Below are 72,089 nucleotides of genomic sequence, written 5' to 3' on the forward strand. Positions count from 1 at the left end.
AAGTGTTCGACACAATAACGAAAATATGGGATTTGAAGTGGTACAATTGAAAAAAATATGGTTTAATTAATTTGTCACAAGGATAAAACTAGAATTTTTTTTTTCTTTCAATTCAAAATTTCCAAGTATATTGTAATGGATTGAATTTGACAGACACTATCACACCTCATCTAACAAATTACTTTTAAAATTTATAACAATTTCTTATTCCACAAAATTTCAATCACAAGACTCACAATGCCATTGTAATAATTACAACACTGCAACATTTCTAAATCAGATGTCTCTCGAAGCATAGTGAAATCTACCTCTTTGAGTATAGAGAGCCATATTCTTGGGACAAAATGGGCTTTTGCCCTTTTCAGCCAAATTAATTAGCCTTTGCCCTTTTTCCCAAACTAAATAGAGAAATGCCCCTCTTTTGAAACTCGACTTTCTCAAAATCGAGTTAAAAACAAAAAAATTCTGGAGCCCTATAGTGACGTTTTTAAGGACCTATAGTGGCGTTTTGTAAATTGATATCCATGAAATCGAGTTATAGGCAATTTTATTGCCTATAACTCGATTTCATGGATATCAAGTTACAAAACGCCACTATAGGTCCTTAAAAACGTCACTATAGGTCCTTGAAAACGTCACTATAGGGCGTAACTCGATTTTGAAAAAGTCGAGTTTCAAAAGAGGGGCATTTCCCTATTTAGTTTGGGAAGAAGGGCAAAAGGCTAATCAATTTGGTTGAAAAGGGCAGAAGCCCATTTTGTCCCATATTCTTGTTAGTCGGTATGACTAAATCATGAATCCACAGTCTTTCATCCCATTGCGTCAACGTGGTGTCAAATCTCTCCAAGGTGCAACATTTGTAAATCATGGTTACTGACGGGAATGACGACTCTACATCCCACTGACGAAGATAACATTACTGACGGGAGAATCATCCATGACGAAGTGATCAGAAACAACGAAGGAAGCCATCATCACTGACGAGGCAGAGAGTTATTCAATGCGATCAATCAATGATCCGAGCAGTTACCAAATCAACCAAGAAGACCGTTGGAAGGCCTATTAAAAGTCTCATTACTGGCCAGGTGCGTTACAAAAGAAAGCATTAACAGCCCCAACGGCTAGCCCTTATGGGCTCAGGTATAAAACTCTCACACAACCAACAGAAGGGGATATATGCAAAAATATTCTGAAACTATCTATTATTTCTTTATTGTGTTTAACTGTGATCCTAACTTTGGCATCGGAGACTTTGTGGCAGGCGCCACACCGGTGTCCCTCGACGAGCAAACCTTTACATCCCACGAGTGATTCCATCTGCACATTCACTGACGGATTTGTGTTCCATCAGTTTGGCGCCGTCTGTGGGAACGAGTTTTCAGATTTACATTCGAAAACGTAGTTTCCATCAATTCACCATATTCAGATGGAATCCAACCCAGATTCAACGGCCCTGGCCCAGCAAGTTCAAGCCCTGGCAGCCACCATTGAGGAACTCACCAGGCAGAACCAGGAAATGAAGCTGCGGCTCCAGCAGGTTCAACAAGCTCAACAGGAAGAAAACCGTTCCAAGAGTAACATGGAGGGAGAGGGGGATAGCCAACAGAGGGAAACCCCCCGGAGACCAACTACTTCGGACGAACAGAACTCAGATCTTCTTCGGGAAATGAGGAAAGAGATGGACGAATTAAGGAGCGCTATCAAGGAAAAGACAGACCGGAGTGTAGACAAGATGGTAAGGGCTACAGATTCGCCCTTCACTGCAGCGGTACTTGATTGCCCTGTGCCGTCAAAGTTTCGCCTGCCTCAATTAGAACCATTCGACGGACTCAAGGACCCTCAGGATCATCTCAATACCTTTAAGACGACTCTGGGCCTTCAGCAACCACCTGACGAGATATTATGCCGTTCCTTCCCTACGACTCTCAAAGGAGCTGCAAGAGAGTGGTTTACTAAGTTGCCAAACTCGTCCATAGACAACTTCGATCAGCTAAGTAGTGCTTTCCTGCGTCACTTCATAGGGGGACAACGCCCAAGGAGACCAGTAGATTACTTACTCACCATAAGACAGGGAGAGAAGGAGACTCTGAGGTCATATGTCAAGCGATTCACCCGGGAAACTCTGGAGGTGGACGAAGCTGATGACAAAGTGCAACTGACGACCTTCAAGGCAGGGTTGAAATCCAGAGACCTTGTAGCCTCTCTTGCCAAAAACCCCCCGAAGACAATGGCAGAGATGCTCCTGAAGGCCCAAAAATACATGAACGCGGAAGACGCTCTAGCTGCCATAAAAGATACCGAGAGGCTAGGAGATAAGTCCAAGAGGGAAGACGACCGCAGAGGGCAAAAGAGAGACAGACCAGAACGTCGGAACAGTGACGGGAATAGAAGGAGAGATGAAAAAAATCCTCGTCAGGTAAAATTTACTCCTTTGGTTATGCCTGTTGACAAGATTTTCACGCAGATCAAGGACGAGCATTATCTCAAATGGCCCAGGCCATTACACTCGTCCCCCAACGTACGTGACAAGAACAAGTATTGCCGGTTCCACAGAGACCACGGCCACAACACAGAAGATTGCAGAGACCTGAGGGAACAAATAGAGGAGTTAATACGGAAAGGAAAGTTGCAGAAATTTGTAAAGAAAGGAGAATATAGCAAGTTCAGAGACGACAACAGGACCCAAAAGGAATCCTTCAATCGGGATGACGACCATACATCCCAACCTCCACGCAAGGTGATCGGGGAGATAAACACGATCACGGGAGGACCATTCTCAGGAGGGTCATTCAGATCGCTTAGAAAAGCATACTACAGACAGGTAAACAGCGTCCACGCCATTCCTCCGTCCAAGTACCAACGAACGTACCAAGATATGTCCTTTAATGAAGGAGACGCCAGGGGAGTGAAACAGCCTCACAACGATCCCCTGGTCATAGTACTGAATATAGAAGGGTTCAATACCAGAAGGATCCTTGTTGATAACGGAAGCTCAGCGGATATCATCTACCTCCCAGCCTTCCAGCAGTTGAAGTTAGATCCAAAAAGGCTCCGTCCTTTTGACTCTCCGCTGGTCAGTTTCAGTGGAGACAGGGTCTACCCCAGGGGTATAGTGACTCTGACGGTGACAGCAGGAACCTACCCGTTGCAGCTGACCAAACAAGTAGATTTCCTGGTTGTAGATTGCCCCTCATCTTACAATGTCATCATTGGGAGGCCTACCCTAAACAAGTGGAAGGCAGCAACGTCCACATATTGTTTGAAGGTGAAATTCCCAACAGACGATGGTGTAGGTGAGGTGAAGGGTGATCAGGTCCTGGCAAGGGAGTGCTACCAGGCCGTACTGGCAAGAAAGGAGAACCACACGTGGACGATAGAAGAAAAAGAGGAAGACGGAGTGGAGACCCTGGAAGCAGTGGAGTTGGTAGAAGGAAATGCGGACAGGACAACCAGGATAGGGACGACGCTAAGCCCTGAGATGAGAACGAGACTTATAAAGTTCCTTAAAGGGAATCTTGATGTCTTTGCATGGAGTCACGAGGACATGCCAAGCATTTCTCCAGAGATCATCCAGCATAGACTGAATGTGGACGCCAACAGGAAGCCCGTTCAGCAACGACGAAGAACTTTCGCTCCAGAGCGAGATCAGGCAGTAGCAGAAGAGGTAACCAAACTCTTGACGGCTGGATTCATCCGGGAGGTATACTACCCAGAATGGCTCGCCAACGTCGTCCTGGTGAAGAAACCAAATGGAAAGTGGAGAATGTGTGTAGACTTCACTGACTTGAATAAAGCATGCCCAAAGGACAGCTTCCCTCTACCAAGGATAGACCAGCTCGTGGACTCTACCGCTGGACACAAGTTGTTGACGTTCATGGACGCCTTTTCAGGGTACAACCAGATAAAGATGGCTGAAGAAGACCAGGAGAAGACCGCCTTCATCACCAGCCAGGGACTCTATTGTTATAAGGTGATGCCTTTTGGGTTGAAAAATGCTGGAGCTACATATCAGAGGTTGGTAAACAAAATGTTCAACCAACAAATTGGCAGAAACATGGAGGTATACGTAGACGATATGCTCGTCAAAAGTAAGGAAGAGCTCTCTCATCTGGACGACCTGGAGGAGACTTTTGCAACCCTGAGAAAACACCAGATGAAGCTGAATCCTAGCAAATGTGTTTTTGGGGTAGCCTCGGGAAAATTCCTGGGATTCATGGTGTCCCAGAGGGGAATAGAAGCCAATCCAGAAAAAGTACAAGCTATCATTGACATGGCTCCACCCAAGACCGTCAAGGATGTACAAAAACTTACGGGAAGAATAGCAGCTCTAAACAGGTTCGTCTCTAGGGCCACAGACAAATGCTTGCCCTTTTTCAAAACTCTCAAGCAGGCCTTTGCTTGGACTGACGAGTGCGAGGCAGCGTTCCAAGAGTTGAAGCGATATCTGAGCAGTCCACCTCTCCTGAGCCCGTCCAAAGGAGGGGAGAACCTATATTTGTACCTGGCAGTATCAGCCTCGGCAGTCAGCGCAGCCTTGATTAGAGAAGAAGGCAAGAAGCAACTCCCGGTGTACTACATCAGCCAGGCCTTTCAAGGAGCTGAGTTCAGGTACCCAAGAATTGAAAAGATTGCGTTCGCGCTTATAGTAGCCTCGCGCAAGCTCAGACCGTATTTCCAGTCAAATCCTATCCTTGTAATGACGGACCAGCCAATCAAGAAATCAATGAACAAACCGGAAGCAGCAGGGAGAATGGTCCAATGGGCAATCGAACTCAGCCAATTTGACATCGAGTACCATCCAAGAGTGGCCATCAAGGCACAAGCTCTGGCTGACTTCATCGCCGAATTCACTCTTCCAGACGAAGAAGGAACTACAGACGAAGTTGATAAATGGACAATACAGACAGATGGTTCGTCGGCCCAAAAGAGGGGGGGAGTAGGGGTCGTCATAACTACCCCCGACGGAGAAGTGATGAAATATGGAGTTCAACTGGAATTCCCAGCCACCAATAATGAAGCCGAATATGAAGGAATATTGACGGCCTTGAGGCTTGGAAAAGCCCTTGGTGCCAAAAATTTGCTGGTCCAGAGTGATTCAAAGCTGGTGATCGGGCAGATCAGTGGAGAGTACGAGGCCAAGGAGGAAAGGATGCAGAAATACCTTAAACTGACGAGGCAATTAACTCAGGAGTTCGACACAGTGGATTTCGTCCAGATACCAAGAAACCAGAATATTGAAGCTGACGTAGTGTCGAAACTAGCGTCGTCAGAAGCAGGAATGACAAGCGCGGACGTGGCAATAGAAATTCAGAAATGCCCAAGTATTGAGGTGGCAGTGCTCACCACCCAGAGCACAAACACCTGGATGACGCCCTTGATATCCTTCCTCCGAGACGGACACTTACCTCAGAATACTGACGAAGCTAGAAAGGTCAGAAAGAGAGTGGCTAGGTTCACGATCCTAAATGACATCTTGTACAAGAGAGGCTTCTCTATGCCCTACCTGAAGTGCGTCGACGAGGACGAGGCCAAATACATCCTAGAAGAAGTACACGGAGGAGTCTGTGGCGACCATGCCGGCCCCAGGTCCCTGGTAAACAAGGTGATAAGAGCGGGGTACTTTTGGCCAACCATGCAGGGGGATGCTGCTAACCTCGTCAGAAGATGCAACAGATGCCAGCGGTACGGGAATGTACAACGGCTTCCAGCAGAGAAGATGACGACCATATCCTCCCCATGGCCATTCGCGCAATGGGGAGTCGACATCGTCGGTCCTCTGCCCCAAGGTAAAGGTCAGGTAAAATTCCTTCTAGTTGCTATTGACTATTTCACAAAATGGGTTGAAGCAGAGGCCCTAGCAACCATCACTGAGGCTCGGATCCGGAGCTTCGTGTGGAAAAACATTATCTGCAGGTTCGGGATCCCTTTGGCGATCATATCCGATAATGGGAAGCAGTTCGATAGCCAAGGCTTCAGAGAGTTCTGCTCGAACCTCGGGATCAAGAATCAATTCTCATCCCCGGGACACCCCCAGGCAAATGGACAGACGGAAGTAACAAACAGGACGTTGCTCAAGATAATCAAAACCAAGCTGGGCGAAGCAAAAGGTGCCTGGCCGGAAGAACTGCCTAATGTCTTGTGGGCATACAGGACTACAGCCAGAACCCCGACAGGAGAGACACCCTTCAGGCTTACCTACGGCTCAGAAGCAGTGATCCCAGTAGAAGTTGGAGTAACAAGCATTAGGCGAGGAGCTTTCAGAGAGGGACTCAATGACGAGGGACTGCGGTTCGACCTGGATTGCTTGGATGAAATAAGAGACAATGCGTCCAGTAGAATGACAAAGTATCAAAAGAAAATGGCCGAGTATTACAATAAGAGGGTCAAACTCAGGCGTCTGGCCATAGGGGACCTCGTCCTTCGCAAAGTCACTATAGCTACTAAAGACCAGACTCAAGGGAAGCTGGGCCCTACATGGGAAGGACCATATCGCGTCGTTCATTACTCTAGGCAAGGGAGTTACCATCTGGAAACTATGGACGGACGAAAACTCCCTCGCCCTTGGAACATTGAGCATTTAAAGAAATACCATGAGTAAATGTAACACACGAATGCACTCGTTATTGAAGTTAATAAAAGTATTATTCATTCAATGTTTTTGCGCAGGCAGTACAGGTCAACCATGAGGCCTATAAATCATTAAGTAACAAGATTCCGCCTTGACGGATGTAAGTTACAGACGACCATAATACTATGGTTAAAAGACTAAGTAACAAGATTCCGCCTTGACGGATGTAAGTTACAGACGACCATAATACTATGGTTAAAAGACTAAGTAACAAGATTCCGCCTTGACGGATGTAAGTTACCGACGACCAAAATACGATGGTTAAAGGACTAAGTAACAAGATTCCGCCTTGACGGATGTAAGTTACAGACGACCATAATACTATGGTTAAAAGACTAAGTAACAAGATTCCGCCTTGACGGATGTAAGTTACCGACGACCAAAATACGATGGTTAAAGGACTAAGTAATAAGATTCCGCCTTGACGGATGTAAATTACTGACGACCATAATACTATGGTTAAAATACTAAGTAATAAGATTCCGCCTTGACGGATGTAAATTACTGACGACCCTAATAATGAGGTTAAAAGAACAAGGAACAAGAGTCCGCCTGGACGGACGCAAGTCTAATGGCAGGAATCAGTTCACAGAAGAGCACAGTGCATTAAATCAACAACTAATTAACAAAGCACAAAAAGTACGGACGGATGTAAACCAGCCAGAAGAAAAGTAAGTACGCTTCATTCCAGCCCATAAACACTGGGCCAATATCATTGTTTTCAAAATAAAGTAAATTGTTTTGAAATTAGATTTACAAAAAGAAAGGCCCAAAACAAGACGGGCACCCACAAAAAAAAAAAAAAAAAAATTTTCCTAAGTATGTAGAGTCAAGCATCAGCTGTGCCTTCACTGGCCGGCACGTCAGCAACAGGTTCGGGGGCGTCATCACCAGGGGCAGAAGACGAAGCCGCCTCCTCCAGGGCCATTTCCTTGTCCACCTCCTCCAAATCCAGGCTCTCCAAGTTGACTCCAGAAGGATGCTTGATCATGTACCTCCGGAGAAGCTCAAATCCTTTAAAATACCAGCTGAAGAGCACGGTATTGTACTCGTCAGTGGTCTGGAAAGCCTCCACGGATCGAGCAGCGATGGTCACTAGCTTCTCCTTGGCCGCCATAAGTTGCTCGTCCTTCTCCTGAGTCAACCCGCGCTCAACTCTGAGGTCGTCCTCCAGCACCTTGACCTTCTCCTTCAATGTCGTGGCCTCGTCCATGGAAGTGATCAGGTTCGTCCTCAGGTCAGAGTTCTCCTTCTCCTGAGCCTCCATCCGGGTTGCCAGAGACGCCACCTTGGCCCCTTGAGTGAGGTACTCAGCAGTGATATGGATACTCTCTCCCAACACCTGAAGGAAGTTATGAAGTCGTCTATAAAAAAAAAAAAAAAAAGAGAAAAAATGAAATGATGAAGAGGGAAGAACACACACCTGGACCAGTTTGTGGACATGACGAGAAGTCACATCGTTTAAGGACAAGTCAGATAGAGCCTTCAAGTCCGCTGAAGTAACAACCTCGTGAGCCCTTTCCACGGCCAATGACTCGTCATCCCATATTGTGGATGAACGAGTATCAGTCTTCTCCTTTCCTTTGCCAACCACGCGCGGCCTTTTAGAGCCAGGAGTAGGAATCTCTTCTATTGAAACGGCCGGGGAGGCAGTCCTCGTCGTTTCGGAGGCTATGGAAGGAACAATGCTGAGCGGGATGGAGGCAGAACCCTTCCCGGTAACTCGCACGGTCTTCTTCCCCAAGTTGGACAGGGGTTCGTCCTTCTTTGACCTCATCTTTGCATACATGTCCTTGTTAAACTTGGTCGTCATCTCTGCAAGAAGAAAGTGTGTAAAAAAAAAAAAAAAAAAAAAAAAAAAAAAAAAAAATTTTTAAGTGTACACAAGGGGAATCAGCATTGACGAAGTTATACATAAGAGGAATCAGCATTGACGAAGTTAAAACTTACTCTTTTTTCCTTCAATGCCAAGCTGACGAAGAACGAAAGGAGATGGGTCAGGACCGAGGTTGTAAAACGCAAGAGATCGAGGGTCAACCAGCTCGTCCCAACTCTCAATCGTCTCAGCGTACCCGATGGCAGTCTCTATGCGTTCCTTATATCGTCTCTTCAGCCCAGGCCGTCTCTTAACTGTACCAAACAAAGAAACAAAGAAGTCAGCAAGATCAGAACTTGAAAATTGGCAAGATTGAAACAACGGGGAGAAATACTGACGCACCTAAGGTCGGGGTTCCCCACCGACGGAGCAACCTCGGGATATCGCCCCAATCACTGCTAGATTGGGTCTCGAAGTCATCCCCAGACACAAAGAAAAAACGCGACTTCCAATACCTGAATGACGAGGGCAATCCCTTGACGATCCTAATCCTTCTCTCCCAAGGGACTAATTCGTAATATCCCCACTCTTTAGACTCTTTCAAACGATACAGGTAGGTAAGCTCACCTATCCTGATCATATCCCCGTTGGAGGCCAACCATATTTGCATACAGTTAATGACGATCCTCCACGAGTTTGGCATGAGCTGGCCAGGGGCTATACCAAAATGATCTAAAAGTTCCATCAGGAACGGGTGGACGGGGAACCTAAGCCCACAGGTGAAGGCTGACTCATAAAAACATATTTCGCCTGGAAAGAAGTGACAAGCCCTATCTTCTTCCCTGGGACGACGAACACGAACCCTAGACGGAAATTGAAACCTATCCTTAAATCTATTCACGGTCTCGTCATCCAGACCACAAATCTCCCTAAGGGCATAAAAAGCCCTAACCTCTCGAGAACCAGAGACGGCGGTATCTCCTTCAGCCGGGCCACCACTGGACGATAGCCCAGTCTCGAGGTCACTAGACCTAACCTTAGACATTAATCTTCTCCCTCCTAAACCCTCAAACCAATTTAGCGATTGACGGAGCAACGGCAACAACTCACTCAAAACGACGCTCAGACTATTGCCTTCGTACACAAAATTTTCTAAAAAAGGGTAAGTACCCAAAGACCCCCCTAGACGCGCAAAAAGGAAGGAGATCGACGGGCAAGCTATCCTAACCTCTAAGCTATCAACCATGGAAAATACAGAAATCACAAGGAAAACAAGGTACGAAACTGAAACCCCAAAAGAAAAACAAAAGCCAACACTAGAATAGAAGCGAAAAGGGAATAGCAAATCAGAAATTATACAGTAAAAGAAGAAAAAGAAGAAAGAAAAAGGAAAGAAGAACATACCTCCAATGGCGGAACGGCAGAAGCAGCGCAAGGCAAATCGGAGAAGAAGGAAGCCACAAAATATTCAGAGTATCTCTAAAAAACTGGTTTGCTTTTGCTCTCTGAGAAACAAACGAAAAGTTGAAAAGGAGAAGTTTTAAATGTGGGCCAAAAACGATTGAAAAAACCAGCGGGAAACCCAAGGGTCATGCCATTAATTCCACAGACCATCAAGCGCCACGTGGCCATGATTGCGTGTAACGCCGCCACCAAGCATTAAAGGCGGAACAGAACCCCAAGAGTCACAAAAAGAACTTTTCAGCTTCTGAGATCGTCATGACAGGTCACCGACGACCCCAGAGCCTGGGGGGCAACTGACGGGAATGACGACTCTACATCCCACTGACGAAGATAACATTACTGACGGGAGAATCATCCATGACGAAGTGATCAGAAACAACGAAGGAAGCCATCATCACTGACGAGGCAGAGAGTTATTCAATGCGATCAATCAATGATCCGAGCAGTTACCAAATCAACCAAGAAGACCGTTGGAAGGCCTATTAAAAGTCTCATTACTGGCCAGGTGCGTTACAAAAGAAAGCATTAACAGCCCCAACGGCTAGCCCTTATGGGCTCAGGTATAAAACTCTCACACAACCAACAGAAGGGGATATATGCAAAAATATTCTGAAACTATCTATTATTTCTTTATTGTGTTTAACTGTGATCCTAACTTTGGCATCGGAGACTTTGTGGCAGGCGCCACACCGGTGTCCCTCGACGAGCAAACCTTTACATCCCACGAGTGATTCCATCTGCACATTCACTGACGGATTTGTGTTCCATCAGTTACCAAAATTTTTGGTCATTCCGAAACTGTTGTGGGGGTTGCAATAATGAGTTCATCTACTAGTTGTAACAACAAATTTTAACACATATTCATATTGTGAATTGCCTTGTTTAGAGTGTGTTACCCTCGTGGTGATTTTTCCTTTGGAGATGTTCACCATCTTTTTTTCACTTTGTCACCAAATCTGCATGCAGTTACTGTTTTTATTGTTTCACTTTCAGATTTAGTGCTTTCCATGATTGTGATATAAATTGCTGAACTTTTGATCACTTGATTAGTTTAATTGAAATATAGTGATAAATTCACTGCATAATTTATTTTGGGTCTAAACGGGTCTTCTCAAAGTTTACGTAAGTGAACTTTTAAACCCATTCTTGAATATAACTATTTTTTAGCTCAAACATTTTCAAAATGAAAAGAAGGGACGAATCGACTATTATGAATCATTAAATCCTCAAAATGATTTCTCGGTGTATCATGCAATTTCTTTCAAATAAAAAAAAATAAAAAATAAAAAATTCTCTGGTGGAACAAAATATCCCTCATTTTCACCTCGAATAGTTTATTATTTTGGGTTTCAAAAATTATTTTTGTTTTTCCTCTATACCAAGACTACTGATATCATTCCTCGTGTACCAAATATGTTGCTTGCATAATATCATAGAATGTATAACCCCAACAATAGTCAAGTATTGTGTTTATATTACATTACACAAAACTAGGAAAAAATAATCAAAGTAAGGTATTGATTTCGATTGGGTATCATGGGGTGCCTAACACCTTCGCCACACATAACAAAACTCTTGAACTAATGTTCTTGTAATGAGACATAATTTAACCTAGTCTAGGATAGATATTCTAAGGAAAACTCAAGTTAAATTTAGGTGACCAATCACACCTTAAGAAATCCTAATGATCAGTGCAACACTTTTCACTCTAACATACAACCACAAACCTATAAGCACAAGTAATATAAGCAAATTGGGGTAAAACGCTCTGACACAAAGAGGCCAATTCTGCAGTATCCATTATGGTAAATTTTGTTACATTTCTATGTAAGGTCCATCTTTCTTGTGCTCAATGGTCCACCATTTTGTTAAATCTGGGGCAGGATGGACTACAATGATGCACAATTAAATCCTAGACTACGCTAATGATTCAATCAATACAATAATGTCTTATGTCCGACTCTTCTGTGACTTTATTTTTATTTTTATTTTTTCAATTTCTGATTTAGCTCGATACGGACCAATTCAATTCGAAACGGGCTGAAATAGCCTCGAATCGGTCCGACTCGGGCCAAAATAAGAGTTAAAAAAAAAAGTAAAAAAATATGACAAATCACATTGTTGGACTCGGTAGTGTTTTCTTTCCCTTTTTGTTCCCTTTCCACATCTTATTTGTTTATTTTTTAAAAAATTTCCCAAATAATTTGGTAATCGTATCAATTTAAATTATTACTTATCATTAAAAAAATATTATTATTTTGCAAAATTTACCCCCCTAAATATCGGCTATAAATATTAAACTGATCCCAAAGATTCATTATCTACTATTACTCTTAAATTGGGACATGTTTATCATTATATGAAAAAATATGCTTAGCAATATATAAAAAATATGAATAAAAATATATTTAATATTTATTAAGAAACTTATCCCCTGCACTCTACTTTTTCAAAAATTACCAAGCCGCCACTCCGCACCCGCACCCAAACTCGAATCCGCACCTATGTTTCCCAGTTCTTTATCTTTTCTAGTTTTGACCAAACCATATGAATATTTCTGTTATTTACAAAAAGGAATCAACTGATGAATTAATATCCATTTGCAAAAAATGAATAGAATCTTTATTGCACTAATTGTAATGTCCCAGCAAGTCAAAAAGAAAAAAAGAAAAAAAAGTAACGGTCAGATTTTTTGGGACCACACGTGTCCCACCAACCCCCACCACACATCTCACTCATTGGCTCTTATCCTCTTGGCCGGCCATCCCTCTCTTCTTATTTTCTTTTCTTTTCTCTCATATACTCCTCTGTATCACTTGCTCATCCTCTCCCACCGGTACCTCCATACCACCATCTCTACCATCATTTTTCCTGCAATGTCACTAGAAAATCCTTAAGAACCTCTAAGCATTTTACTCTTTTATTTGAGGTAAAAGTTTCTAATCTTTTTGGTGGGTTTATATACAGGTTATTTTTATCTAAGGTTTAATAATGATACCCATGTGATTTATGAGCATTGAAAGTAATATTTATGTTTTTATATGTATGGGTTTTGTATTGGTGGAATTATTTGATGAGTGGGTCTATGGTTTGTGCTAATGATAACTACCTAAGGTTTATGCATGGTGGAAAATTTGGGGGTTTTGAGTTATAACATGTGATGGTTGGTAAATCCAATTTTTCCATTACTATTGGGTTTATTTGGAGTTAGCTAAGGTTCTAAATTTCTTGTCTTGGAGGATATTTTGATTTTGCTTTCATGGGTCTCTTATTGATGTAGTGTAATTTTTATGGAAGCTAGTCATAATGTTGGAGATGATATTAAATGGGTTAACTTTATAAATTGGAGTTTATGCCTCATAAATCGATTTGTTGAGAAACTTTGGAAGTGGAGTATATTATTATTGATGAGGTTAAATACTAGGCTTCCTAATTAAGTTCTTATTTGGCTATTCCTAAATTGTAGCTAAATACAATTTTAAACTTTATGCTTATTGTGTTAGGTTTGCTTGATATTGTTGAGATTCTAGCTAATCTCCTTTGGAGCTTGGAGAATTAGGCTTTTTGCGGTTGCAAGGTAAGTAGCTTTTTAATGGGAATTTGAAAAATAACCATGTTGTATAAATGTTATTTTTGGGTTAGACTCGCTTTTGGAAACTACTTATGGAAACTATATTTTCCTAAAAACTATTGTGTCATAATCTTAATATATATATATATATATATATATGAAAATGCATCATATTTGATATTGCACATGGGGAAATGCATGAATTGTCGATATGGAAAAATGAGCATCTTTTATTTAATCTTTGATAGGGAAATTATGGATTTTATGGTATATTAGAAAATTTAAAGATGCTTATCTTGTCTTGTTATGAGGGAAATTGATAGAAGATCTTCTTGACTAGAATGAAGTTGAAAACCTTACAAACTTTGTAGAAGTTAGATTATTTAAGGTTTTTTTGAAACTTCCTAGATATGAACTATATGTTTCAAAGTAATGTAACCTATGAGCTTATGTGGTTTTAACACCATGCCATGTGTGATTTCTCGATTTGATTTCTGTAGTCTTTGTGACAATGGAATCAAATCTAAATCAGTGCCCTTTCACTTTGGATGATACGTTCTTCCCTGTTGCCCATAGGGGGAAGAGGTTCCTTGATTGTATGTGGGTGAGGTTGTTACCCAAGGGGCCAAGAGACCACATTTACAAAGGTCCTATTTGATGCACTCTCTCGGTAGCCCATGGGGGGAGAGAAAAACCTTGAGGGTATGGGTGGGGCCGCTGTCTATAAGGCCAAGAGTCTGCATACCAAAGAGGATAATATAATGCCAGTTGTGAATGGGTGGATCCCCTGACCGGTCTATGTGGTAGTGTGGTATATTTGTGATAAATTACTATATGTTGGATTTTATGGCTTTGGAATTATATTGTTAGTGCTCAGAGATTATAATATATAGTTTCATGGTATTATTTTGAGAAACTTTGTGTTTCATCATTTAATCATTCTTGTTATATTATTATTGAAAATGATCTTGCAGTATTCAGTTAGCAATTTCCCAAACTAAAACATATTTTGTAAATTGTTCATTATCATGAAACTTGTATTTATGCTACTTACTGGGAGTTAGCTCATCCTACCCTCTAACAGTTTTTCAAATTTATTAGCTATACCTTAGGTATGGAGCTTACTTCTTTGGTGAGAATTAGAGTGCTATGTTAAATTTGGATATTTTTGCTATAAATGGTTGGTGACTTGATCTTGCTATGTTCAACGAGACCTTAATTAATCCTATTGGAGGTGGATCGCTTGAGGTTTGTTAGCCCTTGGCGTGGTAGGCCTAGGCTCGATGTTAAGGTCCTTATTCTCGATAAGATTGTGACTGTGTAATTTAATCAAATTTTTGTAATATATTCATGTATTATGTGGGGGCACATGATTTTTAGTTATTGTTCGTATATGTGTTATAGAGCTCTGACTTGTAATGTGGCAATTTTAGCATGGTTGTATATTCATATCCTTTGGAAAAGAAAGGAAAATAAAGATCTTCTATAGTTTGATTTGCCAAGAAGGAAAAAATCTACAGGTACCATTGGGATGTTTTTCTCATACTTTGGACCCTTTTGGGTTTGGGGTGTGACACTAATAGCTTGAGTTTTACATTAAAATTTTATTGGAAGGAAGAATGACCTATTTGTAGAAGTCGGAGTTTGTTATGGCAAGCTTATAATGATTCTATTCCAATTAGGCTCTAATGCTTTGGGCGTGCAAAACAATTGGACTTCTCACACTGTAAATGCCATCAGACCACACTAGTGATGCGGATAGCCTTGAGTTAACTGGCACACTACCACTGACAGATACAACAAAAGATTTCTTCTCAAGTACGGCCTTGAATGTGAGTACTTCGGGCTCCACTTTTATATTAAGTTTTGAATTTGTGACTATTTTTGCCTTGTAAATGGAAGTCTCGAAGCCAACATTTGTAACTGTTCTGTTGAACATAATATTTTTGCCTTGACTTCTCCTATAATTTCTAAATTAATTAGTAAAAGTCTCCATTTGATTACAATTCGAATTCTTTATCTAATCCATTTATTATTAATTTTTAGATTACACTACTCTTTTTATTCTTATCAACTTTTTAAGAGTGCGAATTAGATAAGATAGAATTTTATAAATAAAAATAAATAAAATTGATATCAACGTACAAAACAGATTTTAAAATAAAAAAAATTTAAAAATAGATTTTGTTTTTTTTTTTTGTCCTTATATTCTTCTCCAATAATTTTTAAGTAAATAAAAATCTTAATTAGATTACAATTTAAATACTTCATATAATCATTTTATTACTAGCCTCATCACATGCACATCGCACATGTGAGGAAGCTTTTTCTTTTTTTTTTTTGTGTCAAAATTTTCCAAAAAAAATAAAAGAGAAAGAATGAACTAAAAATCATATAGAACAATCAAAATCATATGAGCAATAAAACAATTAAAAAAAAAAAAAAAGCACTAATAGAACTAACTTGTAGGAAAGGACTACTCTTGAGAGGTATTTATTTATGTTTGATTTTAGTAACTGACTCGTTGGTCAAAAGGAATAAAGAGAGATGACAGTGCCTAATTTTAAGGGATATGGATAAGTATCTAAAATTTAAGGCTATTTTGGTATATAAAATGATAAAACCCAAACATGGAATCCTTGTAGATCATTACAAGAAACCCAAAAATAGAAATAATCTATTAAATGTGGGGGGGCTTTTGTGTCAATGGGCCAAAACCCATTCTGCTACACCTAGGTCTGTGAACTAATAGGTAAGGGAGTTGGGATTGGCCTAGTAGGATTATACTATAGGCCAGCTTGTGCGTAAGTTAGACATGTCCAATGCTTAGACAGAGCAGAAAGCACTGCAACAAGCTAGGCATCCTTGCAAATGCAACAAATGGTGTCACAACAGAGTATCTAGTACACCAGACATAATAAAAAAATAACAATAGAACAAACCATACGGCAGGTATATCAGTTGATGTTACCATGGGGCAGCTAATTCAGCAAAATAATAATCAATCCTATAGCAAAACAACTAATACAAAAAAAGAAAAAAAAAAAGAAAAAAGAAAAAAAAAAGATACTACAGCAGAACAGCTGAAACAGCAAATATAGAAAGAAAAGGTGCTATAGCAAAACAACTAATACAACAAATATAAAAATAAAAATAAAAAACAAAAAGTTCAACAACAAAACAATTGATATACCAAATAAAAACGATATACTACAATAGAACAGTTGATACAACAAATATAAAAACTTAAAAATGTACTACAGCAAATAAAAATAAAAATAAAATAAAATTTTCTATTGCAGAACAACTAGTAGGATGAATAACTGCAGCAAAACACATAGTAACGTAAATTTCAAACAAATTAAAAGAAGCCATGGTAGGACAATGGCAACAATTTTAGGGAAGCATAATAATGTCAATTCACTCTCCCAGTCCTAGGTAGAGTCTTTCAGCAAGAACAGATTCAAAAAGGGAACCAAACCCTAACACAATTAACCTCATTGTGGATTCCTGCCATGGAAATTACTCGTGCTGGAGAAAGGGCCTAAGTGGTTATAAGTAACGACTTATAAAGTCACAGTGAGTGGGTTCATTAAGAGGAGAGAAAAGATGGTCTATTGATGCATACTCCTATTTCTGTTTTGTTTTCTTTATTCTTCTTTCTACCTCTTTCTTTCTTTCTTTTGATTCTTTTTACCCCCTATTTCTTGCTGTTCTTTTACGTTTTTCCTCCTAATTTCTATGGCTACCACTCCCTTTTATAATGGATTGATTGAATGGGATTTCTCCCCTTTGTCCCTAAGACTTCACCAACTATTTGTGGCTTCATGTGGGCATCCTTTCAGGATTGCCCACTAACCTGTTGGTTGCCTAGTGTGGTAGGGCCCTTTTGTATTCTGGGCTGGACTATTCCTACCATACTGTAGCCCAATAGTTCTAGGGTAGGAGAGTTAGAACTGGCTCAATTGAAACCCACCTTCAGCCAATTTGTGCACAAGCCAAGACCCTTTTACAGAGATCTTGATCACGTGTCCATGGTAGGGGAAGTCATCATAAAAACGTTATGGCAGGAGAGACACAATATAACATGGTAATAAAAAGAGGTATTCTAAATAAAGTGCTTCTTGCCGACCAAAGATAATATCTAAACAACTTTCTAACAGGAAAAACACAATAATATGAGTATGACAGAAATAAGTTATCAATAATGAAAAGAATAACGTTAATGCTTAAATAATCATAATAAAAGAAAGGAAGGGGATTAGTCTACTAAACTTGGCTCCTTAGCAGATTTAAGTCCAAGAAGGAAACCAGTCTCCAACGTGGGCAATCTCATAGGGAAATCCTACCATAGAAACTGCCTACTTTGAAATAATGGACCTAAGTGGCTTAATATCTAATCATTTAACTTGTAGAGAGTAGGCTATTGAAAGGGAGAGAAGGGAGCAGCCTATTGGTGTATGCCCTATAACACTTTTATTTTTCTCACTTCACTTCCTACTCTCCTATTTTCTTTCTTTTTGTTTATCCTCTCTATTTTTCTCTTCTTTCTATTTCTCTCTTCTTTCTATGTTTCTTGTTGTTTTTCCTTGTTCTCCCGTTGTTGCTTACTATGCACAGCTAAGGCCTTTTTATACTACCTGCCATGATAAGATTTACCATTTTACCCCTTAATTGCTTTTGGCCTATTGTGGGTGTCCTTCTCGAGCCACCCACTAGTCTGCTGCCAGCCTAGCCACCACCACTACCTTGTGTTGGTTGCGCCACGTTCCACTCCCAGACAAAGGGAGTTTTGTTTTATTTTCTTACTTTCCATATCATTCCCATCTGGATAAGGGTTGGGTATTCTCTCTAACTCCTATGACATGCACCTAGTAATTCCAGCTCATCTTTCCTTCTTTTGGGTGGTATGTCATCCCAGCATGACATCTACCCCAAAAGAGCTTGAGCGAGAATCCCATAATAGACTTTCCCCTTCTCCCCACTGCTAGGCCATGGTCTACCGCCTCTGTATTAACTGGGTACAAGTGGGTGGTGCTTGGGCCTTGTGCATTCTCCACTCCCATATGAGTCCATGGCTTGGTATTCCTACCATGCCATTGCACTGCTTCTGTTGTGGTATTGCTTAACTTGTGCTTGCTGGACCTCCTTTGTGCCTGCCATGTATTATTCCTTCTCTTAATTCATGTCACCCAGTCTGGGTCAATTTTGATATCATCTTAGGCTTTCTCGGCCCATTTTATTCCTCTCGACATCCCCGACCCGCTTCATTCCTTTGGGCATCATCAGGCCATCTCATTCTTACATTCCTATGGGATTTTGCTAAATCTTTCGGGCTTCCCCATCCTAATTTCCATATCATTTACTTTTGGGGTTTGTTGGCCTTTGCACCAATCCCATTTACTAATTTCTCTCTTTGGACTCCTCTAACCCATATTTGCTTGCTTTCTACTTATTGTGATTCCCATGGGCTTAGTACTTCCTTTTCTGGGCTCCCATGGGCCTATTTGCTTTCTTTAGGGCCCTTTTTTCTATTTCATTGGCTTGTGGACCATTATTCGTGCCATTTGGGCTTAATGGTTCTTTCCTACTTTGCTAATTCTTCTTCCTTCACCCCTTTTATATTGTTGGGCTTCTTCTTGTTATTGGGCCTTCTTGCCAAAGTATGCATCAACATTTAGCCCCTTAAGCATATGAATTGCTCTTGCGGTTCACATGCGAATAAAAAGTCTTTTTTTTTTTGCGGGTTTTTTCGGACAGTAGGCCCCCCCTTATTTTCTTTCTTGCTGTGAACTGTGTTGTCTTTTCAAATTTCCCAGTTTAGCATTTATTCTGAAACACTGCTTTTGCTTCATTAATACGATGCTTCTTTTGATGGCTAACCCATTGCATCCTTTCACATCATCTTTATTGTCATTAGTACTTAAACTTAATCCCTTCCCATCATTCACACAAAACGTCTTTTCATTTCCTTTTTTCTTCACTGTGTCTTCTTCCTCAAACATCCTCACCAATCTATTCCGACCAAATATCCCATCTTGATACTGGTGAAAGGCGAGGGTTCTTCCCACCGTAAGGGGAGGAAATTGCCACCAATGATCTTGCCACCAAAGCCGCAGGTGAAAATGCTCATCTCTCAAAATCAGAACGTTCCGAGGAGGAAGAAAGGAGTCATGACCCAGACAGCGAGTGCACTCCCCTCATCAATCTGTGGTATGAAACCCACACTCATTTTCCAATAGTACCTAATGACTACTTGCCTTTGCCGCCGGGTTGCATGTGGCTCTCCATTTGCCGACGTGACATGGAGGTATCTTAGGCCCTTTTGGCTTCCTCGATCCCCAATCTTGATATACACCAAGGCACCTCACTCCCTATGCCCATTCTCTTTGAATTTAGGTCGGGTACCTCTTTGGGTTGGAAGGAGTGGGTAGATAAAGAGTTGTCTGATATAGGTTTCATGGCAACATTGCAGCAAGCTGGCATGTTGAAGGCAACTATCTCATCGCGTTGCTTGTCCAACTATAGGGACTTATTCAATCTTCTTCATTTGGTCTGTCGATGGTCACCGCTACCCATACCTACTTCCTTTCTTATGGTGAGATCACTGTAACCTTGGAGGATATGGCAAATCAATTGTTGTTGTCCATTCTTAGCGACGTGGACCTAAGTGATATGGAACTCTCTCCTAAGGAGGAGGCTGTAGAGGCCGAGTTAAAGAAAGGGATGAGTAGGAATGCAAAGTTGTCACATTAGGTTGGGGCTTTCTCCAAGGCTTATAACGTAGTTTACCGTGCGGCCTTTGTTTCATTCTGGCTCTGTAAGTTCATCTTTGGTTCTTACCCTTATTATGCTGTAAATCCTCTTTATTTCTAATTAGCCATAAAGATTTCTGCCGGGGTGAGTCTGCCATTGGCCCCTATGTTTCTGGGTCATCTGTATGTGCAGTTAGATATTTTGTAGAGTGATGAAAAGCAGGCAGGTTCCTACCACATAATTTCTACTTCTGCCCATAGTACCATTTTGCAGCATCTGCTATAGGAACATTGTGCTAAGCACTTGGCTAAGTGCAAGTCCGTCCGTTTTGCCAAAGAGAAGTACTATTCGTGTCCAAAGGTTATTACTGATTTTTGTTATCGTTTTGTATCTGACTTTTTTGTTGGCTTACCGCTTGGTTTGGTTGAAGTCATTTAGGCATCTTGCCGTAGAGTTCTTTGATAAAGGAGTTGGTTTTTGTTGAAGAGCATACATGAATCTGAGCACTGGTTACACATGTGTCGATTCGGTTAAGGGCCTTTTTGCTGACATTACAAGGACCACATGAGAGGGGAGTTACATACTTGGTAGCCACTAATATTGGGTGGCTGCCTTACCTTGTCGATGAGGGCATCCGATTTGTGCACTATTCTGCCAATAGAGTGAAGAGGCAGTTTGTGTTGGACCAGGACATACTTGATGATTTCTTCGCCATCTTAGAGTCCGCTACTTCTATCCAACCATTCCTGCGGCCTAGTGCTTTTAAGTTTTGGAGCAGACGTTTCACAACAGTCACTATTCCAAGTTCATAGAGAGAGGGTCTTTGCACAGCTGCGATACATGTGTATTAGCAGGCTATAATGACTTCATTTGAGAAGGAATTGTTAGGCAACTATGGGTTTTCTCCCATTCCTCCTGATGGTCTTCATGCTATCATTTTTACCAACACTAAGTTACTACTTCCCACCAAGTCTATGGTGGCGTATGCTAGGAAGCAAAGTCGGTTTGCTATATTTGAGTGGTAGGTAAAGGAAAAGGAATGGTACTTGTATGCTGGTGAGTACCCCATGGGTTGGGAGAAGAGAGTGAAGGGGGTGAGCCTTCTTGCGCCTATGAAGAAGGGCTCGATGTCTCGGCCTGCCATACCCAAGTCTACCAAGAGAGGTGATGATTCTTCTAAGACTTGTTCTGATATTGTTCCCTATGAAGGTGGCCTTCCTCCTATTGGTAATATAGTTCTTAAGGGTTCTCCTCCTCCTTCTACTCGCACTCGTTCCAGCAGGTGGCCTATTATAGGTAAGCCCAAGCCTTCCGCTCCACGGTCATCCACAGATGCTTCTCCTTCTAGCATAACTTGCGGCAACAAGAGAAAGACATCTCCACCACCTTCAACCACCACTACTGAGAGGAGAGTATGTTATCTCTAACCTTGCTTCTTCTTTATTTTTTTCTCATTCATGGGGCCTTCCCACAGCTAACTCCATATGCATACTTATTTATCTCCCTTTTCTTATATATTTTTTCTTTATCACCTTTTGGCAGTCTAAGCATAAGGAGGACACTTCTGCCACCTACCCTATCTTACTTGACGAACCCGAGTTGGAGGTACATTCCTCTCCTTTATGCATTTTTATTGCCATGTGTTCCCCCTCCCTTTTTTCATCATCATTCGTTATTTTTTTTTATTTTTTTTTTGCATGCTTATTTTTCTGCTCTTAACATCCGCCTTTTTTTTTTTTTTTTTTTAAATTATTTTTTCATTTAGGCTGACCTCGAGCCCCTTTTTGTTTATAACCCCATGAGTGAGAAGGTTACTGTTGCCATGGGCACACCCATGGAGGGTTTCTTTGATGGGGCGGACATTATGGTTAAGGCCATGTCCTCTGCTTCTGCTACTACACAGGGAGCTCTTGCCGATGCCTTGATTCCTTCTCCCAAACCTAGTCCTGTTGAGCAAAGTGCCTAGACCGAGAAGGTTGGTGAGTTTGCTCCTATTCCAGCCAAAACTCCCACTCCTTAGAAAGGATTCACTCTTGCTGGTGCACCTTAGACTGGGAGTGCTTCTCCTGCTACTCCTCTTGTCATCTCTACTAGTAATCCCTTCGCTGTCCTCTCTCAGGTCGTAAAGGATGGCTCCTCCGTGGTGGTCACTCCTTCATCTATTCCCAGTTCTGCCACTCATGGGCTTTATGTAGATTCGTCTTCTAATGAGGTATTTGAGGAGGTTCTTGAGGATTCTAAGGACGAGCTTGTCATGAAGAAGAGGGTCTCTACTTCTGACGAGCATGATGGTGGTGAATGTGAGACTGAGGCCACAGGTATGTCCCTTGCCCTTATCAGATCTTCACTCTTCTTTCTTTTTTTTCTTTTTTTGGGTAACTTCCTGGTATAATTCTCTGATTGTTCTGCACATTGATTTTCCTTAGCCATAGATATTCCTGAAGAGCCTAAGACTGTGACAGACACTGTGATGCCTACAACCCCCACTTTTGCCACACCTGTAGCCCCCACTCCTACATGTCTAGGTATTTTTTTTCCTTTCTCGCATATCTTCTTTAATCTTCATTACGAATGCATTCCTTTGCTTTGTCCATCCCTCATGCTATATTTCACATTTCTTCCTAGGTCTGACACTTGTTGAGGTGGCTCCATCCTTTCAATTTGAGTTTGGTAGCAATTTTGCCACAATACATGATCTAGGAAGTGACACTGCTGCCTTTTTCATTTAGTTTGACTAGCTTGAGACCAACGACCTTAATCTTACAAATTTCTAGGGCGTTAGGTCCCCTTATGTTGATTTACATGGCTTTTGGGTCCTTAGGGAGTGCATCTCTCATTCGAAGGCAATATACAATAGCCTTGGGGACTTTATGCAGGGGTTTCCTTTTGGCCAATCCATAAGGGAGCACTTTCTTAAACTATTGGGAAGCGTGATGAATGATATCAAGTATAACTTCATCGACATTGTGTCTGCTGAGACGATTCTATAGTGGAGGGTTGTAGTTCAGGAGTTGATTAGAGTTGGCTTTGCTGTGGAGTTCTTGCTAGATCACCTGCGAGAGATTGATTGAGCCTTTTTTACGAAGAAGGTTCAACCTGCAGTGGACACCATAGATGCTCTTATCGAGATTTTGAAGGAGGTGACAGACTTGGAGGCACGTCACGAGCGCCTTCTTTCTGGTGTTGCTGGCCCTAGTCACTTTGGAGACCAGACCCTCATTTTAGGCCTTTCATGAGACTTATTACGTTGTGTAGTTCCCTGTTTATTTCCTTCCCCTATGTTCATCTTCTTCCCCTTTTCATCCTACCCAGCACACTTCCTTGTTTTCTCTTGCACTTATTTGATAAGTCTGACATAACTTATATATTTTGGCTTTGTAGTCTATTATGCTACATCTACTATGGTTATTACTATGATTATGATACACTATGTTTTTGCTAATACTACATAGTTTTCATTACTTTTTTTCTTTTTTATAAATAGGAACTCATTACAATACTTTCTTATGACATCATCCCCTGCAAGGGCAATCACATGGAGGAAACTAAATGAGAGAGGAAGGAAACTAAACAATAGTTTTGGGGTAGGAGAGTCGGGATTGGCTCAGTTGAAACCCACCTTAAGCCCGCTTGTGCACGAGCCAGGTCCCCTTTACAAAGATCTTGATCACGTATCCACGGTAGGGGATGCTATCATAAAAACATTATGGTAGGAGAGGCATAATATAACATGGTAATAAAAGGAGGTATTCTAACTAAAATGCTTGCTACCAACCAAAGATAATATCTAAACAACTTTGCAACAAGAAAAACGCAATAATATGAGTATGGTAGAAATAAGTTAGCAATATTGAAAAGAATAATGTTAATGCTTAAACAATCATAATAAAAGAGGGGAAGGGCATTAGTCTACTAAACTTGGCTCCTTAGCAGATTTAAGTCTAAGAAGGGATCCAATCTCCAATTTGGGCAATCTCATAGGGAAATCCTACCATAAAAATTGCCTACTTTGAAAGAATGGACCTAAGTGGCTTAATCTCAAATCCTTTAACTTGCTAGAGAGTAGGCTATTGAGAGGGAGAAAAGGGAATAGCCTATTAGTGCATGCCCTATTACACTTTTGTTTTTCTCACTTCACTTCCTACTTTCTTATTTTCTCTCTTTTTGTTTATCCTCTCTGTTTTTCTCTACTTTCTATTTCTCTCTTCTTTCAATGTTTCCTACTATTCTTCCTTGTTCTCCCGTTGTTGCTTACTATGCATAGCTAAGGCCTTTTTATACTACTTGCTATGATAAGATTTACCATTTTACTTTGGCCACCCACTAGTCTGCTAACTGCCCAGCCACCACCATTACCCTGTGCTGGCTATGCCACGTTCCACTCCCAGACAAAGGGAGTTTTGTTTTATTTTCTTGCTTTTCATAGCATTCCCATCCAAATAAGGGTTGGGTATTCTCCCTTACTAACTCTTATGGCATGCACCTAATGATTCTAGCTCATCTTTCTTTCTTTTGGGTGGAATGTCATCCTAGCAGGACATCTCCCCCAAAAGAGCTTGAGCGAGAATCCCAGAATAGACTTCCCCCTTCTCCGTACGGCTGGACCATACCTTCTTTTACCTCTAACCCATGGCCCACCGCTCCTATATTGGCCGGGTACAAGTGGGTGGTGTTAGGGCCTTGTGCATGCTCTACTCCAATATGAGTCAATGGTTTGTCTTCTGTTCATGCATTTTCCATTTTCTATGGGTTTGTCTGGTCTTGCTGTGCATTCTGTTGCTTATTTTTAACTCTTTGTGGTATGGATAGGTCATTAGGTATTCATTCTTTGCATCTTGTTTCTTCTTTAGGCTAGGTATTGCTTAGGCATGGTCTCTTTCTTCTTTAATTCAGCCCCTGTCTCATTTTACTTTTGGTTTTTAGGTCAATTGGTGTTCCTGCCATGCCGTTGCACTGCTTCTATCGTGGTATCGCTTAACTTATGCTTGCTGGACCTCCTTTGGGCCTGCCATGTATTATTCCTTCTCTTAGTTCACGTCACCTGGTATTTCTGCAGGGTCAATTTTTGTATCATCTTGGGCTTCCTCAGCCCATTTTATTCCTTTTGACATCTCCGACCCACTTCATTCCTTTGGGCATCCTTGGCCTATCTCATTCGTACATTCCCATGGGCTTTTGCTAAATCTTTCGGTTTTCCCCGGCCCAATTAACATATACTTTACTTTTGAGTTTTATTGGCCTTTGCTCCAATCCCATTTACTAATTTCTCTCTTTGGGCTCCCATCTTTGCTTGCTTTCTACTTCTTATGATTCCCACGGGCTTGCTACTTCCTTCTTTGGGCTCCCTTGGGCCCATTTTCTTTTTTGAGGGCCCTTTTTTCTATTTCATAGGCCTGTGGACCATTATTCCTACCATTCAGGCTTAATGGTTCTTTCTTACTTTGCTAATTCTTCTTCCTTCACCTCTTTTATATTGTTGGGCTTCTTCTTGTTATTAGGCCTTCTTGCCAAAGCGGGCATCAACACCCGACCACTACCACTGCCCGGAGTGTGCTTGCTGCACCACTCCTCATTCCAGGACAAAACTTAATTGTTTTTGTTTTTCCCTCTCACCTTTCCTTCCTCGCCCCAATGGATAAGGATTGGAGGCTCTCTCTCTCTCTCTCTCTCTATGGCATGCATCAGGTGGTCCAACCCCTTTGCTTCCCTCTTTCGGGAGAAATGCCATCCTTGCAAGGCATTTTTCACAAAAGAGCCTCGGCAAGAACCCCAAGATAGACCCCTTTTCCCTCACCACCAAACCACACCCTCTGAGACCTTTAATTGCTGGCCCACCTCTCTTGTATTGGCTGGCTATAGGTAGGTGGTGCTCTGGCCCTTGTATGCGAGCTCCATTACCCATTACATTTGTCTTCTTTCAATCCCACGCCATTTCTGCTGTTCTTGCCATGTCTCATTCTGCTATGTCTCTTGTGTTTGTGCTTACCCTTCGTGGCATGAAATGTGTGGGCTCACAGGCTTGTATAACCTTCTCTTATTTCTTCACCGGCATGGACATTGCTCCTATTACTTCCTTTCTTGTTGTGCCCATAGGCCTGCCGATTGCCATTCTTGCCATGTTGACCCATTGGGCTAATTATCTCTTTTCTTCGATTTCCTCGGCCCATTTACTTTACTTTTACCTCTTGTTATGCCTATGGGCCTATTGGTTGTCATCCCTACCATGTTGGTCCATTAGGCGTATTACCTCTTTCCTTGGGCTTCTTCAGCCCATTTACTTTTCTTTTACCTCTTGTTGTGCCTATGGGCTTGTTGGCTATTATTCCTGTCACGTTGGCTCATTAGGCTTATTACCTATTTCCATTTCCTTTCCCTTCCATCTTTCCATATCGTTGGGCTTATCTGCCATTAGGCTCTTTGTTAAAAATGGGCCTCAACAATACGTAGTGAAAAAGGTTAATGACAGTTTATACAATAGAAAACAAAAACAGCAATTGGAGCAGAGAATGTGATTGCATTATAAGGTCGCAATTGAACAGATCGAGCAAGTTCAAATTGATGTAACATGAAACCTATTAGTCTGAAAGCGCCGTGGAGAGCAACAAAAGTCCACAGACCGCCTAATATCTTTCATCCCTTCATCCCAGTTTCGAAATAGGCTGTGTCGAGACTGCAATTATTGCTTTCGGGTTCTTTCCCCAGCCAGTCGCCCCTGTGTGGGAGGGGTCAAGCTTGGAGACTTCTCATTTGCGGGGAATAAATCTATCACGCACCTTGCATTCCGGTTTTACATATTGAATTGGGGAGTTCCGGTTTTCTAAGGATTCCCTATTGCTGGCATTGCAGGGACTAAAGAAACCATAGGATTTGTGTGATAAAAATTGGTTTCATATTTACTATTGCGCTATGCTCGAATATATAACTCGTGTAACTATAATATAATCTCATGGGTGGTGTTTATTTTACATTCCTATTGCACTAAAAGTATGTGTTTGTGCTTTCTTAAAAAAAAAAAAAAGTGTGTGTTTGTGTGCAATAAATAGTGTGTGCTAGTATTTATCATAATCTCATTTACACCTACCTCATTTGCAAACTTTAGAGCTCTAACAATTGCAACCAACTGCCCTAATCTTTTCAAACTCATGCACCACCTAGTTGTCTCAGAATACTTTTACCATCTTGGTCCATCCATGTCGATTTTGAACTTTCATTTCTGGTAGTGGCAACTATGTTGCATGAACACGGCGATTTTGGCTAGGTACCCATGTCAAACACGTGTCGGACACGGGTACTGGTAAGTGTAGACATCACATTTTGTACCCTTTACGACTCGAACACCCTTTCCCCAATGATGGTAAAATTCTAAAACCTAAGGTTGGTTTAGGGCTTGATAAGATTAAAATTTACTTGAGGAAGGTTTTGATGGAAAATATAACTCTTTTATGAGCTGAATAAAACTATTTTTGGAAAATAAAGGCCAAAAAAACCTTAGGGCATGCGTACGTGGACATGCGTATGCATATGCATGCTCCAGATCTGCGTACGCAAGCTTCATGCATGCATTCACATAAACGGGCAAGCATATGCATAAACGAGCATGTGTACGCATGTTAGGGTTCCTGAAACTATGAAAGGCAAGTTTTCTGCATTAAAACTGAGGTTTGGAATGAATCTCACATTGTCTGGGAGTTGTTCCAAACCCGTATTTTCTCAATATAAAAAGCCATACATGGTACGTTTTCAAAACACACATAAAATTCTAAGGGAAAACCTAAGATTCACTAGAAATAATGAATCAAAGAGGGAGTTTTTTCACAAAACATCCTCAAGTCAATTTTCTTTTGGTTGAGACCTTTTTTGGTGTTGATCTTTGAGTTTTGAAGTTTACTAATCAATTTTGTTTGATTGCGAATAGATTTGATAGAGTGATCAAAATTAAGCCAAGGAGCTTTGTATTTGAGGTATATGTTCTAAGTCTTTTTTTCCTTTCTTTTCTTATTTTAATTCTGATTGTTTCTTTGTTTTCTAGGTTTATTTGTGATATAACATGTTTGTTTAAGTTTAGGTTTTCTAGCTTTCTGTTTTAAAGCATGATCGGTTATTAGATTTATCGTTTTAAGTTCCGCTCCATTTTCTGCATTTCTGTGTTTCTGGGTTAGGGTTTTGAGGCGTGTATGCGTATGCATATAGATGGGCTACATACGTAGGCCTTATGTATGTGTACACATACTCAAGCCTTAAAACCCTAATTCTACCTTTTCTGCTTTTATTTCTTTAATTCTTTTGTCTAATACGCCTCTATTCTAGCTTGTTTTCACAAGTATATATATTTTTATTTTGTTTTTTGTTTGTTTGTTCTTCATATGTTAGATTAGGGTTTCCCTTTAATGTTTTCTTTAATATACCATAGACAAGCATTCACATGATCACGCATTAATGCATAGGTGCTGTGATGCAGTGAGGTAAGTCATCCATTCACTTGGGCATGCATTTTGGATGATGAATATAGTGAATATGTTTGTTTGGTGCTTTGATACTATGCTTAAATGTTTGGATCATATTTAATGTTAATACCTTGCTGCCATGTCTATGTTTCTGCCCTTGGATATCTTGTTTGTTTGCTATCTTGGATGAGATATGCATGATAGATGTATACTAGGCTTGATATAATTTGCCATGATATATGTATGTTAGGGTTTGGGATGATTAATGCCATGTAAGACCAGTCCTTCCATGTAAGGGCGCTATATATATGTTTCCTATACCTAAACTAGATGGCAACTCCAACATCTTTTTCTCTACCCCGGTCCACTTTATCAAGGCGTACTCCCCTCCAACGTGTTGCACCCAGGGGCGGAGTCAGGGGGGGTCGAGAGGGGGCACTTGCCCCCCCTGACCCTGCCCAAAATTTTCCTTTTTATTAATATTTTTTAAAGTTCAAAATTTATAAAAAAAAATGATAAAAAATAAACTTAAATAAAGAAGAAAAAGTCTTAATTGAAGAGATGAAAATACCATCCCAAAAAAAAAAAAAAAAGTTTCCTTTCAAAAGTATTAAGCAATAAAATTTGGAAACAATTACATGAAAAATTCCATAAAATATATAAGGGGATTATTTTATTGGCTATATATTAAAAAAAAAAAAACTAATAAAATATACAAAATATAATGATATGCAATGATTTTAGGGGATCTTTCAATATTGAATGATCACTTACTATTCATATTATTGGCATTTAATTGTCAAGTTTGGTTAATATTTTGTATATATGATGCATATGTTGTATGCTACATACACAATATGTATTTGTTTATGGAAACACACATGTATATTAGTTATAAATTTTGCCCCCCCTAAGGTCAAATCCTGGCTCCGCCACTGGTTGCACCCACAGTAAGACACGCCTAAAATTCATACCTGAGGCATATTGTTATGCCGCTGACATGGTTGCGACATGCCAGAACATCCTAGACATGGCAAAACCTAAAAAAAAAAAAAAGAGAGAGAGAGAAAGAACAGGATCTAGACCAACACCTCTCTCTTTCCCTTAGTTCTCTGATATAATCTATATAGTGTGCCTTCTCGGCAACAACCAAACCCCTTCAGCCTCTAATGACCCCAAAGCTCCTTCTCTCTCCCTCTACCATCTCCCTCTCTCTCTCTCTCTCTCTCTCTCTCTCTCTCTCTCTCTCTCTCTCTACCATTTCTCTCTCTAATTTGATATGTGCGGTGTGCCTTCTTGGAGTAGATCGACGACAACCGAACCCCCTCCAGCCTCTGGCAACCCTAAACCTCCTTCTCTCTCCCTCCACCATTTCTCTTTTTGCATGTTTTTGGGTTCTCTATCTTTTGGCCTTTTGATTCTCTTTCTTTGTTTTTTTTTTTAATAGTTTAACTTTATTTATACGCGTGTTATATATTGGATTTACTTATTTACACGTGTTTTTCTTACTTAATTTATTTATTTATTTATTTTTGGTTTTATCTATCTTATAGGTTTAGTAATTGAACAAAAATTGTATTTTAGACAACATCTTTTTAGTGTTATTGTACTTATTTGTAGTTATTACTTAATTTAGATTCTAAAATAAACATATATTTTCTAAAAATATATCTAAATATATTAATTAATTAATTAATTTCCATGCCCCTAACATGTTGTACCTTGTATTTCAAGAATTGTCGTACCCCCGTACCCGTACCCGTATTGTATTCATACCATGTCGGTGTCCGTGCAACATCGGCAATGTCCATTAATGTCTGACTGTTTCACTGTGCTTGGCCTCTACATATTTGCTTCTTTGTACTCTTCCACATATTCCTGCGCTTGTTTATCTGACATCCTTGGAAGATTTAAGTGTTCCTCTCACCTTCCATGCCACTCTAGGAAAAGTTCAAAACGTTCATGGTCAGTTTTTTGTTCGACATTATAGGCTGGCGCCTACAGGTCTCAAATCTCTTTGAAATCATCATCCCAAATCGCATTTTTCTGTGCATGAATGTTTGTCTTAGCTGCTTTGCCGCACAGTTTTCATAGATCATTATCAACCACTCGTCTCAGAGATAGGTTCACTGAGGTAGGTCACGTAGAGTATTAACTTTAGTTTCTTCTGCCATCCTATGGTTTTATCCTCATGACAAATTAAATCACATACTTCTAAAGCTGTCATATTTTACCCTACTTCTATTCAGTGGTGGTTCTTGAATATCAACAAGAAACATAAGTTATACCAAATCTAAAACAAAAGAAAACTTGAATATATCGACATTAAACACAAAACAAAGCAAAAGAAAAAGCAAAAACCCAAACACATGAAATTTAAAATTGTTTTCTGTGAGGATTGTTATTTTGAAATCGTTGCATGATATCTTCATTATAGTCTCTTTCAATGTATATAGTCAAACAACCATTCACCCGTTGATCTTCCATTGGTTGATTTATTTCAAATTTGATAAGATCTAAATAGTTTTTTTCTAAAGTTTAATCTTAACAAATTTCTACTTTTGTGTTCTCTTTTTTCTTTTTCTTTTAATATATTTAAAAAGGCCAAGATATTGTTAAAAAATCATATTCAAACCTATTTCATTTGGGTTTTAAAAAAAAATTAGAGTCAAGGTATTTGAAATTTTATTTTAGGAGGTAAATATATATATTATATAATTTATTAGTGTTTTGCCACTTTAGGAGTTCATTTGAACCACTGGGAATCAAGTGGAGCTGCCCTTGCGTTTATTATTGTTTGAAACAAAACGCAATCTATGGTTTTAAGTGTTTTATAAATTCTAAGTGTTCGGAACAGTAATGAAAATATGGGATTTGAAGTGGTACAATTGAAAAAGATATGGTTTAATTAATTTGTCACAAGGATAAAACTAGAATTTTTTTTTCTTTCAATTCAAATTTTTCAAGCATATTGTAATGGATTGAATTTGACAGACACTATCACACTTCATCTAACAAATTACTTTTAAAATTTATAACAATTTCTTATTCCACAAAATTTCAATCACAAGACTCACAATGTCATTGTAATAATTACAACACTGCAACATTTCTAAATCATGATGTCTCTCGAATTGTAGTGAAATCTATCTCTTTGAGTATAGAGAGCCATATTCTTGTTAGTCGGTATGACTAAATCACGAATCCACAGTCTTTCATCCCATTACGTCACCATGGTGTCAAATCTCTCCAAGGTGCAACATTTGTAAATCATGGTTACCAAAATTTTTGGTCATTCCGAAACTATTGTGGGGGTTGCAATAATGAGTTCATCTACTAGTTGTAACAACAAATTTTAACACATATTCATATTGTGAATTGCCTTGTTTAGAGTGTGTTACCCTCGTGGTGATTTTTCCTTTGGAGATGTTCACCATCTTTTTTTCACTTTGTCACCAAATCTGCATGTAGTACTGTTTTTATTGTTTCACTTTCAGATTTAGTGCTATCCATGATTGTGATATAAATTGCTAAACTTTAGATCACTTGATTAGTTTAATTGAAATATAGTGATAAATTCGCTGCATAATTTATTTTGGGTCTAAACGGGTCTTCTCAAAGTTTACGTAAGTGAACTTTTAAGCCCATTCTTGAATATAACTTTTTTCTAGCTCAAACATTTTCAAAATGAAAAGAAGGGACGAATCGACTATTATGAATCATTAAATCCTCAAAATGATTTCTTGGTGTATCATGCAATTTCTTTGAAATAAAAAATAAGTAAATAAATAAATAATTCTCTGGTGGAACAAAATATCTCTCATTTTCACCTCGAATAGTTTATTATTTTGGGTTTCAAAAATTATTATTGTCTTTCCTCTATACCAAAACTACTGATATCATTCCTCATGTACCAAATATGATGCTTGCATAATATCATAGAATGTATAACCCCAATAATAGTCAAGTATTGTCTTTATATTACATTACAAAAAACTAAGAAAAAATAATCAAAGTAAGGTGTATTGATTTGGATTGGGTATCATGGGGTGCCTAACACCCTCGCCACACATAACAAAACTCTTGAACTAATGTTCTTGTAATGAGACATAATTTAACCTAGTCTAGGATAGATAATCTAAGGAAAACTCAAGTTAAATTTAGGTGACCAGTTACACCTTAAGAAATCCTAATGATCAGTGCAACACTTTTCACTCTAACATACAATCACAAACCTATAAGCACAAGTAATATAAGCAAATTGGGGTAAAATGCACTAACACAAAGAGGCCAATTCTGCAGTATCCATTGTGGTAAATTTTGTTACATTTCTATGTAAGGTCCATCTTTCTTGTGCTCAATGGTCCACCATTTTGTTAAATTTGGGGCAGGATGGACTACAATGATGCACAATTGAATCCTAGACTATGCTAATGATTCAATCAATACAATAATGTCTTATGTCCGACTCGTCCGTGACTTTATTTTTATTTTTTTCGATTTCTTATTTAGCTCGATATAGACCGATTCAATTCAAAATGGGCTGAAACAGCCCTGAATCGATCAAACTCGGGCCAAAATAAGAGTTAAAAAAAAAAATGACAAATCGCATCGTTGGGCTTGGTAGTGTTTTCTTTCCCTTTTTGTTCCCTTTCCACGTCTTTTTTGTTTATTTTTAAAAAAAGTTCCCAAATAATTTGGTAATCGTATCAATTTAAATAATTACTTATCATTAAAAAATAATATTATTTTGCAAAATTTACCCCACTAAATATCGGTTATAAATATTAAATTGATCCCAAAGATTCATTATCTACTATTACTCTTAAATTGGGACATGTTTATCATTATATAAAAAAATATGCTTAGCAATATATAGAAAATATAAATAAAAATATATTTAATATTTATTAATAAACTTATCTCCTGCACTCTACTTTTTCAAAAATTATCGAGCCGTCACTCTGCACCCGCACCCAAACTCGAAACCGCACCTATGTTTCCTAGTTCTTTATCTTTTCTAGTTTTGACCAAACCATATGAATATTTCTGTTATTTACAAAAAGGAATCAGCTGACGAATGAATATCCATTTGCAAAAAATGAATAGAATCTTTATTGCACTAATTGTAATGTCCCCCCAGCAAGTAAAAAAAAAAAAAAGTAATGGTAAGATTTCTTAGGACCACACGTGCCCCACCTAACACACTAACCCCCACCACACATCTCACTCATTGGCTCTTATCCTCTTGGCTGGCCATCCCTCTCTTCTTATTTTCTTTTCATTCTTTTCTTTTCTCTCATACACTCCTCTCTATCACTTGCTCATCCTCTCCCACCAGTACCTCCATACCACCATCTCCCCAATCATTTTTCCGGCAATGTCATTGGAAAATCCTTAAGAATCTCTAAGCATCTTCATCTTTTATTTGAGGTAAAAGTTTCTAATATTTTTGGTGGGTTTATATGCTTTTGCTTGAGGTTATTTTTATCTAAGGTTTAATAATGATACCCATGTGATTTATGAGCTTTGAAAGTAATATTTATGTGTTTATATGTATGAGTTTTGTATTGGTGAAATTATTTGATGAGTGGGTTTATGGTTTGTGCTAATGATGACTATCTAAGGTTTATGTATGGTGGAAAATTTGGGGGTTTTGAGTTATAACATGTGATGATTGGTAAATTCAATTTTTCCATTGCTATTGGGTTTATTTGGAGTTGGCTGAAATTCTAAATTTCTTGTCTTGGAGAATATTTTGATTTTGCTTTTATGGGTCTCTTATTGATGTAATGTAATTTTTATGGAAGCTAGTCATAATGTTGGAGATAATATTAAATGGGTTAACTTTATAAATTGGAGTTTATGCCTTATGAATCAATTTTTTGAGAAACTTTGGAAGTGGAATATATTATTATTGATGAGGTTAAATACTAGGCTTCCTAATTAAGTGCTTATTTGGCAATTCCTAAATTGTAGCTAGATACAATTTTAAATTTTATGCTTATTGTGTTAGGTTTGCTTGATATTGTTGAGATTCTAGCTAATCTCCTTTGGAGCTTGGAGAATTAGGCTTTTGTGGGTTGCAAGGTAAATAGCTTTTTAATGAGATTTTGAAAAATAACCATGTTGTATAAATGTTGTTTTTGGGTTAGACTTGCTTTTGGAAACTACTTATGGAAACTATATTTTTCTAAAAACTATTGTGTCATAACCTTAATATATATATATATGAAAATGCATCATATTTGATATTGCACATGGGGAAATGCATGAATTGTTGATATGGAAAAATGAGCATCTTTTATTTAATCTTTGATAGGGAAATTATGGATTTTATGGTATATTAGAAAATTTAAAGATGCTTATCTTGTTTTGTTATGAGGGAAATTGATAGAAAATCTTTTTGACTAGAATGAAATTGAAAACCTTACAAACTTTGTAGAAGTTAGATTATTTAAGGCTTTTTTGAAACTACCTAGATATGAACTATATGTTTCAAAGTAATGTAACCTGTGGAATCAAATTCAGATCAGTTTCCTTTCACTTCGGATGACGCGTTCTTCCCTGTTGCCCATAGAGAGAAGAGGTTCCTTGATTGTGTGTGGGTGAGGTTGCTGCCCATGGGACCAAGAGACCACATGCAAGAGAGGTCATATTTGACGCACTCTCTCGGCTGCCCATGGGGGGAGAGAAAAATCTCGAGGATATAGGTGGGGCCGTTGTCCATAGGGCCAAGAGTCTGCATACCAGAGAGGACAATATCATGCCAGTTGTGAATGGGTGGATCACCTGACCGGTCTATGTGATAGTGTGGTATATTTGTGATAAATTACTATATGTTGGATTTTATGGCTTTGGAATTATATTATTAGTGCTCACAGATTATAATATATAGTTTCATGGTATTATTTTGAGAAATTTTGTGTTTCATCATTTAATCATTCTTATTACATTATTATTGAAAATGATCTTGCAATATTCAGTTAGCAATTTCCCAAACTAAAACATATTTTGTAGACTGTTCATTATCATGAAACTTGCATTTATGCTACTTACTGGGCGTTAGCTCATCCCACCCTCTAACAGTTTTTCAAATTTATTAGCTATACCTGGGGTATGGAGCTTACTTCTTTGGTGAGGATTAGAGTGCAATGTTAAATTTGAAGATTTTTGCTGTAAATGGTTTGTGTCTTAATCTTGCTATGTTCAACGAGACCTTAATTAATCCTATTGGAGGTGGATCGCTTGAGGTTTGTTAGTCCTTGGCGTGGTAGGCCTATAATCGATGTTAAGGTCCTTATTCTCGATAAGATTGTGACTTTGTGTAATTTAATCAAAGTTTTGTAATATATTCATGTATTATGTGAAGGCACATATTTTTAGTTATTATTCGTATTTGTGTTATAGAGTTCTGACTTGTAATGTGGAGATTTTAGTATAGTTGTATATTCTTATCCTTTGGAAAAGAAAGGAAAAAAAAGATCTCGTATAGTTTGATTTGCCAAAAAGGAAAAAATCTGCAGGTACCATTGGGATGTTTTTCTCATGCTTTGGACCCTTTTGGGTTTGGGGTGTGACACTAATAGCTTGAGTTTTACATTAAAATTTTATTGGAAGGAAGAATGACCTATTTGTAGAAGTCGGAGTTTGTTATGGCAAGCTTATAATGATTCTATTCCAATTAGGCTCTAACTTTTTGGGCGTGCAAAACAATTGGACTTCTCACACTGTAAATGCCATCAGACCACACCAGTGATGCGGATAGCCTTGAGTTAACTGGCACTCTACCACTGACAGATACAATAAAAGATTTCTTCTCAGGTACGGCCTTGAATGTGAGTACTTCGGGCTCCACTTGTATATTAAGTTTTGAATTTGTGACTATTTTTGCCTTGTAAATGGAATTCTTGGAGCCAACATTTGTAACTGTTCTGTTGAACATAATATTTATAGGCCTTTCTGGAATGACCTCAGCTGCCATTGAAGGGTAATTCAAATCCTTTGGTGATGCAGTGACTGTAGGACAAGCAGTGTTAGTATCTCCTAATAAGATTTGAAGTTTCTTTGCATCATAGCCAATGCTACAAAGCATTATTATGTAGTCTTCTTCTAGAGCTTCATAAACAAGTCCTGGACGAGCAGCTTCCACTGGAAATACAAGCCCAGATCCGTAGGCAAATTCACGACCCGGACTTTTGGCATCACTCATGGGGTAAGCTGCAGATAAAATTTAACATTTCATAAATATTAACTTAAAAGATTAAGAGCTATTATGGGGAGTTTTGTTAGGATTGAAAGATTACCAGTAGTCATAAGAGCAGATTTGATGGCTGAAGGAGACCAATCAGGGTGAAATGCCTTGACATAGGCAGCTGCACCAGAAACATGGGGGCAAGCCATAGAGGTTCCAGACATAATAGTGTAGTGAACATGCCTTGGATCACTACTACTAAACGAGGGTGTAGCGAGTGGGGAGTATGCAGCTAAGATATCCACCCCTGGGGCACTTAAATCAGGCTGCAATACACTTAGCCAAATGAGCAAAATGTCATAAATAGACTTGTAGGAAAGACTTAGAGATGTAGGTTACAATCATATACCTTTATAATATCTGGTGTAATAGAATTTGGTCCTCGTGAAGAGAATGAAGCAATGGTAGGAGCTTCCGCATCATTTATAGTTTCACTTTTCAAAATGCTTGCTTTAGGGAATCTATAAAATAAAACATAAGGACTAGTCAGAAAAAGGAAGCAACTCCAACAAACGTATAACAAAAATGGGTAATTATAAGAAATAGTACTTTGTGGAATTCACGTAGGACAAGACTAAATCGTGCTCTGTAGCGTTTAATAGCAATGCAGGTAATGTAACAATATCAGCAACATCTTGATATGGTTCATTTCTCATAACCACCCCTAGTGCACCAGCATTGTAAGCCTCAGATTCTCCAACATTCGAATTACAAAGCACATACGATCCCTTCACCTTTGTCTTGTCTAGACACCCTGGTTTGCAGTTCCTGAAATGCAAAGGGACTTTATAATTTTCCTTTATATATTTGTTAAGAAAATTTTGAAATTGGAAAGACTTTGGGCATCAAAATCTACATTGCATCATTTACAGAGCACCGAATTGAAACTTGTGTTCCATGTAGTAGAGGAAACGTGGTTGTGGGTGATGCGAAAGAATTGATTGATTTTCCCTGATTATGGAAAGGCCATTAGGATACATAGCAATAAAATTATTGCTTAATTCAAGAAGATTTAGGAGTGTTGATACATACAACTAGTGTTCTTCCATCACCAAGGACAACCTTGTCTACGAACAGACGGTCTGTGGTACTTGCTGCTACAGAAATCAACCACGGTGCTACACTTGTGGTTGATCCATAGGAAGGACCACTATTGCCTGCAGCCTGAGAAGTTAATATCCCCTTCTGCATTGCATGAAAAGAACCAATTGCAATGGAATTATTAAAGAAATCAGAAGCTTCAGCTTGTCCTCCTGCTCCTAGTGAAACTGAAATGATGTCAACTCCATCAGCAATTGCATCATCAAAACCGGCCAAGATATCTTCATCAGAACACCCGTCCGGTTGGCAGATTTTATATGCTGCAATCCTCGCACTGGGAACCCCTCCTTTTGCGTTACCTTGTGCCAGTCCAAAAAAGCCAACATTATTTACTATGTTCCCTGCTGCGGTAGAGGCAGTGTGAGATCCATGACCATGATTGTCCCTTGCAGACTGAGACGATTGCGGCCGTGAGGCACCGTAAAATCGAGCTCCAATTATCTTGCTGTAACATGACAATTATATTATTAATGATGATTTTCACTTGTTCTTTGTCATTTGCATATCCATGTCAAGTATGATTCTACTGCGATTCATAAAAGTATTCATAGATCTAACATTAATTTTCTAAGGAAATTACATTTTAAACCCTATAATTAAAGTGTGTAACTGACTTTATAATTATTTTTTTGAGAAGGAACTAACCTTATAATTATAAAAGTAATTTTTTTTTTTGACAAGTATAAAAGTAATATGTTAAACTATAATGTTTGACTATTTTGGTGGAATTTATTATGTTTAGGTTCCGTATGAGTTAGAGGGATTAATTTGTTCGTTTGTTTTTTTTTTTTTTTTTTTTTTTTTTTTTTTTTTTTTTTTTTTTTTTAAGATCGGAATTAATTTGCTACACCCCTTTAACATAAATAAGATAAAATAGACGCAGTGAAAAGCTTTATGTAGGCAATTGGGTTTTTTAGAATGCATCTAGTAGAACAAGAACAAAATTTGCCTAAAAGCTAGTTTGTAGGCAATGACTTCAAACTCTTTTTATATATTTTTATTGGATGTGAATTTTTATATATATACTATTAGATTATATGTATTATTATATCCTTTATGCTTACAAAATTTCAAGAATATTATGTTATCAATCAAATATTTAAATTTCAAGTTTTCGTGATCTTAAATTATGTATAAAAAACAAGTTTATGGGTTAGAATAATAAATAACTTTTGATTTGTACAAAATTTGTTATGTATGTTAAAAACATTAAAGAGAAAAAAAAGACATACAGTCTAATGATTAAATTTTCAAGACATGTAGTTGTGTTAATTTTTCATGAGAGTTTGGTGGCAAAATGTGTTAGCAAAACAGTAGTCAAAGCAAAAGACATTACTTGTTGCATGTGAAATTTTGGCCGCCTTCACAAGAACCCTTCCACTTTCTGGGAGGAGGACCAAAACCTTTATCATTAAAGCTTTCTAATTCAGGCCAAATTCCAGTATCTAGAAGTCCGATTATGATATTACTCTCAGCTTGGGCATTCCGTGTGGCATTTTCTTGTAAACCTATGAACTCCCATGATCTTGTTGTTTGAAGTTGAAGAGTTTTGCTTGGAAAAACGGAGATGACACCTTCCATATCTGCATATCATAGTTTATCCTATTATCTTGACAATAATGTAATATAATGTGTGTGTAACTATTTTGACAATGATGAAGTGTAAATCTTGCAGCACTCACTAGAAAGCCTTTGCTTTTCGATATCCGTGAGCTTTGCGACAAATCCATTGAAACTCCTAGTGTAACTTCTGATGTATGATGTTTCTACAGAACTACAAATAGACACACAGAGAGAAATGATGAATAGAATTGCTTATCGATGATTTAGGTAAGCTTGAAAAATAAGAAATTTTACCTGTCCAGCTGAACGGTTTGCCGTAGCATACTACGGTGGTGAGACAATGGTGAGTACTGCCCCTTTGGAAGTGAACCCATGTACACAATGTGAGCCTGCATTATCATCAAAAGGAGCAACTAACTACACATCTCAAATAAAAGAGAAGACTGAATTTCCAGAAATGTGAATGATCAGTCACCTTTTTTTCTTCAGTGCTGGCCCCGCACAGAACGCTCATGGTGATTATGAATATGGTGAAAATGTAATAAAACATTAGAGAAGCTTGGTTTGCCATTGTTCTGATTCTGAAAATTGAAGATTGGTGACAAGCGTTTTTTTACCAGGATTGAGTTTTTAAAGCCCCTCTCTATTAAACATTCAGGTCTATGTTGCTTGATATGAAATGCATAGTTAGAAATACATCTAGCAATTATTATTTATTTATACTATTCATTTAGGTTTTATTTTTAGTATTGAATGTGCATGCTCCTATATATAGGTGGGCAATGCTTGTTACAGGTCACAAACAATAAGAAAATGCCTTTTATAGATTTGACGAAGAACATTGGCATGGTCAATTCATTACAAAAATTTCTATTTATTTTAGTATAATATCCTTATATTTTTTAGTTTATATACCACTTTTTAAAAACATCTACATCACTCACACACACCAATTGAAAAGGTGAATTGAGAAATGAATAAAATATGTGTGTACACAGCTGTGTAAGTTAACAAGGGCATTGTATTTGCAGACAAAATATGCATAATTTTAGACAAATTGATGCGGATGATTTTTTTTTTTTTGTTTGTGATGACGTCGAAAACCGTCACCAATGGGTCACACCGTACTCGCGACTCGAATTGAACCTGCACGACGAAACAAACTAAAGAATCCTTCAGAGAGCACCGGTGTGGTGCCGGCCAAAGACTCTCCGACGGTCAAGTTAGAATTCCTCTGTTTTACTTAGTGCGTTAGAGAGGGTTCATAAAAGCATACCTCGATTTCTGTGGGTATTACGCCTTTTATAGTGATAAGGGGTTGACTTTCCCTTTTTGGTTCCCACATCTTTTCAATGTGGGACTCTATTCCCAATTCTTCCAAACGTGGTGAGCAAGGATTCTCATTACCGGACCATGGGCCCTTGCTGCGTCAGTAGTGATGGGCCTTCAAAGCTGGGACCATACTTACGCAGGCCCAAGAGACCCAATCCGTCAGGCCCATTAAGGTAAGCCCATCATGCCCAATATTTTATCATCTTCAGTTGCCCCCTTCACCCCAATGATCCGTCACCTTTAAGGTCAAAGGATCAGTGGGGTGACGGTCCTTACATATGGCTATGACGGATTCATGCAAAATAGAACGACGGTCCCAGCTGGATCAACCCGTCAAAGGAAGAATCATCAAGTTGACGGATACATGGCGGGTACAAATCTGTTGGTACGTACTGACAGGTTGTCAGCATTTATTAAGCATGCCACGTGTCACTCTCTGAATGGTCGTTGTATAGGACCGAAGCGTCGCTTCGTCTTCCGTGCACTTCCTATATATATAAGGCGCCTTACTCTTTCATTTTTCAATTTTCACTCAGAAAACGCTTGTCAGAGCGAAGTCGTCAACCCTGTCAGAGCAAAGCCGTCAACCTTATCAGTGCAATCCGTCGAGGACGAATACTTGCTGATTACACCAACCGTCACCTATCCTCTGCTAAGTTCGGTAAGTGCTTCTATTTTACTATAGTCAAGTTACATTTTCGTCCATGCATTGTTGTTAGGCTTTCCATACCCGTCAACACTTTCAAACCCGTCGGTCTTAGGTTTTATTGTCAATTGTAGGAAATGTCTAGTGCGTCAAGTAACCAGTCGGTGGTTCGTGATGGGACGGAATACGAGGATGTATACCCGTCCGGTCATAAAGACCAAGAGAGCCCCGGCGAAGATAGGAGTCCGTCTGCCTCCTCTTCGTCCTCAACAAATGAGGATGTGGAGATAGTCGAAGTAGAGGGTTCCGATGATGACGGGGATCAACCACTGGAGTCCGTCGTAGGCGCTGATGGACTAAGGCAGTTCATCATGTTGCCAGAGTGGACTGTGCATAGGTTTACATCCGTCATCAAGGAGAAACATTTCAGCACCTTCAGGACCAACTTCCAAATCCCAGACTATGTCTCCATCCGTCTACCATATGGGTCGGAGAAGTGTTATTACGAAGGGGTAGACGGTGTAGGAGTGTACGAGCAGGCATTGAAGGCTGGACTTCGATTCCCGCTTTCTACACTTCATAGGGAACTCTTGCAGTATCTGGGGTTGTCCGTCACCCAGATATCCCCTAACGCCTGGAGGGTCTTCATAGCCATGGAGATTCTTTATGGTGCAATGTCAAACGGGGAAAGGAAGTTGACGGTCCGTGAATTTCTTCACTGTTACCGTCCAGACGAGATCTCGGGATCAAGGGGGATGTACAGTTTTGCCAGTCGGAGCCCCTTGTTGAAGGTGATCTTTGAGACCCCAGACTCAAATAGAGACTGGAAGAGTCGGTACTTCTTCCTGGAGGGTGACAGATGGATGAACCATCCAGGGGAGACGGATTACATGCCCGTCGACACAACTTGGGCAGTTATAAATCAGACACGTATGCATCCGTCTAAATTTTGTACTGCCTTTCATATCCGTCCAGTTATATGTGTATATCTTGATCATTTTTCTTTGCAGGTAGACGGCGCCCTCAAGTCAGCCTCGAGGAGTTTAGCTTTCTTGAAAAGGTTTGCAAGAAGACTACGCCAGAGGAAAGGACTTGGGCTAAGTTGGTGAATCCAAGGACCATACATTGGTACTGCGACGGTCCTGAGCCCACCCAAGACGCAATAAGATACGACGAGCGCGTTCATAGACGTAAGCCCGTCGACTTTACTTTGCCATTTACTTAGCTTTATTTTGTTTTAATTTCATCCGTCATTATTTGCAGAGATGGAGGACGCAAAAAGGAGAGCTCTGATCAAATCCCAAGCCGTCAAGAAGAGGGAATCCGGCGAGGTGGTTCCTAAGGTGTCGGCTTCAGCACCTAAGAGGAAACCAACATCAAAATCTGACCGTCCATTCAAGCAACCAAAGGTCTCACTTGAACCTGTGGTTGGTTTAATGGCTGAGGGTATCAAGACCGTCACCCAAGCTAAGAAGGGGACGGGTAAAGGACTGATGACGGCCCCAGAGGGTAAGCAAGAGAGACCTCCTTCCCTTCTCCGCGACGACTCCAAGTATGCATTGGAGAAGCTGTCGTCCATCATCACGGCAGAAGACTACGAAGATCTGGGAAACCATTCGACGGAGGCCATGGGGGAGACGGGCCTCTTTGCCGTCGCTCAGGTTGGCTATGTCAAATAAGTTTTTATACTTTTCTTTTTTCTCTTTTTTTTTTTTTATTTACATTATGTGACGGTCTCTTTTCTACTCGCAGTCCTTGGTCATGATGAAGGGTCTACTGGACCGGTGTCTCAACCGTGAGAGTGCCTTGGACCGGGTTCGCGCAAAGGCAGAGCAGACGGAGGAAGAGCTCGGACAACTCCATCAATGGAGGTCCAAGATGGAGAGGAAGCTGGAGCTTTCTGAGAAGGTGAGGAAGGAGCTGGAGGAGAAGACGGCCACTGCGCTGACGGCCATAGAGAATAAAGAGGCGGAGATCAAACAACTCAAAGTTGAGATCCGTCAGGCGAAAGAGGCAGCCGTCGAGGAGTATCGATGCTCGGAAACCTGTTTGGGCGAGCTGTCGGACTCCTTCCTTCAAGGCTTTGATGACTCTCTCCGTCAAGTCAAGAAGGCTTATCCAGAGCTGGATTTGACGATGGTCAAACTTGAAGATCAAGCCCAGACTTCTGCCCTCCCCGTCGCCTCAGAAAATACGGAGGACCTTTTTGGCGACGGTGCTGCTCAAGGAGACGGAGATTCCGCCCCGTCGAAGGATGTCCCGGTTACTGAAGAAAAGAAAGATTGATGCATATGTACTTTATTTTGTGAACAATCCGTCCTTCTTTTTTATTCATTTTTTAAGACAATCCGTCCTTTTTAATTGTATTAAACATTTGCCTTTGGGGGCTTTTTGCTTAATGTTCAGATATGCTTTTTACAATTGTTTGGTATTTTGTCTAAAGCTCCGTCTCCCTTCTTGAGGAAGGATTTTTTGTGAGAATATTTCTGTGACAATCCGTCCGCATTGTAGACTTATTATCTTGTGTTGATTGAGCATTTACATCGTTTAGAATTTTCCTTTTCCGTCTGTTTTGAGAGGTTTATTAGTAGAACCGTCCACTTTGTGGCGTTGTACATCAATTTCAAATATATCGCGTATTTGTTCGACTTTTGTAAAATATTTTAACGTAGTTAACTTCCGTCAACTTTGCGAGCACGCTCGTCTATTTTTTCAACATCTTAGTGATCTGTCCACTTTGTGCACTAATTTCATCACCTTAGTGATCCGTCCACCTTGTGGACTCAATTTCAATCACCTTAGTGATCCGTCCACTATGTGGGCTCAGATTTTGCGTCCGTCCATCCTGTGGACTTAAGGCATTCATCCGTGTAGGGTGATCCGTCCACCTTGTGGACTTAGGGTGATCGCCCCTGTGGGATGATCCGTCCATCTTGTGGACCTCATATTGTATCCGTCCATCTTGTGGACTTAAGGTTATCATCCCGGTAGGATGATCCGTCCACTTTGTGGACTTCATATTGCATCCGTCCATCTTGTGGACTTAAGATTATCATCCCTGTAGGATGATTCGTCCACTTTGTGGACTTCATATTGTATCCGTCCCTCTTGTGGACTTTAGGTTATCATCCCTGTAAAATGATCCGTCCACTTTGTGGACTTCATATTGTATCCGTCCATCTTGTGGACTTAAGGTTATCATCCCGGTAGGATGATCCGTCCACTTTGTGGACTTCATATTGTATCCGTCCCTCTTGTGGACTTAAGGTTATCATCCCTGTAGGATGATCCGTCCACTTTGTGGACTTCATATTGTATCCGTCCCTCTTGTGGACTTAAGGTTATCATCCCTGTAGGATGATCCGTCCACTTTGTGGACTTCATATTGTATCCGTCCATCTTGTGGACTTAAGATTATCATCCTGGTGGGATGATCCGTCCACATTGTGGATTTCATATTGTATCCGTCCATCTTGTGGACTTAAGGTTATCATCCCGGTAGGATGATCCGTCCACCTTATGGACTTAGGGTGATCGTCCCTATAGGATAATCCGTCCATCTTGTGGACTTCTATTGTTTCCGTTAACTTTGTAGACAATTGCAATGACAGACATTCGAGTAGAAGATCAAAATTGCATCTGATTATAAAAATGCGTAAAGGAAAAGTGCCTGCCCCCTTGGGCTTAAAAAAGGCACGACAATATTGTAGCAAAAATAGTTAAACAGTGCCAATAAAAGTTAATAATGCCAAAAAGTCTTAAAAGAGAAACTGGTTGTCGTGTCGCTATCACTGGTAGTATTTCCTCAAGTGCTCGGCATTCCACGGATGTGGTAGCTTTTCTCCGTCTATTGTCTCCAGGTGGTATGTCCCTTTCCTTTTCCACGACGTAATTCTGTAGGGTCCTTCCCAGTTGGGGCCGAGTTTTCCCTGTGTAGGGTCTCTAGTTGTACCCATGACTCTCCTGAGTACGAGGTCTCCAACTTGGAAGCTTCTTTGTCGGACCCGGGAGTTGAAATGTCTGGACATGCGATCCTGGTATCTAGCGATCCTCTGTTCTGCTGCCGACCTGACCTCATCTATAAGGTCCAGTTGTAGCCTCACGGATTCGTCATTCCTTCCCTCGTCGTGGTTGTGAACCCTGTAGCTTGTGAGCCCAACTTCCGCTGGGATGACTGCCTCGCTCCCGTAGGTCAGTCGAAACGGTGTCTCTCCTGTCGGAGTCCTCGCCGTTGTCCTATATGCCCACAGTATGCTTGGCAGTTCTTCTGGCCATATGCCATTTGCCCCCTCGAGCCGAGTCTTGATAATCTTTAGCAGGGATCGGTTTGTGACCTCAACCTGACCGTTAGCCTGAGGATGGGCGGGGGATGAGTAGTGGTTTTTTATTCCTAGCTGTGAGCAGAAATCACGGAAGGGGCCGTTATCGAACTGCCTCCCGTTATCTGAGACAAGGACTCTAGGAATACCAAACCTACATACTATGTTCCGCCAGACAAAACTTCTAATGTTCTTTTCTGTAATGGTGGCCAAGGCTTCCGCTTCTACCCATTTCGTGAAGTAGTCAATGCCCACTACCAAGAACTTTAGCTGCCTTATCGCCGTTGGGAAAGGTCCCATGATGTCCAGTTTCTTTCGGAGCGTATCTCCTGCATGTTGTCGGGGTCTATTAGCGGAAAGATTTGAACAAAGGGAAGTACATTACCCGGTGTTATCATGTGTTCTGCTGAAGCGGCTTTGGCTAGCCGATCAGCGAGCTCATTGTCTCCCCTGGGGATCTGGACGAACGTTGCTTTTAGCCCGTCGACGCTAGCCCTCACTTGATCAAGATATCTCTTCAACCTTTCCCCTTTGCATTCATAATCTCCGTTTACTTGATTGGTCACGACTTGAGAGTCGCAATGCACGACCACACTTTCAGCTCCGGCGGCTTTGGCTAGGTCGAGTCCTGCTGCTACCGCTTCGTATTCTGCTTCATTGTTGGTAATGGGGAAGTCGAGACGGACCATACATTCAATCTCGTCTCCTTCAGGTGACAGCAATACTATGCCGGCTCCTCCAACTCGCTTATTGGATGATCCGTCGGTGTAGATGTTCCACTGGGGGGGATCCTCTGCCCCCTTGTCCGCGTCCCGCGTAAACTCTGCTATGAAGTCGGCTATAGCTTGTCCTTTAATGGCCACACGTGGTTGGTACTTGATGTCAAATTCGCTCAATTCTATTGCCCACAGCGTCAGTCGACCCGCGGCTTCAGGATTGCTTAGTGCCCTACGCAAGGGCTTGTCGGTCATGACGTTCACGGTATGGGCTTGAAAGTAGGGCTTGAGCTTGCGAGCCGCCGTGACCAATGCAAAAGTGAGTTTTTCCATAGGCTGGTATCTTTCTTCGGCACCGCGGAGCGCCCGGCTGGCGTAGTACACGGGCTTCTGTGCCCTATCCTCTTCTCTGATCAATGCTGCGCTGACGGCCGCAGGTGAGACAGCCAAATAGAGGAAGAGTTCTTCACCTGGTTGCGAGGGGCTCAGTAGAGGTGGTGAAGATAGATAGACTTTTAACTCCTCGAAGGCCCGCTGACACTCGTCCGTCCACTCGAATGACTTTTTCAATGTTCGAAAGAAGGGTAAACACTTGTCCGTCGCTCTTGACACGAATCTATTCAATGCCGCTACCTTGCCGTTAAGGCTCTGTACATCTTTCACGTTTCTCGGGGGGGCCATCTCCATTATGGCTCGGATTTTGTCCGGGTTAGCTTCAATCCCCCTTTGAGATACCATGAACCCTAGGAATTTGCCTGCCGTTACACCGAATGCGCACTTTCCTGGATTGAGTTTCATATTGTAGGATCGAAGTGTGCCGAATGTTTCCTTGAGATCTTCCAAGTGGTCTTCCTCCTTCCGGCTCTTCACCAGCATGTCGTCGACATAAACTTGGACATTCCTCCCGATTTGCTGTGCGAACATTTTGTTCATTAGTCTCTGGTATGTTGCCCCTGCATTCTTCAGACCGAATGGCATTACTTTGTAGCAGAAGAGTCCTTGACTGGTTACAAACGAAGTCTTCTCCTGGTCGTCCTCGTGCATGCGGATCTGGTTATAACCCGAGAAAGCATCCATGAAGCTTAGCAATTGGTGTTGAGCCGTCGAGTCCACTAGGATGTCGACCCTTGGAAGGGGATAGCTATCTTTGGGGCATGCTTTGTTAAGATCGGTGAAGTCCACACACATCCGCCATTTGCCACTCGTTTTCTTTACCATTACCACATTCGCCAGCCAATCGGGGTAGTAGACTTCCCTGATGAAGCTTGCCTCTTGGAGTTTGCGGACCTCTTCCGCTATTGCTTGGTCTCGTTCCGGGGCGAATACTCTCTTCTTTTGTCGGACGGGTGGGAACGAGGGCAACACATTCAACTTATGTACCATGACCGAGGGATCGATTCCTGGCATATCGTCATGGCTCCAAGCGAACACATCCTTATTGCTCCTCAAGAAAGCTACGAGCTCTTGACGGATTGCGGGTTTGGCAAGCGTTCCGATCCTGGTAGTTCGATCTGAATTGGAACTGTCGAGAACTATCTCCTCTAGCTTCTCAGTAGGTTCTGCCGTCGTTCGGTGTTCTTCTATGTTCAAGGCCTGGATCTGGTCTTCCACCTCCATCATAGCTACGTAGCATTCTCGTGCGGCAATTTGGCTTCCGCGTAGCTCTCCTACCCCATACTCCGTTGGGAACTTGATCATCAGGTGGTATGTTGATGTTGCCGCCTTCCACGAGTTGAGAGTGGACCGTCCAATAATAGCATTATAGGCTGACGAGCAATCGACCACCAAGAATGTTACGTCCTTGGTGATTTGTTGGGGGTAGTCTCCTACCGTCACCGATAACGTGACGGCGCCCAAAGGGAAGATCCTACTCCCCCCGAAACCAACGAGCGGGGCGTTTGTCGGTATTAGCAGCTCTCTGTCAATCCTCATTTGTTGGAATGCCGGATAATACATGATGTCGGCCGAACTACCGTTGTCGACCAACACCCGGTGGATGTTGTAGTCGCCTGCCCGCAAAGTGACGACGAGTGCATCGTCGTGTGGATGGTGTAGGCGTCTTGCATCCTCTTCCGAGAACCCGATAATGGGGCCTTCCCTTCTTGCCATCTTTGGTACCGTGCCTGCCAGCTGGACATTCTGTACCATCCGAAGGTACGTTTTGCGAGCCTTTTTGGACGATCCGGCCGCAGCTGTTCCTCCAATTATCATCCTTATGTCCCCTATTGGGGGCCTTGGCCGCTCGTTTTCTCGACGGGGGTGTTGTTCTTGTTGGGGTTGATCCATTATTTCCTTGCTGACGAACTTCTTCAGCTTTCCTTGTCGGATAAGGTTTTCGATTTGTTGCTTCAAGTCGTAACAATCGGCAGTGTCGTGACCATGGTCACGGTGGAAGCGGCAATATTTGTCTCTTGACCTTTTGTTGGGATCACTCTTCAGCTTTCCCGGAAACGTCAGGGATCCTTCGTCCTTAATCTGCATTAGGACTTGGTCTATCGGAGCGGTCAACGGGGTGAAACTTGTGAACCTTCCACCCATGGGTTTTGGACGTCTCTCGTCCCTTCGATCTCCCATCCGTCCTTTTTTCCGCCCCTGGTCCTGTCGGGGATCCTCTTGTCTGTCTCTTTTCTTCGGTCTGTCTTCTCTTGCTAGTAGAGCGTCTTCAGCGTTCATATACTTGGTGGCCCTGTAAAGCACCTCCGACATTGTCTTTGGGTCGTTTTTGTATAGGGAGAACAAAAACTTACCCCCCTTCAGCCCGTTTGTGAACGCGGCCACCAATATTTTGTCGTCGGCTTCGTCAATCGAGAGCGCTTCTTTATTGAAGCGTGATATGTAGGCCCGTAACGTCTCCTCCTCTCTCTGCTTGATGTTCATCAGACAAGCCGTGGATTTCTTGTACCGATGTCCTCCAATGAAGTGTGTAGTGAACTGAGCGCTCAGCTCCTTGAAGGTGCCGATGGAGTTTGGTGTTAGTCGGCTGAACCAAATCCTCGCCGCGCCCTTCAGGGTTGTAGGGAATGCCCTACACATAATTGCGTCTGCCACTCCCTGAAGGTGCATCAGGGTTTTGAAGGTCTCTAGGTGATCGAGAGGGTCCCTTATTCCGTCATAACTGTCCATACTCGGCATGCGGAACTTGCTCGGCAGGGGGAAGGAATTGACGGACGCCGTAAATGGCGAGTCGGTCCGGTTGACAAGGTCGTCAAGGTCACTGGACACTCGCCCCTTGAGAGCGTTCATCAGCACTTCCATCTGCTCCTTCATCGCCTGCATTTCCGCGATGATGGGTTGTGGAGCTGTATCCGTCACTGAAGGGATGCTAGTGTCCCGTCGCACTTGTTTGCTCGGTGCGTTGCTCTCCTGCGGTCCGTCATTATTTCTCCTCTCCGCACTGTTCCCTTCTTGATCTCCCTGGCTATTCACCGCCGCACTCTTTTGATTCAGCTGCTCTACCAGGTCGTGGTTTCGCTTGGTGAGGCGCACCACGGCTGCGGCGAGCGTCTTGACCTGTCTCTCGAGGGCAGTCGTAGGGGCTTCTTCGTGGACGTCATTAGTGGTTGCCATCGAGCGCGTGAGTACCATGTAACTCTTTTGTCTAGGAATGTTATGCAGTTCCCACAGACGGCGCCAACTGATGACGTCGAAAACCGTCACCAATGGGTCACACCGTACTCGCGACTCGAATTGAACCTGCACGACGAAACAAACTAAAGAATCCTTCAGAGAGCACCGGTGTGGTGCCGGCCAAAGACTTTCCGACGGTCAAGTTAGAATTCCTCTGTTTTACTTAGTGCGTTAGAGAGGGTTCATAAAAGCATACCTCGATTTCTGTGGGTATTACGCCTTTTATAGTGATAAGGGGTTGACTTTCCCTTTTTGGTTCCCACATCTTTTCAATGTGGGACTCTATTCCCAATTCTTCCAAACGTGGTGAGCAAGGATTCTCATTACCGGACCATGGGCCCTTGCTGCGTCAGTAGTGATGGGCCTTCAAAGCTGGGACCATACTTACGCAGGCCCAAGAGACCCAATCCGTCAGGCCCATTAAGGTAAGCCCATCATGCCCAATATTTTATCATCTTCAGTTTGGTTGACTAAAATTTTGCATTTATGTCACTTTACGTTGTATGACATCTATATTTTTCTTTAAAACCATGAAAGCTTCTACAATCACAACAATGTATGGGCCACGATGACACTTTACAGAATTATATTATAGATTATGGTGTAGAAAGAAGTTATTAGATTTGTGTTTTTGTCTCATGTTGAAAGTTTCCCAAAACTTTTGAGTGTTTATAAAGTAACACAAATACTAAAAAAATAATTAAATTATATATTGAGATATCTATGGGCATGTAACTCAAATACAAACGTGCACATTGTGACTCACTTAGTACTTCTATGTGTGGCACTACAAAAAAAAGTTCTATAACCACGTTTTTAAAACGTGGCTATAGGTCAGAAAAATGTGGCTATAGGAAAATTTGGCTTATAGCCACGTTTTTTTAGGCTGCATTTTCAAATGTGGCCTAAACCCTGTGACTATAGGCCTGAGGGGTCTATGGCCGCGCTTTTTCAAACGCAGCTATATGCCAAGACCAATGGCTGCGTCTAAAACATGGCTATAGGTGAAAGCAATAGCCGCGTTTAAAACGTGGCTATAGGATTGGACCAATGGCTGCGTTTTTATAAATGTGGTTATAGGACATGCTCTAGCCGTGTTTTCTAAATTTGGCTACAGGGGCCATCTATAGCCACGTTTAAAAACGTGGCTATAGGTCACTTGTTGACAGCTTTGAAATACGCAGATCCTATAGCATCATGTTTTAAACGCGGTCATAGCTCCACCCCCAAAAATGCAGCTATAACTCAATAAAACGCGACTTTAGACGCGTTCTATGGCCGCATGTTTAAAATGTGGCTTAACATATTTCTTTAAGCCGTGTTTTTTAAAAACGCGGCTTTAGCCCGTCTTAGGCCATGTTTTTGCAAACGCGGCTTAAAAAAACGTGGCCTAAGACCGCGTGTTTTGTAGTGTGGTACGATAATAGTAGTGCCAAAAGCCATTAGCTCAATTGGTACTTTTTAATATTTCTAACAAAGTCATGAAGAGTCTAAATTCTCACACTCTCAACTCATGATGTATCCCCAAAAAAAATAAAAAAAATGATCAAATATATGGTGGTTACCTTTCAGTTTAATAAGATTATGGAAGTTATTTTCTGATATGAAAATAACTAATTGTATAAAATAAATTTTTTTGAAAGGTTATCTATTATTTTAAAAATTCATATAAGTTTAGAAAAGGTGTCAATTTAATTAAAAATCATAAATATTTCACTGTTTATGTAAGGACTGGGATTGAGCACTTCTGCTACTAGATGAGGGGACTCAAACCCAACTAGCCCAATACAATAAATTTATAGAGAATAGGTTTAAGAACTAGGTCTTAGTAAGGATTACAACAACTAGACACGGTTATGAATGGATTGAATAACAAGGATATGGACTAAAGTATGAAATTCTTTCCTTGGGCATTTCTTCTGAGGAACTTAGTGTTCTTATTCTTTCTTCAGTGCTAGGTTACAAAGGTTTTTAAGATCATGCAAACTACTACCGTATTCCCTTTTTTTCTCCACCCCCTTTCTTGGAGGATTTCTCATATTATATATCCCCCTCCATTCGATTTTGGTCCTCCATCTGTTGATCAAGCAGGTCACTACTCGAGTGCCTGTCCCATCAACCACCTTCTCAAACCTTTAGTGAGTTGCAGCAACCAAGAGCACACTGTTCAGGGGTCATTTCCTCATTAATGTGGCCAGAACGTTAGTTGTGGGCATTTAATGTGGAGGTGACAGTTTCTCCTTGAACTGTTCCTACACCATGCTCCCGTGGTTGTCCTACAGTACTTGTCCTTTTTCTTGGGATGCTGTGGGAGTCTGCTGTTGATGGCGGGTCGTTCTTCCCTTCTAGGATTTGGGTTGGTCGAAGACAGAATTGTCCTCGGCAATGTTTCTGGGGCACTTTGGGCTTTCTTTATTCGTCCTCAGCCATTCCTTCCTCCTCGGCGTTGGCTTTGGGCCAAGTATGAGGTGGGCCGGGGTTGTCAAATTCTTTGACCCCACAATAGCCCCTCAAAATCCTGCTGTCCGGCTCCTCGGACGGAGAGGGGGATTTTGGTGTCCTCGAGCCTTTATCATGGCTTGTCAAGTCTTGTCCTCTGTCAATGCCAGAGCCTCTTCATTTGTCCAAGGCTTGTTCCTGGTGCTTCGGTATACAGAGCGTGCCCTCATTAAGTTCTGGTGGCTCTGTGCTCCCCACGTTCAACGGTGTGATCGTAATCTAGCGGTGGGGATTTTCTTAACTTGAAGGGCAGGAAAACCCGCATGGTTATTTTTAATTAGAGGTATAAATACCCATTTGAATCGATTTGTCTCTTTACTTTTGTACTCAAGAGTTCTTGCGCACATATCCTAAGTTCAGTCAAATCTCCAGCCAAACTCACGTCTCTTTTCAGCATAAAAAGCCTGTCCGAGGAGCTTTTCCTCATTTCTGTAAGTTTTCTTCTCTCTCTAACTCGCGTTTTCTCTCTTCTAAGTTTCTTTTCCTTTTACTCCTCTCCTTCTTTCGTCCTTCCCTGAGTCTTTTTAGCCGTTTCTAGGGATGGGTAAATTAAAAAAGTTGGTTGAGTCCGAAGAGGCGATGGAAAAATTCATCGCCGATTATAGGATACCCCCTAATGTAGGTTTGAGGCACTGTGAGGAAGGAGAGTGGCATTTTAGGAGGCAAAAGGGTGAGTTAGTAATTCCCCTAATCGCCTTGATAGAAGGTGGCGTGAGAATCCCTATGGGGCCAGTTATGAGGGATTACCTTAGGCATTTCCGATTAGCTCCCACCCAGTGCGCTGCCAACGTGTTTAGGATCCTGGGTTGTGTGGACATTTTAAACGAGAAAATGGGGTTGAGGTTAACCCATCACGATGTAAACTGGTGCTATAACCTCCAACACCTAAAGGGTAAATCCTACAATATAAAGACAAGGGACAATAAGGTTCGGCTCATTCAGTGCCTCCCTGAGACCAGCAAAGGGTTAAATAAGGACTTTCTCATTGTGTCTGGGGAGTGGCACGACAGCCTTCATTGCCTAACAGAGGAGGGGGAACCAGGTGGGGTATCGAGAGTAGGAGAGGGCTAATCTTTTGTGCCATTATAATTTGCATTGTTCGGTTACAATATGAATATGTTTTCTTTTTGTAGATCCACACGCCTTTGAACGACACTTTCACCTGATCAATCGGGAAGATTTAGAAACTATTCTCAAGGCGGAGGTCTTTGTAAACAAAGCTAACAACCAAGTCAGGGCCGCTCACAAAATCCTAGGATACTTTCCCATCTAGAAATCATTCCTTGCTCCAAAGCATGTGATCAGAGCTAACGATCCTCGGCTTCACAAAACCACCATAGTAGAACATGGGTTTTTGCTTCCAGAAGGATCTCCTGTCCCAGAAGGCATCCCGTTGACAGGCCCTTCTTCATCCCACCAAGCAGTGGAGGCCGAGGGCGATTTGGGTCTGTCCGAGGGCGAATTTGGTGCATTCGACCAAGTTAATCAATCCAAGGATCCCTCTGGTGACTTGGGCGACCTCGATTTGACTGAAGTGGATCTCCTATCAGTAGGGACCTCTTCTTAGGCTGAAATGGGTTTTAAGAGAAAACCTCCAACCAGCCTGTTCGACCTAATTGAGGGACAACCGGGGAAGGACGCGTCGTTGAATTCACAATCCAAGCTTCCTCCTCCTCCACCCCAGCCTCAGCCTGCCTAGACCAGGTCGTCTTCCACCCAATTACAGCCACCATCTCCACGGTCCAGACTTCCTCCTCCTTCTCAGTCGACTCTGCCTCTTCGGCTCGAGCCCGCCGATTCGAAAAGGAAAAGGGCTTCTAAAGGCAAAGAGCCCATGGATGGGGGGAAATCTTGCTTTTCTTGGGAGGAAGATGAAGCCTAGTGATCTTCAAAACAATTGAAAATCGGGCACCAATGCCAAGAGAAAGAGGTTGCCCCCCATTCCGAGCCCCAGGCCTGGCTTCCTGCCCTAATGCTCCACAGGGAGCCATTGATGGACAATGCCTCCCTTAGGGACTTCCGAGGGGGAGAATGCACCTACGTGGCTGATGCGCTGCAGAGGACCCTGCTACTTCTCGCCAATATGGCCGAGCTGGGGAATTTGAGGAGGCAGGAGGTCTTTCTCAGCATCAAGAGATACTTGGGCATGGTAAGATTTCCAACACTTGTGACTCCATTGGTTTTTGTTCCTTGGTTTCCAACTTACTGTATGCTCGTTTCAATTGGCAGACTGTCCAGGCCACTTATAGGCTAGAAGAGGATACTAAGGAGTAGAGTAGTTCCCTGGAGCTCGAGCGTGACAAGTGCTTGGATGCTACACAGACCCTTAAAAGCTCCAAGGTCGATCTCTTGAAAGCGAGGGAGGAGCTGAAGGAGATGACGAGGGCCCGAGATAGCGCTAAAGTAGGCCTAGCGGGCGTTCAAAAATAGGCCGAGGACCAAATGAAGCGCCTACTCAATGCCGAGGATCAGTTGAAGATTGCCAAGGAGCAAATCACTGATTTGAAAAAGAAACTGGCTGAGGCAGAGGGGGCCAAGAACGTTGCTGAGTGGGCCAAGGATGAGGCCTTGAGGGCTAAGGCAGAGGCGGAATTCGCCAGGACAGAGGCTAAGAGCTCCAAGGAGAAAGCCGAGGAGGAGGCTTATGACTTGGGAATGGCTGAGACCCAGGCCACTCTCAAGGCTTAAGTACCTGGAGTATGCAGGTTCTACTGTTCCCAGGTTTGGAATGAAGCCCTTAAACAAGCCGGGGTTGTGGCTTCATCCAATCTGTGGAAGGTAGAGAATGTATACTACCCTCCAACCATCTGTGAAACTGCCCCTGCCAACTCCGAGGCTGAGGTTGCTCCTGAGGAGGCTGAGGCTGCTCGGCTTGAAGCTGCTTTGGCCATAGCCGCTCATAATGAGCCAGCCGAGGAGGGTGAGCTTCCTGGGGCGACAAAAACACATAGAAACCTGAACCCTAAAGCGCCCCAGAAGACCTTAGAGTCTACAGCTGATGCTCGGGCCCCTCATGTCGAGGAGCCAGCTCTCTCAGTTCAGCCCCTTCAGACCGTTCCCCCAAGCGAGGGCTCCAAGGGTCCTGAGGTCGTTTCTGCTCAGCTCCCCAAGGAAGGGGTTAAGATAAAGTTGAAGAAATAGGTCGTCCCGGTGAACTTTTTTTTTTTTTTTTTTTACATTATGTGTTTATTGTTATTATTGTTATTGTTATTACTGTGAACCTCGTGTCTCATGAGTTGGTTATCCTAATGGGTGAAAATGGCTATATACATATCATATTTGAAATTAGACCTTTAAATTCTAACTCAACGGCATTAAGGGGACGCTTAGTTTGTGTCTGCCCATATTTTTAGGGGGTGGGGGCCAGTATATGATCTGAGGTACCGGGCATGTACTTAGGCCATATTTGCAACTTTTATGAATCTCGAAATAGCTAGTTTCCCTATAGATTTGCCTTTGAGGACCATGCAAGACCTTAGTTCTGTCTAGTACTTAGATTTTTCTTGAAGTAGTTAGTTTCCCCATAAGTTTGAGTCCGAGAACCATGCAAGACCTTGGTTCTGTCTAGTACTTAGATTTTTCTTGAAGCAGCTAGTTTCCCCATAGGTTTGAGTCCGAGGACCATGCAAGACCTTGGTTCTCTCTAGTACTTAGATTTTTCTTGAAGTAGCTAGTTTCCCCATAAATTCTTTTCAACGAAGGCTGAGGGCTCCACATTGAGCCAATGTGAGATGGCAGCCACCACACACTGGCTTGCCGTGGATTGGCAACCACGGATTTCGAGAACCTGGTCCCCTGATGGGAATTTCACCTTCTGATGCAACGAGGAAGCGACAGCCCCTAAGGTATGGAGCCAGGGTCTACCGATGATGGTTGTATAGGGGGAGTAGGTGTCCACCACTATAAAGTTCACCTCCACTATCTCTAGGCTGGTCCGGATGGGTAGCCTAATCATGCTTTTTGGAATAACAAGTTTCCTATCGAAGCTCATCAAAGGAGAGCTATAGGGTATCAAATCTTTCGGTTTTAACTTCAGCCCCTTGTAGAGGTCGGGGTACATAACCTTGGCCGCACTGCCGCCATCCACCATCACTCTTTTCACATCGTAGTCCCCAATTCTGAGAGTGATCAACAGTGCATCGTCATGGGGCTGGGTGGTTCCGATCTTGCCTTCTTCTGAAAAACTCAAGATTGGGTGAAAATTCATTCTGGCCCTCTTCGGCCCTGGCTGGGACTCCTCGGTAGGTAGCTGAGTCATGGACAACACTCCTGAAGGGTGCGTGCCTGTTCTTCCTGGCGTGGCTAGGATTACATTGATCATCCCCACGGGTGGCCTTAGGGTAGTATCTCTCTAGGGTTCCTGGTGGGTCTGGCCTTGATGACCCCTGGAATGATGTAGAAGGTGCTTCAGCTTTCCTTTTCGGACTAGCTGGTCCAGATAGTTCCAGAGGTTCCTGCAGTTCTTCGTGGTGTGTCCGTGGTTTTGGTGGTATTGGCAATAAAAGTTCTGATTGCGCCTCATGGACTCTCCAGCCATTTTATTCGGCTACTTAAAGTATGGCTCGTTCTTGATTTTCTCCAACACCCGATGTACTGGTTCTCAGAATACGATATTGATAGTCTGTGTGTTGGTTACTCGGGAGGTTGTTGTTATCTCAGTCCGACCTGAAATCCCTCCTCTCCTGAGGGATAACCTTCTCTTTTCCCTTACCTTGCAACTGGTCTTCCTCTACTCATTTATACTTATCGATTTGATCCATCAGTTGGCACACACTGGCGGCAGGCTTGCTAGTCAGAGACTTCCTCAAGCCGTGCTCGGCTGGGAGACTATTTTTGAAGGTGCTAATGGCAACATCATCAAAATTGTCGTCCATTTCATTATACATCTCCCAATATCTGTTTGAGTAGGCCTTTAGAGTTTCTCCATCATGCGTGGATAATGACAATAAAGCGCTCAAGGGCCGAGGAGCTCTGCTGTTTGTGACGAAACGGGAGCCAAAAGCTTGGGTTAACTGCCTATAAGAATCTATGGAATTCATCTTTAAGTCATTGAACCACCTCATCGCCATTGGCCCCAAGCTAGATGGGAAAACCTTGCACATCAGCGCTTTGTTTTTAGAATGGACAGCCATCCTCTAGTTGAATTGGCTCACATGCTCCACGGGGTCTATTTTGCCGTTGTAAATGGCGAAGGTAGGCTGCTAGAATTGTCGAGGAAGTGTAGCCCTTTCTATGTGGTGCGTGAAAGGTGACTTGGAGAGTTGATCCAGTACCCTGCTCATGGCATCGTTTCCCAAGCCCCTAGGAGATGGGCTTTTACGCTTATGCCTCCGGTAGTGCTCTTCTTCGTAAGAAAAGGTCTCACTTGGGGAAGTTCTCGATCTTTGCCTATAGTCATTGTCACTTTCATCATCGAAGGGTATGTTAGGCCTAGAATGAGATAGCCTTCGTTGTGCATGGCGTAGCTTTCTCTTCAAATCATCTATCTCTTGCTGCATGGCCTGCTTATCATTTTGTCTTTAGGATACATAACTCCTATCTTCTTCTGGTTGCATGACTCAGTTGTTATTTTGTCTTTGGAGCACGTGATTGCCCACACGAGAATAGCTTTTGCTGGTTTGAGTGGTGTGCACACTTCCCTCTCAAAACCTTCCATTCTCTTCATTTCGATCACACTCAGGGTTAGGAAAGTTGTTGTTGGGATCTAGCCAGTTCAGGCTGATGGGAGCCTGCTTGATGAGGGCCTGATCCTACCATGCTTGATTGTTGCCCTTACTAACACACGAGTTCTCCCCACAAATGGCACCAATTGTAAGGACTGGGATTTAGCACTTCTGCTACTAGATGATGGGACTCAAACCCAACTAGCCCAATACAACAAATTTATAAAGAGTAGGTTTAAGAACTAGGTCTTAGTGAGGATTACAACAACTAGGCATGGTTATGAATGGATTGAATAACAAGGATATGGACTAAAGTATGAAATTCTATCCTTGGGCATTTTGTCCGAGGAACTTAGTGTTCTTATTCTTTCTTCAGTGCTAGGTTACAAAGATTTTTAAGATCATGCAAACTGCTACCGTATTCCCTTTTTTTCTCTACCCCCTTTCCTAGAGGATTTCTCAGATTATATATCCCCCTCCAGTCGATTTTGGTCCTCCATCTGTTGATCATGCAGGTCACTACTTAAGTGTCTGTCCCATCAGTCACCTTCCAAAACCTTCAGTGAGTTGCAGCAACCAAGACCGCACTGTTCAGGGGTCATTTCCTCATTAATGATGCCAGAACGTTAGTTATGGGCATTTAATGCGGAGGTGACAGTTTCTCCTTGAGCTGTTCCTACACCATGCTCTCGTGGCTGTCCTACAGTACTTGTCCTTTTTCTTGGGATGCTCTGGGAGGCTGCCGTTGATGGCGGGCCGCTTTTCCCTTCTAGGATCAGGGTTGGTCGAGGACAGAATTGTCCTCGGCGATGTTTCTGGACCACTTTGGGCTTTCTTTATTCGTCCCCGGCCATTCCTTCCTCCTCGGTGTGGGCTTTGGGCCTAGTATGAGGTGGGCCGGGGTTGTCAAATTCTTTGACCCCAAAGTTTATAAATTGAGAGTCTAAATCACAGTTAAATATACAATTTTTGTTGGGAATATATATATATATATATATATATATATATATAGAGAGAGAGAGAGAGAGAGAGAGAGAGAGAGAGAGAGATTTTTTAAAAAAATAGAATTTTTTTTTTTTTTTTTTTTTTTGGTTCTTGACTTCTTCTCCTACAATTTCTAAGTTAATTAATAAAAGTCTCAATTTGATTACTATTCGAATTCTTTATCTAATCTTTTTATTATTAATTTTTAGATAACAACACTCTTTTTATTCTTATCAACTTTTTAAGAGTGCAAATCAGATAAGATAGAATTAAAAAAAAAAAAATTGATATCAATGTACAAAGCAGATTTTTTTAATTTATTTTTAAAATGGATATTATTTTTTTGTTCTTATCTTCTTCTCCAATAATTTTTAAGTAAATAAAAATCTTAATTAGATTACTATTTAAATACTTCATATAATCATTTTATTACTAGCCTCACCACACGCACTTCACATGTGTGAGGAAGCTTTTTTATTTCTAGTGTCAAAATTTTCAAAAAAAAAAAAAATAAAAGAGAAAGAAGGAACTAAAAATCATATAGAACAATCAAAATCATATGAGCAATAAAATGATTAAAAAAAAAAAGCACTAATAGAACTACCTTGTAGGAAGGACTACTCCTAAGAGGTATTTATCTATGTTTGATTTTAGTAACTGACTCACCGGTCAAAAGGAATAAAGAGAGATGACAATGCCTAATTTTAAGGGATATGGATAAGTATCTAAAATTTGAGGCTATTTTGGTATATAAAATGATAAAACCCAAACATGGAATCCTATTATTAGTTGTACAAATTAATTTTAAATAACACCACTATTTTTATTCTTATCAACTTTTTTGGAGTGCAAATCAAATAAGATTGATTTAAAAAAAAAAAATTTGATAACAACGTACAAATGAAAAAAAATGAAAAAAGAAAAGAAAAAAGAAAAGAGTATATATCAATTCAGAATTACACGAATAACTTTAATATCACAAACAAAAACATCTCTTTTGTTGTTTTGATAATCCACATAAGAAAACTTTTATTAGATAAGCATGTAAGTTTGAATCTAATAGAAATTGAGTTAAACTAAAACTCAACTACAACTTTATTCTACTCTACTATTAAGTGAAGAACTAATATAAGGAAGAATTTTGCTTTTTCTATGAGAAGAATTACCTTTATGTGAGAAGAAGTAGATTTTTTATTTCTTTTCTTAATTGTGTTTCTATTTTTCTATTAACATGGCTCAGTTATTACTTAAACTCTATGATTATTTAAAATATATATATATATATATATATATATATATATATTATAGATAATGAATTTCATCTTGATTGTTGATATTATTTATTGATGTATTCATAATTGATTGTGCAGATTATTTCTTCATTTATGGCAACATTAAAATGGCTATGCTAGGTAATTAATATGTAAACTTTTACATTTATATTGCAATAAAATTTTTTGCTTTTTCTTTATTTACCTTTATTTAATTATTTTTGAAATTATCTTGATTGTTGTAGGTCTAAATACTTATAATATTTATTGCATTTCTATTATTCTATTAGCATTGTTCAATTATTGTATAAATTCTATCATTTTTTTAACATTTTAGATAATGTAAATCATTTTAATTATTGATATTATTTTTTGATTTGGTGTTCTTAATTGAATGTGCAAATTATTTCTTCACTTATGGCAACATTAAAATGACTATGACTAGTAATTTATGTGTAAACTTTTACATTTACATTACAATACAATTTTTGTTTTTTCTTTAATGTACCTAGATTTATCTATTTTTAAAATTATCTTGATTGTGGTAACTTCGTAGATCTAGATACATATATTTAGTATTTCCCATTAATTAAAAAAAAAAAAAAAGTGGCTCCCTATAATGTCAGATTTTTTAAGTAATATATATATATATATATATATATATATATATATTGTGGCACATCATTTTGCAATCTACATTTAACCTCACATGGAGGGTAAAAGAGTAATTTCACATTGGAAATAGACATCCTAATTGTGGTCATTAGATCCTTAATTTTGTTTTATCAAAATGATCGTAATTGTTACGATTGTTGACGCTTAGGCCTTGAATGATTAGAAAACTACCGGGCCTTCATTTGACCACCCGCCATAGCAACACTCCCGCGTGCGTGGGGCCCGTTGGAGGCCTCTCTCGATAATTGTGTGGATTGTGTGGAGCTTTAGGTGCACTCTCTCTCGGGGGAGGAAGGTAGGTCTACCTTTAGAGGTGTGGCAGGAATCTTGGCCAAATTTTAGGTGATTACCAAAGGTAAGTGAAGTCGTCACCAATCATTGGATTTTTCAAAGGTGTGATTGGTCACCTGTTTCTAGTTGATTTTATTACCAATCCTAGGCTAAGAAAAATGGCATTTTTCCTAATCTAATGTGGATGGAAAAAAATCTTGATTCTTGAGTCTGGAAGTTTGGTTACGTGTGGGGAAGGTGTTAGGCACCCCATAATGCCTGTCCAATGACAGTCCTTTGCTTTGATATAATCTTAATTTTCAGAGATTGGTAATAAAAGACATGATTTTAGCATTGGTTTTTAGGGCTTTGCATGCATAGAGAGCTTTGAGGTTTGGCTTTTGAATGGGTGTGGTCCCAATCCATGCTTTCCCAAGACATTCGGGAAAAGTACTAGATTTCCACAGCGAAAATCCGACGACATGTCACCTTACTTTCGCAGCAGAAATTAGGCATCACTTTGCCTAAGGTGATATGGACTGTGACAATCACATCGGAAGGAGTGAGCAGGTATATATATACATACATCATGCACGATGCAAGCACACAGAGTAGGAAAGTAAATGCCTACATCCCTAGAGCATGGCCCAAAATATAGGTGCAGGAAAGTAAACAGGAGTCGCCATACTCTAGAGATGAGGACGAATGGTACATGACATGATATACCTAATACAACCCATCTAAGATAGAAATGAGGGAGGAAGGAAGGGGGTTTAAAAGAGTACATAACCAAATGGGAGAGGATAGACCCCTAAATCTACTGAACATAGCCGCTTGGCTTATATCCACATGCTCGCATCCTCGCCCCTTTTGCTTGTGCCTAGGAGATTGTGCCCTAGCTCCATGCGTCCTCGCTCCATATGTGTACATGCAAAGGCAAAGACAAGAAACCAGTAGACAAGCAATGGAAGGAAAAGATGCCGGGTTTCTTCATACATGCCCTTCCCTTTCCGCTTCGTGTGATGCTATGCTTACCATGTTTGTTCGTGCCTCCCGTTAGCTTTCTATGCGTCTTTACACGCTTGCTCACATGTCCTTGCATGAGTCTTGCTTGCTAGTGTGTCGTCCACGCTTCAACACAATGAAGTTATGGACATTCGATCCAAACCTACATTTGTCCCTCGCGAACACCTCCTTTTGTTTTATTTCTTGCTTGTTTGCCTTCTCACTTGTTTGCTTGCTTTCTTGTTTCTTTGCTTGCCATATCTATCATGTTTATCTGCTTTATGCCACTTTCATATGCTCTTTGCAACTTTTCCTTCCATTGCTTGTCTGTTGGTTTCTTTTCTTTGCCTTTGCATGTACACACATGGAGCGAGGACGTATGAAGCTAGGGCACGGTCTCCCAGGCGCAAGCAAAAAAGGTGAGGATGCAAGCATGTGGATATAAGTCAAGGGCTATGTTCAGTAGATTTAGGGGTCTAGCCTTTCCCATTTGGTTATGTACTCTTTTAAACCCCCTTCCTTCCTCCCTCCTTTCTCTCTTAGATGGGTTGTATTAGGTATATCATGCCATGTACCATTTACTCTCATCTCTAGAGTATGGCGACCCCTGTTTACTTTCCTGCACCTATATTTTGGGCCATGCTTTAGGGATGTAGGCATTTACTTTCCTGATTTGTGTGCTTGCATTGCGCATGATGTATGTATATATATACCTGCTCGCCCCTTCCGGTGTGATTGTCACATTGCATGTCACCTAAGACAAAGCGATGCCTAATTTCTGCCGTGAAAGTAAGGTGACATGTCACCGGAGTTTCATCGTGGAAATCTAGTACGTTGCTCGAATGCCTTGGGACAGCATAGATTGGGACCACACCCATTCCAAAACCGAAGCCCCCTATGCATGCAAAGCCTCAAAAGCTAATGCCAAAATCATGTTTTTTATTGCCAATCTTCGAAAATTAAGGTTTTATTAAAACAAAGGACTGTCCTTGGATAGGCATTGTGGGGTTCCTAATACCTTCCCCACAAGTAACTAAACTTCCAAACTCAAGAATCAAGATTTTTTTTAATCCACATTAGATTAGGAAAAATGCCATTTTTTTTAGCCTAGGATTGGTAATATAATCAACTAAAAACAAGTAATCAATCACACCTTAGAAAAACCCAATGATTGGTGGCAACTTCACTTACCTTTGGTAATCACCTAAAATTTGGCCAAGATTCCTGCCACACCTCCAAAGGTAGACCTACCTTCCTCTCCAGAGAAAGAGAGCACCCAAATCTCCACGTGAACCACACAATTATCAAGAGGGGCCTCTAACAGGCCCCATACACACGAGAGCATTGCCATGGTAGGTGGTCAAACGAAGGCCTAATGGTTTTCTAACCATTCAAGGCCCGGGCGTCGACAGACTAGCGACTTTACTGGGGATCGATGAGAGTTTAGCCTTTAGAGCTTTTGATAAAACCATAATCTTTGGACATTGGCTTTCAAAAAACGAAAATTGGCATTAGCCTCTTGGGCTTTCCTTTTTGAAAAAGGCTTCTACTATATCCTAGTAGACTATTTTCAAAAGAGCAAAAACATATTCCAAAAAGGGGTGTGAGGTATTTTCATGGGGCTTTACAGCTTTCCTCACATGCTTTATTGCTTTCCTTCACATGCAAATAGCGGGTAGCAAGATTTAATTTCTGCTACACCTTTATTTGCTTTCATATGTATATCTGCTGTGCTTTGAAAAAGTCTTTCCCCTTCATTAAGGATTGCATCACATTAACACCCTTTTTGAGCTGAACCCGGGCTCCGCACTACTGGCATAGTCACATCTCTTTGGGGATTTCATCACCCCATTTGCAGATGCCTAGATATAAAACATCAGAAGTGTTACCCATAGTTAGATCTGGGGCTGACTTTGTAGGCACTTTTGCGTCCATGGGTGGATAGGAGTAGCTGAAAAGGCCCCTTCGATCCTTCCTACCCTACAACTTCTATGAAGGGATGGGTATGGCGATTGAGTCCCCCTAGGATAGGAACAACCTACTAGTTAAGCCTTTGCATACAATTGGCCTAGTTATGTCAAACCCGTGAGGACTAGATCAAGCCCAAAGCCCATGAGGACTAGGTAATGCCCAAAGAGTGAACATTCAAGCCTAGGAAAGGATACCCTTATAGGGATAGAGGTCAAGGGAAAGTATCTTGTAACAAGTGCGCCTTTTTTTACTTGTAACAGGCTAGGTTCTTTCTATCCTACTTGCACAGCATCCATGATTAAATCCCTAGGAAAAGTAACCCCGTTACTTATACATGCTAGATCATACCCTATCCCTAACGGTTTACAACCCTACTAGGGCATTCATGCATACACTAAATGGTCCTATCGCCTAATTGTGCAAAGATAAAATTTATGACAAGTAACCAAAACTCCCCAAGAGGAGATGCTGCTGAAAAACTGTTAAGAATCCTAAGATATCATGAGTTCAAGAATTCTCCCAAGGAAGATCCAAAGGTCCAAGAGATCCATGCTGTCCAAATTGCCAAGAGGTGTAAGTTGCCAAAAGGTCCTAAATGTCAGGAGTCCAAAATCTCCCTCAAGAGATCCAAAGGTCCAAGAGATCCATGCTGTTCAAATTGCCAGGAGGTTCAAGTTGCCAAGAGCTTCCCTGAGAAGTCCACATCGTCAAGAGCCAAGTTTTTCCTCAGAATTGCATTTACCTGTATTGTAAAGGGCCTACTGTTGGAGTCGATGAACCTAGTGCTGTAAAAGCAAATCTTGTACAAGCATGTAATCTAAAGAATGGTCCGTCCCACATTACCAAGCATATCATGAAAGTTTTGGTTACTTGCTAATCTTGTGCATTAATCTTGCACCATAGTAGAAACTCACCATGATAAATACCCAATCAAGGGTGCAACGCCAAATTTTTCTAAAAATGATAGGTGCATGTTAAATAACAAGGACATAAACTAACTTGATTTTGGTGTTGTGTTTCCACATTGTCAAATGCACCTTGTTTCTATCACGTCCCATTCATTCTCATGATCAAATGATTGCTAAAAATTGCTAAAAGGAAACAGTCTAAGCTACCACCACCTCATGATCCCATCATCACTAGGTCTCGTGCAAGAGAGATGTCTACCAGTGGGCATTCGAGTCCCAAAGTGAGTACTGCCGAGTTCGCTCAAATGAAAGAGCAAATGTCAGAATTGATGCGCATGGTCAATGTCTAGTTGTAGGAGGAGGACAAAACTCTTCCGGTCATAGTCAAGGAGGTCCCTAGACAGAGAATGAAAATCAGCACCCACCAGAACAAGATCAAGGCCACAATATACCGCCTCAAGGCAATGACCAAGAAACAGATCCCTCTAAGAACAAAAACCCCAAATTTGGGATCGTTTAAGTCAAGAGCCAAGTGGAAACTCTAGTTAAGAAGCTTCGTATCATGGAGGGCACCAGTGTCCATGGAAGTGTTGATCTAGAAAGTTTGACCAACTTCCTTCAGGTCGTTATGCCTCCCAAGTTTAAGCCACCAGAGTTCCTCAAGTATGATGGTAAGGGAGACCTTTGCGCACACTTGCACATGTTTTGTAAAAAGATGGCTCCCTATGGGGATAATCACCCTCTACTTTTCCAAATTTTCCCTGATAGTTTGACCGGCCCTATGGCCACATGGTATGTGAGATTGGAAAAGAGCTTTAGCTGGGGAGAAATGGCCAACTCTTTCCTAGAATACAATCGGTTCAACTCTGAGATAGCTCCCAACCACATGGTCCTTACAAGAACAGAGAAGAAGAGTGGAGAATCTTTCTAAGAATATGCCCAAAGGTGGCGAGAGCTAGCCACACAAGTGCAACCCCCCATAATGGAAAATGAGATGATCAAATGATTCACTGACAACGTCAAGCCTCCTTACTATGAGAAGATGATCAGCACCCAAGTCACTCATTTCGCGAGACTCATCCCTATTGGGGAACATATTGACGAGGGTATTAGGAGCAAGAAGATCGTGGATCCCGAATCCTTGAGTTCCATGGTTGAAAAACAAGTCAAGAAAATGACTAGCCATAAGAAGAAGGAAGTCGATGTGCACATGGTCGACAATGCATCAAAAAGGCCTAAGGGTGTTGCTGCTGTTTATGCAACCCCAGCTGCTAGACCTTATCAGCAATAGGCTCAGTCTACTTAAGCACCTAACCAAGCCTTTAATCAAAGAGGAAGGCCAGACCCACCTCGTCCCCCCATGAGGGAAAACTGGAAGTACATTTCGTTACCTATGCCCATGGCAGATCTCTATGCTTACCTGCTGGAAAGGAAGCTAGTGACCTCGATGTTTTCAAGGCCCAGAGAAGGCCCCCTCCATCACCTGTCTTTGATTCGTCCAAGAAGTGTGAACACCATTTTAGGGCTGAGGGGCATACTCTAGAAGAATGCTACCAATTGAGAGATCGTGTCTAGGATCTCATCGACAACAAGTTGATACAATTCGATAATGCAGCCACTTTGAACATCATCATTAACCCTTTGCCTCCCCATCAGGAAGGGAATGCAAACGCCATCATCACAATGAAAGAAAAGGTCCCAGATTTCTCCTCACCATCATTCCCATGGAAGGCCATGCTTCGAGCCTTGGTCCAAGAGAGCCACCTTGATTTTAAGGGTATGGGAACCCTAGGATTTGATTAGGGAATCTACTAATTTTGCAACAATGGAGACAAGCATGCCTTGTTTGATTGTAGAGTGCTCTGAGCATAGGTTCAAAGTCTAGCCGTTCATGGTATTATTAGGATTGAAAGGGAAATTGTGTGAAGAGATGGTTGCATGGTAGCCAGCCTATGTCCTCTAGCTAACCAATTAGGAACTAGCAGCAATGTTGTATCTGTTGGATCAAGGAAAGATTGGGATGAATATCTACAGAAACGCCTCAATAAGGTTACTTTAGTACCTTCTTCTTCAGTAGTCATTGAGGAGATCTTAGAATCACCTATGGATCTAGAGTCATCAAATTCAGGAAAATGGCAAAACCCATTAACCATCGAGGGATTCACTCCTCTGGTTCTTGCATTGCCTATGATTGCAGGGCCAGCTTCATCATCAGTTTAGGAGGGAACCGCTATTGTTCCCGCTATCCGAGGTTTCAATTCTCTTATTCTGCTGAGGCCTACCTCCGGAATCTCTAAGGTATCTAGTTCAAAGCCCCTCGAAGCCATTCTACCAAGTTCGGTGGTCATTAATCTAAAAATGTTCTCCATAGCGCCCAATTTACAAACTCAGGAGGGCGTTATCATTTGCATGCCGAAGCTGTTCCCTTATGAAGATAGCCACTGTGTCCCATGGAAATATGATGTGTCCTTGATCTCCACTCAAACCAGAAAAGATGAGGTTTGCTCCAATATCTCTTCAGGTCTATCTGGGCTTAGTAGGAGTGGCCGCTGCTATACTCTCGAGGAGCTAGAAAAGAGAAGGAAAGAGATTGACAAGAGTACAGTCGAGTCCGTCAGGAATAGGGTTACAACCGAAGAAGCCGAGGAATTCTTGAAAATTATCAGAAACTCAAAATACAGTGTGATTCAGCAGTAAAATAGGCCGCCAGCTCAGATATCTATCTTAGCACCGTTGCTATCCTTTGATGTCCATTGTGAGGCTCTCTTGAAAGTCTTGAAGGAAGCATGTGTTTCTACAAGTGTCACAAAATCTTCCTTTGAGGGTATGGTCTCAATGGTGCTGGCCACCAACCAGATTTCCTTTATAGATGATGAACTACCACCAGAGAGTAGAAAGCATACTTTGCCCATGCATAGTATGGTGAAGTGTGAAGACATGATCGTCTCCAGAGTATTAATTGACAATGGATTAGCCTTGAATATGTTCCTAATGTCTACAATAGAGCTCTTGAATGTGGATACTTCTCTTATTCGTCCTACCACCACGATCATCAGAGCCTTTGATGGCACTTTTCGAGAAGTGCAAGGTGGGATTGAATTAGCAATTGGAATTGGCCCCAGGTCTTTCATGGTCAACTTCCAAGTCATCAAGGTGGATTCCCTATATAATATGCTCCTAGGGAGGCCTTGGCTACATGCCACAGGTGCAGTTGCTTCTACCCTTCACTGGAGGCTCAAGTTCCCTCTGAGGATCAGTTGATCACTATTATGGCTAAAGAACCCTAACCATCTTCAAGGAGACTTCTATCCCCTACATTGGTGCTAATGCCTTTTCGGAGGCAACTTTCCACAGTTTCGAGCTAGTCTCCATGATTTCTAGAACTTCAAAACTTGAGTCAGCATGGCCCTTCACTACTTTAATTGCTGCCAAGAAGATGCTCAAATTTGTCTATCAGTTAGGCCAAGGCCTCAGTGCTATAGGACATGGGAATGCTTCTCTGATTGAACTCCTAGACAACAAAGGAGAATTCATTCTAGGCTACGACCCCTCCGAAAAGGAAGTGCACTGGCCAAGGGATGTCCATTCCCCACATCAGGGTTAGTGTTCCGGCTCTGGCTAAGGTCATCAGATCAAAAATGGCATAGGAATCATGCGAGGGGGAATTGGATCTAGCTTGTCTCATCTCCTTATATTCTAAAGAATTCACAATGAATGCCATCATATCCCCCAAGGATGATTTAACTTCTACTATCAGGCCTTGTGTGCTAGGCATGACAGTAGACCATTGGACCATCGAGCCTTGTTTTAGGATTAGTACCCTTAAATCCTATTGTATGATGCTATGTATGACATTATGTATGACTTAATGTTGTGATTAATAAAGTTATTTTATTGTTATCTAAAATAATGGTAATATGAATATTTGAACAATATCATTTAGTCCATGAGATGCATAGTATGTGATTTAGTCACAGAAGATATAAGTCATAAGTTCTTTGTAAACTTTGAATTTCAGTTCATAGTCGGTGATGAAATTGGGCGTTTCATCTGCGATGACTATAACATATTAACTAAGATGATTTGTCTTAATCATGGAAGTGGAGACTTCTAGTTGAAATATTGATATGTTTTAAGAGTTAAGACATATTGAACTAGGCTGTTGTAAGATTTATTATTCTCCTAACGACTGTCAAATGAATAACAAATCTCACGACTTCTATTTACATGAACTCTTATTCCTGAGAGAATAATGGACCTGATCATAAAGTGTAGGTTGTTTTGATATATTAGGATTGAGATTTAAAGTCACGATCAAAACCTCAGTATGCTAGGCAGCCACATTTAGTGTTGATGGAACAAAAATTCTCAAGATGAAATTCATAATCTCTTAACAAAGATATAAAATATTCCCTTGAGATAAGTTTAGTTTATTCGGTTATTTAGAGTGTTAGGCCTAACCACTTTAGTAAAGAGTTACTTAAGTATATATTAATGAAATTGGATTTCATAAATATATGATGAATAACTTAAAGGATTAAATTGGGTACTCAAGGATTAAGATGTAGTAATCTTTAAAGTGGTAGTCTACTTTCATGACTTTGTATTACTACGAATATTTTATGAAGAGGTTGCATGTACAATAAAGTCTTGGGATATAATTTATTAATAAGGCCTAAAGTGCAATTATATTTATATAGTGGTATTAAATATAATTAATGGTAACTTTGGAATTGTCAAGAGTTGACAAAAAAGCTCAAGGCCCATTGGAACTAGTGTCTTATTTGTTCCCTTTTAGTCCCACTCCAAGCCACATACTAAAACCCAATTGAAAAGGCTCAAAGGCTAGCCCAATTAGATAATCAGTTACAAGGAGAGAAACATATAGAATTTTGTAAGAGAATGAAATGGTTTGTATGTGAGTGTTGGACACTCTCTTATTCTCCCTTGAACACATTCATATAAATTGATTGAGAGACCACACTTCTTGGGCATAAGTGGAATTGAAGTGAAGATTTAAAGTGTTCCTAAGTACTTCTAATCTTTGGTTTTGAATTTCACTGCACCAAGGTACACACTCTTGTTCTTATATTCTAAAATTTACATAGTACATGTTATCAATTGCGAATGAAGTAGATCCGTTAATTTTCCGCTGCGTATGTTTTGTATGTGATACAAACATGTATTTATCCTACACATGGTATCAGAGCGGTTTTCAATTTCCAATCTGTATAACATGTTTTATGAGTTTTGGAATTAGAGATAGAAATTTCATGTTGTTAGAAGATTATACAATTAATTTTCTGCTTGGTTGTTGAAATTATTGTTTGATAAAAACTGATATTGATATTATAATGTTGTTTAAGTTTGATATTAAATATGTTAAATTGAACTTTAAGGCTATAGCATCAATGAAATTCAATTTTGATATCAATCTCTGTCTATTATGTTCATATGATGCTTGTTTGTTCCTTAAAAACCGTTGAAAACTGCCTTAGAAATTTTTTGGAAAATTCAAGTTTCACAAGATTTGATCGATCGAAAATTACCTTCGATCGATTGAGCGAAACAGTGATCAATCTATTTGATTCGATTGCTAGTCGATTGATCAAATTTTCTTTTTTGATCGATCGAACAATAATTGAGTACCAATCGAGCCAGGCAAATTATCAAGTATGAATTTTTTAATTTTTTTGATTGATCGAGATTCACATTCGATCGATCGAAAACTGTGAATTCCGAATTTTTTCTAAGTGTTTTCACATGGATAAAGAGCAAGGCTATGTGTGATGAGATTACACATGTTTACTAATTAAAAACCTTTAATTTAAAACATCTAGTGGGAGAGAGATACATGGGTTGGATCTCACAGACTCCATTATCAATTCATAGTAGTGTGGCTAAGCACCTCGTCTTGGCGTATATGACTCTTGATCCCAAAGGAGGGTGTTTACTTCATAGTACTACAAGATTGAGCTTACCCGTTTAAAGTAGTATGGACAAGCACCTCGTCTTAGCGTATATGCCTCGTGATCCCAAAGGAGGGTGTTTTGTTCCATGGTACTACAAGTTTTAAACACTATAAGGGAGATGAAATGTGGCTACACATGATTCTAGATAATGGTGTACACTGGACTAAGTGTAATTGTAACCTCCCAAATGAGCTATGTCATTATTACTTAGAGGCTAAAGGTAAAACGACATATTATTAGTGTTAGATAAGAGTTATCATAATAGCACTAATAATGAGAATAATTCTCAATCAATTATGATATTTATAATATACTTGCTACCAAGGAATTATAGACATAGATTGAGTTGTTGTTGCAAATATATTATATTATGGTTTTATTAAGGTTCCATATTATATGTTTATATGCTAAATTGATAATGTCCAGTTTATTTATTATATTCATGTTTATTGTTTTTAGATTTAATCATGGCATCATTTGGCCCACTTGTTGCTATTCTTAATCAAAACAAACTAACTGGATCCAATTATGTTGATTGGAAAAGAAATTTGGACATTTTTCTTACTGTTGAAGAGCTCAAATACGTGCTTACTAAACCATGTCCTAGCTTTCCATCATTAGATGCTCCTCTTGA

General features: G+C 40.8%; 3 protein-coding genes across 8 annotated transcripts; 2 read left to right on the forward strand and 1 right to left on the reverse strand.

Annotated features, from left to right (window-relative positions):
• Positions 1-12,686: 12,686 nt before the first annotated feature.
• On the forward strand, positions 12,687-36,086 carry LOC126721653 (uncharacterized). Of its 6 annotated transcripts, XR_007653896.1 has the most exons (7): positions 12,687-12,837; positions 13,412-15,311; positions 21,778-21,840; positions 22,001-22,553; positions 28,151-28,196; positions 34,696-34,769; positions 35,786-36,086. XR_007653896.1 is itself a non-coding variant. In XM_050424704.1 (5 exons), the coding sequence occupies exons 1-3, from the start codon at positions 21,303-21,305 to the stop codon at positions 22,199-22,201; spliced, it is 609 nt and encodes a 202-aa protein (XP_050280661.1). In that variant the 5' UTR covers positions 20,806-21,302; the 3' UTR covers positions 22,202-22,553; positions 28,151-28,196; positions 35,786-36,086. The 6 variants fall into 6 exon arrangements, 1 of the variants encoding a protein (XP_050280661.1); XR_007653899.1 differs by lacking the exons at positions 28,151-28,196; positions 34,696-34,769; positions 35,786-36,086 and adding exons at positions 22,662-22,760; positions 23,274-23,696; XR_007653897.1 differs by lacking the exons at positions 21,778-21,840; positions 22,001-22,553; positions 34,696-34,769 and adding an exon at positions 27,456-27,589.
• A 183-nt stretch (positions 36,087-36,269) lies between these two features.
• LOC126721851 (subtilisin-like protease SBT4.3) lies at positions 36,270-39,995 on the reverse strand. Its single transcript, XM_050424921.1, has 8 exons — positions 39,892-39,995; positions 39,717-39,808; positions 39,371-39,617; positions 37,937-38,479; positions 37,483-37,701; positions 37,283-37,394; positions 36,986-37,199; positions 36,270-36,899 (listed from the first exon to the last, which is right to left on the reverse strand). The coding sequence occupies exons 1-8, from the start codon at positions 39,990-39,992 to the stop codon at positions 36,364-36,366; spliced, it is 2,064 nt and encodes a 687-aa protein (XP_050280878.1). The 5' UTR covers positions 39,993-39,995; the 3' UTR covers positions 36,270-36,363.
• A 2,740-nt stretch (positions 39,996-42,735) lies between these two features.
• LOC126721655 (uncharacterized) lies at positions 42,736-44,002 on the forward strand. The gene is made up of 2 exons (XM_050424707.1): positions 42,736-43,236; positions 43,328-44,002. Exons 1-2 carry the CDS (start codon positions 42,841-42,843, stop codon positions 43,859-43,861), a joined length of 930 nt encoding a protein of 309 aa, XP_050280664.1. The 5' UTR covers positions 42,736-42,840; the 3' UTR covers positions 43,862-44,002.
• The last annotated feature ends 28,087 nt before the right edge of the window (positions 44,003-72,089 follow it).

The sequence above is a fragment of the Quercus robur genome, chromosome 4 (genome assembly GCF_932294415.1).
Source record: "Quercus robur chromosome 4, dhQueRobu3.1, whole genome shotgun sequence".
Taxonomy (NCBI): domain Eukaryota; kingdom Viridiplantae; phylum Streptophyta; class Magnoliopsida; order Fagales; family Fagaceae; genus Quercus; species Quercus robur.

Bases quoted from the DNA above. Each gene is read 5' to 3' on its own strand.
- LOC126721653 (XM_050424704.1), top strand. From the start codon at position 21,303: ATGGGTTGGGAGAAGAGAGTGAAGGGGGTGAGCCTTCTTGCGCCTATG. The intron at 21,648-21,777 runs GTATGTTATCTC...ACCTTTTGGCAG, and splicing joins CCACCACTACTGAGAGGAGA to TCTAAGCATAAGGAGGACAC. The intron at 21,841-22,000 runs GTACATTCCTCT...TTTTTCATTTAG, and splicing joins TTGACGAACCCGAGTTGGAG to GCTGACCTCGAGCCCCTTTT.
- LOC126721851 (XM_050424921.1), bottom strand. From the start codon at position 39,992: ATGCAGGCTCACATTGTGTACATGGGTTCACTTCCAAAGGGGCAGTAC. The intron at 37,702-37,936 runs AATTAAGCAATA...TTTGCATTTCAG, and splicing joins AACACTCCTAAATCTTCTTG to GAACTGCAAACCAGGGTGTC. The intron at 37,200-37,282 runs GTATATGATTGT...AGTGTATTGCAG, and splicing joins TTACACCAGATATTATAAAG to CCTGATTTAAGTGCCCCAGG.
- LOC126721655 (XM_050424707.1), top strand. From the start codon at position 42,841: ATGGAGGACGCAAAAAGGAGAGCTCTGATCAAATCCCAAGCCGTCAAG. The intron at 43,237-43,327 runs GTTGGCTATGTC...TTCTACTCGCAG, and splicing joins GCCTCTTTGCCGTCGCTCAG to TCCTTGGTCATGATGAAGGG.